General features: G+C 43.8%; 2 protein-coding genes across 2 annotated transcripts; both read right to left on the bottom strand.

The window, feature by feature from the left end:
- Positions 1–16,621: 16,621 nt before the first annotated feature.
- LOC311142210 (7SK snRNA methylphosphate capping enzyme-like) lies at positions 16,622–21,357 on the bottom strand. Its single transcript, XM_084177803.1, has 5 exons — positions 21,085–21,357; positions 18,610–20,573; positions 18,234–18,452; positions 17,859–17,982; positions 16,622–17,748 (listed from the first exon to the last, which is right to left on the bottom strand). The coding sequence occupies exons 2-5, from the start codon at positions 20,530–20,532 to the stop codon at positions 17,708–17,710; spliced, it is 2,307 nt and encodes a 768-aa protein (XP_084033929.1). The 5' UTR covers positions 20,533–20,573; positions 21,085–21,357; the 3' UTR covers positions 16,622–17,707.
- A 3,032-nt stretch (positions 21,358–24,389) lies between these two features.
- On the bottom strand, positions 24,390–26,369 carry LOC311142174 (uncharacterized protein; the record flags this gene model as incomplete). Its single annotated transcript, XM_084177767.1, has 4 exons — positions 24,390–25,192; positions 25,596–25,686; positions 26,144–26,239; positions 26,343–26,369. The coding sequence occupies 4 exons, from the start codon at positions 26,367–26,369 to the stop codon at positions 24,390–24,392; spliced, it is 1,017 nt and encodes a 338-aa protein (XP_084033893.1).
- Between the last annotated feature and the right edge of the window lie 28,257 nt (positions 26,370–54,626).

The following is a 54,626-nucleotide window of genomic DNA, read 5'->3' as shown; positions in this document are numbered from 1 at the left end:
CTCACTGAGGGCTTGATGATTAGTTGACAAGTTGAATCAGGTGTGCTTGTCCAGGGTTACAATACAAATGTGTACTGTTGGGGGAACTGGAGGACCAGGGTTGGGAAACACTGGCGTAGATGAAGGGGAGGAGACAGGTTAAAGAAGGATTTTTAAGCCTTGAGACAATTGAGACATGGATTGTGTATGTGTGCCATTCAGAGGGTGAATGGGCAAGACAAAATATTTAAGTGCCTTTGAACGGGGTATGGTAATAGGTTCCAGGCGCACCGGTTTGAGTGTGTCATGAACTGCAACGCTGTTGGGTTTTTCACACTCAACAGTTTCCTGTGTGTATCAAGAATGGTCCACCACCCAAAGGACATCCAGCCAACTTGACATAACTGTGGGAAGCATTGGAGTCAACATCCCTGTGGAATGCTTTCGACACCTTGTAGAGTCCATGCCCCGACAAATTTAGACTGTTCTGAGGGCAAAAGGGGGTGCAACTCAATATTAGGAAGGTGTTTTGCACCAATTTTAGCATTTTACAACCCATTGTAATACAGCAAAAAAATCTATAAATAAAAACATCTAAGAACAGTTAGTTATATTTTACACACACATGAAGGTACCCATAAGCAATCGTTTTTTAATGAAAAAACACAAATTGGAAAAATGCGTGTATATAGCATTTTGAAACTAAACTCTTAATGTGATCTCTACTGTAATCCTCGGCCCCTCTTCCCCCCTGGTCCATCTCTGACAGAACAGCTCAATATGGCAGTGTGGTGGGCAGCAGGCTGGCACCGGTGCGGGCCCTCCCTGCTCCACTAACAGCGCCCTGGGAGCACTTTGGCAGGATCAGTGCCTCTGCTCCTCTGGCCCTGTGGCTGCACACACACACACACACACACACACACACACACACACACACACACACACACACACACGCCTGGTGGAGGCATAGAGGAGACAGAGCCTGTGTCCTTGAGCGGAGATCAAATATGAGCCATCCATTTTATCAGTTCAACACAGACCCCACGGCAAATCGCACACACTACACCATAGACACCATACACACAAAAGTTGAATTGAACTAACTCATTTTACTATCACTGACAATTCACCTTTCAAAGGCACACTTGATGCTCATACATGTATTATGAGTTTACATTATGAGTTCACATACTACCCTCTGAAAACTCACAAGCTGCACATTTCCACCACACCATACAGATTGCAGATGGAGACACACTCCTCACTACACCAGAAACACACCTACTCTGGAATGTACACACACATGACTCAAACACACACCGGGACACACTGTGAACGCACACTCAGGGAAGTTAAGGTGAGCAGAGTTGTGCGCATCAGCACCAGCTGAATGAATAATGAAGGTCTGTTTGATAGCGGGTGAGTGGTGTGACCGCTAAACGCCATCTTACAGACTCTCAGGAGTCACCAGCTTCTCAACACCTATCCTGCCAACACACACACACAAATAGCACAGCTTCAGATTGTCACTAATAATATTCCTCTTCTTTAAAATACCAAGGAGAGCTGGCAACACAGCGTCAAGTGGTACAGCAATACAAACATGGAGGCTAAAGCTGGCTGCAGCTGGTGGAGAGATGGTCACACTGGAGCTAAAGCAAAGCAGCCAGCCACATACATACATACATGAACACCACATAGAGCATATCTGCTGACTTTGAGTACATCTAGTCAAATGTATAATTCAGAAACGCTAATGAGGAAAGCCTAGAGAGTGGAGATGAGACAGGGGAAGCAGGGAGGAGGAGTGGAGAGAGGGGAGGTGAGCTAGGAGAGGGGAGAAGGGAGATAAGAAGAGGGGGGAGTGGGAAAAGAGAAAAGAGACGAATCCAGGAGATTATAGGGGTGGAAGAGGCAGGCAGAAAATGGAGAAGAGAGGAAAGGCAGAATAGGAAAAGAGGGGGTGTGAGAGGAGATGTGGAGGTTAGGGAAATGTGACGAAGGAGGAGAGAGACAAAGGGAGTGTGACAAGAGAGGAGAGGAGGAAGAGAGAGCGACAGGAAAGGAGAATGGGAAAAGAACTCTGTGTCCTCTCAAAGAGGGATGAGATTTTAAGACCATCTGGTTCATATAAACTCATATCACAGTGATTATGAGGGTGAACCTTTCCATCACTGGCCAGCATGCTTCACATCTTAGAACCCTGCACAATAGCCCCCAGTTACAGTCATCATGTTATTTCTCTTAGTTAATAGGATGTCCGACCTTGACATGAGGGTCCTGCATGTACCCAAATACATTGTATGTACATGGTAATTACATTACCAGGTACAGCTATGGTCATGGAATACTATGTTATGTCTGTACCTGTTTGTGGGTTGTGGCTTGCACAATTTCTAACCTCGTCCACAGGCTCAATTGCCTGCTGGTGGATGAAATTACACAATTTCAGATATTTGCAAAACTGCAAAACTGTGATAATAAAAAGTTATAGTTTTACAGTGAGGGGAGGTTTTTATCACAATCAATTTGCGTTTGTTTGCAAACCTAATGCATCTAAAAAAAAAAATGTTTAGGGTGCAATCCCACAAACCTGAATACCTAATCACAGCTGCTTTGTAGAATCTGCTTTGTAGAATCTGTGCCTTCATAGTAATTATAATCTACCTGCCTACCATAATTATTACCTATTACTGTAAATATACACTACTGGTCAAAGGTTTTAGAACACCTACACATTCCACAAATTAACTTTTAACAAGGCACACCTGTTAATTGAAATGCATTCCAGGTGACTACCTCATGAAGCTGGTTGAGAGAATGCCAAGAGTGTGCAAAGCTGTCATCAAGGCAAAGGGTGGCTATTTGAAGAATCTCAAATATATAATATAATAATAATAATATGCCATTTAGCAGACGCTTTTATCCAAAGCGACTTACAGTCATGCGTGCATACATTTTTGTGTATGGGTGGTCCCGGGGATCGAACCCACTACCTTGGCGTTACAAGCGCCGTGCTCTACCAGTTGAGCTACAGAGGACCACATTTTGATTTGTTTGACACTTTTTTGGGTACTACATGATACCATATGTGTTATTTCATAGTTTTGATGTCTTCACTATTATTCTACAATGTAGAAAATAGTAAAAATAAAGAAAAACCCTTGAATGAATAGGTGTTCTAAAACTTTTGACCGGTAGTGTATGTTTTGTCATCGATGTAAAGTGGGACTGAAAAAGGCTTACAGAATTGACTTTGACCTCCCCCTTTCTCTTCCTCTTTCTCACTTCCCCTGTCTTTCACCTACTTTACCTACTGTACACAGTGAAGACAGAGAGCCATCCACAGGGTTAGGGGTCAGTCACAAGTGACCTACTGTAACTCAGACCTAGCAGATGACCGACACGTCCTTTATTTCTAGCTGACCTTTGTTCTTTAGGGTAAGGGCTAGGGTTAGGGTTAATAATGGTCTTATTCAAAACCCTTGATACAGTGGAGCTGTGGCCAATTATCTGTTATTATCCATTTAACTAAGAGGGTCCTTATATCGTGCTCATATACAACCTGCTGTTACAGTACATGCTAGCTCACATCACAGGTATATTCTAGGTCCAAAGTCTCCCACACAGTAAAGCCCCTGAGTGCTACAGGAAACCAATTATCACTCACATGACCTCCTGAGCGTGGGCGTCACAGGTCAAATCACACAGCTGACCTGCTACATGACGGTTACACGAGCTGTCACACTCCTCACCTGCACTACCGCCAGGCACCATTAATACTTTATCACACACCATTAAAGAGACTTGCTTCTCCATGCACTAATTTTGCTTCCCTTTTCAAATTGACCACCATCTTCCTCAGAATGTTTGGCAAAAGTGGGCCTTCCTTCCTTTGCCAGCTCCGAGCTTTTTCTCACTCTGCGAGAGATGTGTGATCCTGGAACAAGGTTGTCAGATATCCATGGATACCGACCGTGCTCTTTCATAGTCGATTCTTCAATCAGTGTTGATGGCATATCTAAAGAAACTCCTGAGGTCTGTTTGCCAGCATAATTATATTCAAACAGGGATTCAAACAGCCTTCATTTTATTCTGTAAATACAATTGGTAATAGTATGGTGGAGTAAATAGAACGAGTGACTGTGAGCAAAGAGGACAGAGGAAACATAATGAGTGAAACAGTAAAAAGAGGAGGGAGTAGGATGAAAGAGAAGAGTATGACTATGCCTATGGACGAGGCATGGACCTCCTCTCTCTCCACTGCTCCATTGCACCAAACACAGAGCTAGAATACAGCTTGATGGGCAGAAGACACGGCCATTTTGGATTCGAGTTGAATCGACGCTTTTCCTTGAAGGTAGGTGCAAAACATGATAAGCTATCAAGCGAAGCTATCCAAGGACAAAGCTATTAGGTAACAATGTACCTACTGTATGTTGATATCCTACACAGGGATAGATAGAGGGAGACTGATGAGTTAGATTTTACCATAGGTGTACCTGTATTATTAATTAAATGAAGGCCTGATGGCTGTTGGAGTGTTTATCACCCAGGCGGTCTCTCTCTCTCTCTCTCTCTCTCTCTCTCTCTCTGCTCTTTAATTGAGCTAGTTAAGCTTGTCGTTGCTCTGCAGTTTAAATACATCTCAGCCTGCATTTATACACATTAAAGTTCATCAGGGAGCCCAGAGAAGCCTGGGCCCAGAGAGCCCAGAGAAGTCATGTGGATGTGGTGTTGGAGTCAGGCGCAGGACACAGAAGCTTAGTCCAACAGACTTTACTTGTAGAAACACGACAATACAAAGTAACGGGCCTCAACAACAACGGAGGCGAGCGATTACGCATACAGTGTGCAAATACACAAAATACAAAAGAATACGCAAATAGTGCGTCCGTACTCTAAATACATGAGAGCAAAAATCACAGCACCTACGGACAGGCGGACAATTACACACAACTAACTACAAACAAAACGAGAAACTTATAGGGGACATAATGAACACTAAATGGAAACAGGTGTACAAGGAAGACAAAACCAAACAAACATCGATAACATACAACGGTGGCAGCTAGTACTCCGGGGACGACGAACGCCGAAGCCTGCCCGAACAAGGAGGAGGAGCAGCCTCGGCCGAATCCGTGACAAGCACACTATTCATTGGAAATCTCTGCTCAATGGTACAGAATCAAATGTGTGATACACTGAGATGCATGCTTTGCCAATCGTTAAAAACACAATGTATTCCCATTCAAAATCCTATTTTCCCTAACCCCCATGCTCATCTTCCCTATCATGGCTATCTCCGTCAACTGGCCATAAGGAGCTCTGTTGTCAAGGGAACTAGCTTACATCAAATACACTTGAACTGATTGATAAGCAAATTAATCTGATTCCCCATGGCTAAGTAAGCAATGATTTATGTAATTTGAAAAACTGAGCCAACCAAGATTTCTTCCCCCCTCTATAAATAAAACTCTGGGCTAGTGGTGAGAGTTCCCACACACTGAGCAAATACTGGACCACATTTCCCATCAAAAACTACAAGAGCCTGCCCAAGTTCATTCAGTGTGTGTATGAGATTCATCTTTTTCATCTGTCCCACAGTCCTCCTATTAGCATGGTTCACACACACTCCCACAGCCAGCATGCAGGAGCAGCTGCCATGTTGTTCGCGTGTTTGTGAGTGTGTGTGAGAGTGATTGAATGTGTGTGTGTGTGTGTGTGTGTGTGGTGTGTGTGGTGTGTGTGACTGTGTGTGTGTGACTGTGTGCAGGGGAGTAGGAGCAACATTGGGGGGGACACTTTTTTGTTGTGGAAAAAGATTTTAAATGCTCATTTCTAGTGACTTTTGAGAAAAGGATACAGACAAATCTTAACTTATAAATGGGTGAATTCACAAGGCTAAGGGGGCCCTTGTAGGGGGGCACTTACTCTGGTACCATCAGTCTTAGGGCCATGGCCATCCATACTGTACTGAATACCAGTGTTAGTGTGGATACATTCAATGAAACAACCATTTTGTACTCTTTCTCTGCTACTGTATGATTCATTTCCTAGTATTTGTCTCACTTCCTGTCAGGTTGTTACTACTGCTGCTCTACATACTGTATGGTTTGAAACTTTACGTAATATTTCCAACGTATAATACAGTTATTATACTGTCATAATAGCCAGCAACATACACAACTCTGTTTTTTGGGGGGTTTTCAAGACAGGGATGAAAGTTCAAACTGAAATTAATCAATCTATACAATATTATCAAAAATAAAATATTATCATGGCTGTCTCTCTCCTACATGAAGTTAACACATGCAATATACCCTCTAGACCAAGGATGAGCAACTTTGACAAGGGTTGGGGCCACAAAAAGTCTGAACTCATCATGAGAGGCGCAGTTGCTCGCGGGTCTGCATACCCACATCCACAGTGGGGGGACACTAAGAGTGAATTTCGTGCAATTACACACATTTTGCTATAGGGTGTAGAGAAAATGTTGGCAGTTTTTAATATGATATCTGAGTGAGACTGACTAACAAAATCAATGGGGCCATGATATGAAGTTTAGATAGCTGGCCGCTAAACTAACTTAGCAAAGAAATTGAACTGACATGGCTAATTGACTGACTATAAGTGACTGACATAACAAGAGAAAAACTGCCGATGCACAAACAAATTTCCGAAATGGCACCTTAGTAGTATTCTACTACTCTAACTCTCAACAGTAAGTTGAGACCCCGACTCAGTTCCAATTTTGGAAATTGATCCGAGGGCCTTCAAAAGGGGGCGAGCCTCCAGTTGCCCATCCCTGCTCTAGACTTAAAGAACCAATGCAGTTGTTTTTATCTCAATATCAAATCATTTCTGGGTAACAATTAAGTACCTTACTGTGATTAGCAATTTCTCAAACATGAATTTTGCTCGGACTATCTGGGAGTGGTCTGAGTTGTGAGGAGAAAAAATTCAACTATCAGTTATTGGCAGAAAGATTTGGAACTCTCTTTCTTATTGGTCTATTAACTAATTTACCACCTGGTGATGTTACCAGGCAGGCCAAAATTCCATCCCACCAAAACAAGCTGAAATTTCAGGAGGTATTTTCAAACAGCTCTTACACTAAAAGGGCATTATCATCATTATCACAAATCCACAGTATTATTCCAACCTCATAGTGTGGAAATATAAAACACAGGGTCTTTAAGCTGCTATCATTTAATCAGAGATCATATATGATAATTCAGATTGATTCACACTATGACAGATCATCCGTCTATGATCTCTATGGTCTTGGAGAGGTACTTCTCACTATCTTACCTGTGGCCTCTCTCCCTCTCCGCCTGTCTGTTTATTCATGCCTGTCACTCTCCTGCCATGATCATGATAGCACCAAACAAAGTCTTAACACATGGAACACACCTTCATGACCCATAATCACTGTGATGAAGTTAAAGGCATCTAAGCTTAAAGCGCTCTAATTTGCCAGCTAGTTTGCCAGGGGTGGTGTGCAGGCAGTTGCCAAGTCCTTTGCACTATCTTCTTGACGGGTTGCACATCCATTGTTAACTTGCTATGATGAAGACTAAGACAGTGATTGTGCAAGCAATTCTGTAGCTAGCAAGTAGTCTTGAGTTCAAAACATTCACTATCAGTTTTTCACATAGCCAGAACTACCAAGTGTTAGCTAGTTCGATAAAACCTCACAGCTGAAAAATGACTAAACTGTAAATGTAAAGCTAACTAGCTAACTAGCACCCTGCATCCCACTGCTGGCTTGCCTCTGAAGCTACGCAGGGTCGGTCCCTGGATGGGAGACCAGATGCTGCTGGAAGTGGTGTTGGAGGGCCAGTAAGTGGCACTCTTTCCTCTGGTCTAAAATAAATATCCCAGGGCAGTGATTGGGGACATTGCCCTGTGTAGGGTGCTGTCTTTCGGATGGGAAGTTAAACAGGTGTCCTGACTCTCTGTGGTCACTAAAGATCCCATGGCACTTATCGTAAGAGTAGGGGTGTTATCCCTGGTGTCCTGGCTAAATTCCCAATCTGACCATCATGGCCACCTAACCATCCAGCTTCCAATTGCCTCATTCATCCCCCCTCCTCTCCCCTGTAACTATTCCCCAGGTCGTTGCTGTAAATGACAATGTTTTCTCAGTCAACTTACCTGGTAAAATAAGGCTTAAATATGAATAGAATAGCCATGAAAAAGCTTATAGTAGCTCATGTTTCATTCTAATATATCAACGTTTATTTAATTAAACTTACTTTGTTGTTGCCAACAACAATTACCTGGTGCAATGAGTAATGATGGTGGTGCTGCACAGTGCTTTTTCTATCACTCATACAGAGGAGGTTGGTGGCACCTTAATTGGGGAGGACGAGCTCATGGTAATGACTGGAGTGGAATAAGTGGAATGGTATCAAAAACATCAAACACATGGTTTGCTGGTGTTTGATGCCATTCCATTAGCACCGTTCCGGCCATTATTATGAGCTGTTCTCCCATCAGCAGCCTCCTGTGTCATGCACTGCCACACTGCTTGTAACAACTGAGAGTGAGAATGAAGCAGTCAGTGGGGGCGGGGCAAGTGACTCACGTTCCAGCAGCAGAGGCCTTTTCAAAATAGAAGTCCCTCAACGAATGTGGTGACTCATTTTCGATATAAAAGTTTTGCTGAATTATTATAATGTTTTTTTTTATATGGCGGGGGGGGCATTTTACTACGCTCCTACGCCCTGACTCTGTGAGTGTGTGAGAAAACCCACCAGAATTCCTGAGGAGAGTGAGGGAGAGAGCTTGGGACTGGAAGCAGGCTGATTAGTTGAGGAACAGACACCAGCCCAGGAGAGACGGCTTGGACGGCATTACATAAACGTTCTCTCTCTGGGAGCCAATTTCACAACAGGGGCTAGCTGTGTGGAGCAGTCGGCCCCAGCCTGTCACTGGTCTTGTGTGTGTGATATAACACGCGCTGTGAGTGTGTGTGTGTGTGTGTGTGTGTGTGTGTGTGTGTGTGTGTGTGATGCTGTGGGAGCTCCAAGCCTGTGTGTGTGTAGACTCAGAATGTGTGAGCTAGCTCCATGGCAGTGTTTAGGGTGAGAGTGGGTCTAAATGAGGTTGAGGCATGCTGGGAGCCCAGCCTGGATCCATCTCCTGCCATGGTCCTTCCAACTAGCACCACAACCACAGGTCTATTCACTAACTCACTCCTACAGCAATCAGCCACGCAGGTTAACCAGATCACGGCTAGCTTGCACACTCACACAGAGAGGGAGATAGAAAAAGAGTGGGAGAAACAGAGAATTATAGAGAAAGACAGGGACAACGCTTACTAACATGCACCTTTCAGGCAGTGCACTCTCAAGTCAAATACATAAGGGGCCAAAAAGACCACAAAGAGACAATGGAAGTGTGCTAACCGGAGACAAACAATTATCAAATATCTTTGCAAAGACATGCTGCCCTGTTACATTGACCGTTTACCCCAGAAACAGAGACAGGACAGAGAGAGAGACAGACAAAGCAGATAGCACGAGGTCCTGATTAACCCCCCTATTTCTCTCTCTCTCTCTCTCTCTCTCTCTCTCTCTCTCTCTCTCTCTCTCTCTCTCTCTCTCTCTCTCTCTCTCTCTCTCTCTCTCTCTCTCCCCCTCTCATACACGTTCACCTCTCTCTCACTCTCTCTCACTCACTCTCACTCTCCCTCACTCTCGGTGAAAGAAACGGCGGATCAGCTTACCTTTGTAGTCACAATGCAGAGGCAGTCCATGGTAGTGAGAACAAACAGGTGGGGTGTATCTCAACCCCCCCACCCCCCCCACAACAGAGGGCTGAGACCCCACACCCCTCGCCCCAGCCTGCCCCACTCCTGCTCTCTCTCTCTCGTCCTGCCTTTCCCCCCTTTTCTTCTCTTCCGTGTATCTCTTTTTTGACTAACTGAACCAACGAGGGAAAGAGAGGATGGAGGGAGGGGGAAACGTAAAGAGGGAGGGGGAGGGACACAGGGAAAGAGAGAGAAAAGCAAGAGAGAGAGAGCGAGAGAGGGTGGGCTCAGAATCTATATGAGAGAGAGGGAGAGGGGGAACGCGTCTATATTTTAAAGCAAGAGGCAAAGAGGAGAGGAGGAAGAGAGGAAGGAAAGAGGAGAAGAAGGGATGAATATGAAAGGAGATGGACAGAGGGGGGAAGGAGGTAGAAAGGAGAGGTGATATGGGAAAAAGGGGAGATTCGCTCTGCGAGAGAAAGAGAGAGAGAGAAATAGAGATTAGACAGTGAAACAGCAGAGGATGGAGAGGGAGAGCCGAGGGAGGGGACAGTGAAGGAGAGAGAGTGAGTGTGTGTGGTGTGTGAAGACAGAAGGAATTAGACCGAAATAAAATGTGTAGAGGGGGAGAGAGTGCGAATTACATATGCATCATAGAAAATGGAAACACATACGACAATCAGACTGACACAAACAACCCAACCTCAAAAACGAGATCACATACTCTAGAGGAAGCCATGGGAGAAGGAGAAAAGGTTTTCTGCTTGTTGTAGTGCTCTGCAGCTGTTGCCTTAGCAATGGTGCAGTTGTTGCCGTGGCAATAGGAAGGGTTGTTGTTATCATGTGGCCATTGCCGTGGTTCTGAGGTCTATGTGAATGGTTGTATCTATGTGAGTGTGAGTAGTGTGTGTGTGTGTGTGTTTATGTGTGTGTGTGTGTGTTTATGTGTGTGTGTGTGTGTTTGTTTGTGTGTGTGTGTGTATGTGTGTGTGTGTGTGTGTGTGTGTGTGTGTGTGTGTGTGTGTGTGTGTGTGTGTGTGTGTGTGTGTGTGTGTGTGTGTGTGTGTGTGTGTGCGTGCGTGCGTGCGTGCGCGTGTGTGTGTGTGCATTTGACACAATATCAGTGAGAGAGACAGTAAGAGGAGGAAGAGGAAGGTATAGCGGGATAAGGATTTTAAATAAGAAATGAAGAATCATACATGGAGGGTGTTTTTGGTATAAAGTCATGCCATTCTCATATTTCACTCTCTGTGACTATGTGTTTCTACAGTTAACTGGTGGTATGCAAAATGTGGTGTATTTTCTGACTGATTGATTTCAATGCAGTGAATTTGACCTGGAACCGTTGTTAATGCATTGCAGTAAAATGAATAGTATCATGTGTGCATCTTAGGGGTACACTTTGCCTTTAAGAGCATGGACTGCACCACTACAGTCTGGTTTACGGGGAAATGTGTGCATCCTTGTCTTTGCATCATCAGCTCGGTAATTGTACAAAGGCAGCATAACCCCCCTCCCCCCAGCCAGCTCCCCACAAAGCAGGACCAATGGTGCAGTAATAAAGCAATTCTAAATGATGTACACACACTTATTCCCTGGGGTGGAGAGAGGCATAGATCCAATCTACAACAAATACAACACACACCCACACAGGCATACACATACTTATACACACACATACATGAATACGTTAAAAAGCACCAAGCAGCATACTAGAACGGTGTCCATAGGAAGGCTCAAATCCCTGTGTCATACAAAATCCCCCATCTGGGCACCCATCCACCCACACAACAGAACCTGAATCAAGCTACCGGTACTGTTCTGGACTCATGGCTCCCCTGAGGGAGAGGCAGAGGGTTCCAGAGGTTTCCAGAGCCCACAGAAGAGACTCAGTAGAACAGCATGGGCAACAACTGAGCTGGAACCTCAACCTGTGTTAAACAACAGTATTCAGCCAGGAGGTGACCTGAAAATGACTGACCTGTTTACCACATTACATAACCCAACCTATTGTGGCACTGAGGGTTTACACACAGACACACACACACACATACACACACACACACACATACACACACACACACACACACACACACACACACACACACACACACACACACACACACACACACACACACCACTACTGGCTTAACAAAACTTCATGAGCGTTCATGTTCTAAACTACAATACTATGCCTCCTCAACAAACCACATATAACATAGTTATTGTTACAAGATTGCACAAAGAGTGACAGAGAGAAAGTAATGCGTGTAGAATTAGTGTGTGTGAATAACAACATATGTTATATCCTCCTCACACACAAAACAGATATAAACACAATCTTGCATGCCATTTCTCTCTCTCTCGCACACATTTGTGGACGTAGGTTGTCCAACTACCAAATTACTAGTCTCTACCTACTCATCTCCTGCTCTTTTTAACAACATGCAGCTGGAGATACACACTAACAACTAACAGAGACAGAACAATTACTCTAAATAGAATAACAGACTGAAACACAGCGAAACACACTGATAGACATGCATTACAGTAGCAAAACCACTTCACGATGCTATGTACAGTACCTAACACTGGAGAACAACACTCACCAAGAAGAATGCAGTCTCCATCCTCCTGTCCCGCTTTCCTCAAGACAAGAGTGCTCTGCTGGCCCTACAGCTGCCTCAGTCTGACTGAAAGTAGGCCAAGGACAGGCTCTGGTCAGCTGAATGGGACCCAGGAGGAACTTGTAGACCATGAGGATGCTGCCGGAGGATCACATTTATTTTAGATAGCTGGTCGATCTCACAGCTGTGACTTGAACTAGGTTACAAAATTACATCACAACCAGGGATGTCAGGTCCTTTTCTTCTACACATACAACACTTAATATAGGCAAAACTTTGCATAAGTGCAAATACTCAAACTTAAACTGTTGAATTCTAAATAAGGTCATTTGTAATGACAGTATTAGATTAGGCTACTTGTTTTTTGGGGTTTTGATGATCTGACCATGTCTCACTACTTAACCCCGTTTCTTGTCTTCTTGTTTGGGTTGTAGCCTGAGAACAAAATTGCAGAACATTTCAGAGATCACATTTCATGGAATGTTCTGCCACCCAGTGGTACTAAATTGAACTACAACAAAGTGACATAACATACAGAGGAAGAGAAAAACACTAGCAATTTTGTCTAATTTCCCCAGATAGCCTGCTGCATGGGGTATGGCGCGCTCTAAAGTCTCTTTCTACCCCGTCTCCTGCACCTCCGCACATTGGTCCTTCTGTGCCTCCTGCGGATCAGGCGGGAAGTGTGTCTAATAATATTAGTAGTCTCCGGGGCACTTAGATTGTCTTTACAATGTCAGACATTGTTTGACTTGATACAGTTAACTCAGACTGAACAACTGAATTGGGAAAGCTCAAACTACTGACTTTTTTGGCAAGAACTCCACTCACTGCTTGCATTGCTGATGTTTGAAACTCCTGGCTGAGGAGTTTTTGGATGCTCTTAGATGTTAGCTTGTACAAATGTTATTTTGTACAAATCATTCCCTAAGCTCTAGACCTTAGCTGAATCTGGTAATGAATGGTGTGGCTGTTGAACATGTTGAGGAGACTAAATTACTTGGTGTTACCTTAGATTGTAAACTGTCATGGTCAAAACATATAGATTCAATGGTTGTGAAGATGGGGAGAGGTCTGTTCATGATAAAGAGATGCTCTGCTTTTTTGACACCACACTTCAAAAAGCAAGTCCTGCAGGCTCTAGTTTTGTCTTATCTTGATTATTGTCCAGCCATGTGGTCAAGTGCTGCAAAGAAAGACCTAGTTAAGCTGCAGTTGGCCCAGAACAGAGGGGCACGTCTTGCTCTTCATTGTAATCAGAGGGCTAATATAAATACTATGCATGCCAGTCTCTCTTGGCTAAGAGTTGAGGAGAGACTGACTGCATCACTTCTTTTTATAAAAACATTGTGTTGAAAATCCCAAATTGTTTGCATAGTCAACTTACACACAGCTCTGACACACACGTACCCCACCAGACATGCCACTATGGGTCTTTTCACAGTCCCCAAATCCAGAACAAATTCAAGAAAGTGTACTGTATTATATAGAGCCATTATTGCATGGAACTCCCTTCCATCTCATATTTCTCAAATGAACAGCAAAACTGGTTTAAAAAAACAGATAAAGCAACATCTTACGGCACAACGCCTCTCCCCTATTTGACCTAGATATTTTGTGTGTATATATTGATATGTAGACTATGTGTGCCGTAAAAAAAAAAAGCTGTTCTTGTCTATTAATGTTCTTTATTATGTCATGTTTCATGTTCTGTGTGGACCCCAGGAGGAGTAGCTGCTGCTTTCGCAACAGCTAATGGGGATCCTAATAAAATACCAATACCAACTGTATGACAATACATCTGTAGAGTACAAATATTAGTTACACTGAACAAAAATATAAACGCAACATGCAACAATTTCAAAGGTTTTACTGAGTTACAGTTCATATAAGGAAATCAGTCAATTGAAATAAATTAATTAGGCCCTAATCTATGGATTTCACATGACTGAGAATACAGATATGTATCTGTTGGTCACAGATACCTTTAAAAAAAGGTAGGGGCGTGGATCAGAAAAACTGTCAGTATCTGGTGTGACCACCATTTGCCTCATGCAGTGCGACACATCTCCTTTAAATAGAGTTGATCAGGCAGTTGATTGTTGATTGTGAAATGCTGTCCCACTCCTTTTCAATGGCTGTGCAAAGTTGCTGGATATTGGCGGGAACTGGAACACGCTGTCGTACACGTCTACCCAGAACATCCCAAACGTTCTCAACGGCTGACATGTCTGGTGAGTATGCAGGCCATGTAAGAACTGGGACATTTTCAGATTACAGGAATTCTGTACAGATCCTTGCGACTTGGAGCCGTGCATTATCATGCTGAAACATGAGGTGATGGCGGCGGATGAATGGCACGACAATGGGCCTCAGGATCTCGTCACGGTATCTCTGTGCATTCAAATTGCCATCGATAAAATGCAATTGTTTTCGTTGTCCGTAGATTATGCCTGCCCATACCATAACCCCACTCCCACCATGGGGCACTCTGTTCACAACGTTGACATCAGCAAACCGCTCACCCACAGGACACCATACACGCTTTCTTGCATCTGCCCGGTACAGTTGAAACCGGTATTCATCCGTGAAGAGCACACTTCTCCAGCGTGCCAGTGGCCATCAATGGAGAGCATTTTCCCACTGAAGTCGGTTACGATGCTGAACTGCAGTCAGGTCAAGACCCTGGTGAGGATGATGAGGACGCCAATAAGCTTCCCTGAGACGTTTTCTGACTGTTTGTGCAGAAGTTCTTCGGTTGTGCAAACCCACAGTTTCATCAGCTGTCCAGGTGGCTGGTCTCAGACAATCACACAAGTGAAGAAGCCAGATGTATAGGTCCTGGGCTGGCGTGGTTACACGTGGCAAGTGAACGCTTTGTAATTGTTTGAACTGCAGATTGCCCCTTTGAACATACATACACTCAGAAAAAAAGGGTGCTATCTAGAACCTAAAAGGGTTCTTCGGCTGTGCCCATAGGAGAACCCTTTAAAAACTCTTTAAGTTCCAAGTAGAACACTTTTGAGTTCCAGGTAGAACCCTTTCCAGAGAGGGTTCTACATGGAACCCAAAATGGTTCTCCCTGGAACCAAAAAGGGTTCTCCTATGCATGATTCAGGCAACCTTATTGAAACAAGAAACTCCCTGGCAGTTATAAGCCCAAACTTCCAGAAAACAGATTATCAGATATGGCATGTAAATCAGGGACTTTGTATAATTGACAATTTATTGATTCTTCATTCCCTCATATCAGTGCAAATTCAACAGATAGAGAAGTGAGTTGTATCAACAGATTTGTAGCAAATCTCTAGCGAAGATTCCTTCGACCATATCAGGGCTTGACTAGTAAAATACTTGTACAAATGTATAATTGATCAAACCTTTATGTACAGTGTATTCAATCAGATTGTCTTAATAGGGCCTGTTACGAATTCTCTGCGGGTGACTGTTATCAGCATCTCACAACCCTTCCAAGCTGCACACTCCACTCCCCATCCCCCACGACCAGAGCCTGAGAGTCTAGGGCAGGGGTGTTCAACTCTTACCCTACGAGGTCCGGAGCCTGCTGGTTTTCTGTTCTACCTGATCATTAATTCCACCCACCTGGTGTCCTAGTACTAAATCAGTCCCTGATTCGAGGGGAACAATGAAAGACATTTGTGGATCTGGCTTTGAGGTCCAAAGTTGCGTTTGAGGGGTCTAGGGGTACCATAAACCAGCCTCTCAAACACTCTCTGACCTGGGCCCTGATTGGTTGCGAAAGGGCACGCTGTTAGGGGGAAGGACACCTGACAGCTCTTCAACTGTGCAGGCCAGTGTCTCTTCAGTCATCCGAGTGGACTTGTGGGATGGAGTGCGTACAGAAGTGAGTTGTTGTAACTTGTGTTTACTATTTACTGTTGGTAGTAGTTAATGATAATTGTTTGTATATTTAGCCCTGATCTATTCAGTCCTTTATATTTATACAGTCCTTACCAGTGCTCCTGCTGTGCTATTGTATTCATGCTAATTGTGTACAGCCTATTCATTACTGTTCATCTCCTGTACTACAGAACCACATCCTTCCCACATCTATTCCCTGTCTGCTGCGCGTGTGTATGGGAAAAAGGTTCCCTTGTGTGTAACTCTGAGGTTGCCTCATTCCCCTCTTACTGGGGGAGGTGCTAGTCGGTCACAGATCAGCCCAAACGGAGAATCACTCTCTTTCAGGGCCTGTGGATGAAGTCCTCTGTGGAATGACTAATGAGCACAGACTGCATTTCAATTGATTTGTTTATTAACAAACATCAGAACTAGACCAGCATATGACCATCTGCTGGTGATAGTAAACAAAATATTAAGCGTAAGAATTGAGCAAAGCGTAAACAACATTACATTATGATGAATTGATTTGGGTTAAAGTGAGCTGGATTAACAATTAAAGTCAAATCTGAGTACAAACCACTGAGGTCCTGTATAGGCTACATATGATTAGTTGGCAGCAACTAATCATATTGAACACATGACAAGAATCCATTGAAAGAAAAAAGTAAGAAAAACAGTAATCAACAGAAAAGGAGTACAATCAAATAAAATCATTCTTATATGGCCAAAAGTAAAAACATTGATCATCCTCTCACCATAGTCAACTCCACCTGACTGACAGTTGTTCTTGAATCAGCTACCAATACAAAGAGGCAGGAACAGTCCCTGGACGCAAAGTAGGACATCAGGAAGGAATGCAATCCAGACCAGGAGCAGACTGAAGACAGGCCACACTCATCCACAAACAAACTGCTTTTCCTGGTCAGTCAGATTGTCCTCAATGAGTTCCTCTGTGGCCTATGTTAAAATGAAGACACTGATCCTATAAAAAGTGTGAGAAATGTTCCTACATGAGTTCCATTTGGACCCCAACCTTTATGTAAAGGCTTCAAATTGGGTTTCGCCTGTCCATTCTCCTTAAAATGCTGGATATATTGATGAACCAACTGAAAAATACAGTCCTTGACTGAACAAGAGTACAAACAGTAGTAAAAAATATGGAACACAATGCCTGTGCATGGGGAGCAAAAAACCCAAAGTCATGATTGAGTTTCCCAAAGCTTCTCTTCTCATCATCTGGAGTGGAGTTTGGTGGGTAGACAAGCCATCAGATTGTCGTTTTATAGAATCAATTGTCATGTTTTGGACTCCTTACCTTCAAAACAACACAGCGTCAATGTACAGGCATGTAGAAAGCTCTGACTGAGTCTGCTTGGGGTTGAGAGATATGCTTACAGGCTGGAGATTAAGATATGAAGGTGTCTCATGGTGGTTTGGGTTTCTGTCACTTAACACACCCAATGTACTTCCAGGCAGATTATGTTCCTTTATGAAACAAGTAGATTGGCCTCTGAAAACCTGCGGAAAACATTAAAATCTATTAGTTTCAGAAACAAAATATACTAGACTGGAAAAGGACAAAAGAAAGAATCAGATGGATATCGGTAACCTATCGACTAGTGACTTACCTCTTGACGAACTGTTAGGCGTCCCGATCAACTCGTAGCTGGAGAATCCCACCTCAGATGTCAGATATGTGGAGAACTGTTCTGGTTTGAGGCGGATGCTGTGGTAATTCCTAAAGATGCTATCCTGTAACAGTATGAAAGAGGGAGACATTATGTCATCTTGAGTCCTGAATTGCCCCAGAGCTGAGCACAGCTGCACATCCTCATTATGTATTTTGCAAAGAAACAGGCTACTTGCTAAAGGTTTGAGTTCTTGTTTGGGCATGTTTTGGCTATCATGACTATGGCTAATACTGTATGTGCATTAGCTAATGTAAAAGATCACACAATTGGTGGTCCTTACAAAACTGCCCAATCCTCTCCCCCCTCTCTTACCGTGAGTTTCTTCCTCTTGCCGTAGGTGATCCAGGGCTGTGGCTCCAGGATGAACATGCCTCCAGGACGCAGGTGTCTGAACACTCTGTGGAAGAGGCGCTTCAGGCCGCCATCTCCCCAGTTCAGGTGGACCCACTTGGTAACGCTGAAGCACAGGATTACGTCATACTCTGGCCGCTGGGTCAGCAACAGAACATCACTCTCCAGGACATAGTTCCCCTGAGGAGGAGAGAGAGGCGAGGGGATGAGTTCTGAACAATGTGTGATATTTCTCTCTGAGAGTCAAGCAGAAGTAGAGGCAACACAGTATTATTAATTACGTCTTTAATACAATGAATAATGATTATTCAAATAGAAAGAAGAAAAGGAAGCTTACCTTGATAAAAGAGACATTGGAGGGGAAGTTGCCAGGAGGTATGGTGGGTGTTTCGGGGAGTGGGGGTGCTGCTATGGGCCCCCTGGAGATATGTAAGGAGACAGGGAAAGAGCTGGTCACCAGTTCAACAGCAGGGGCTCCAGAGTCCTTCTCCTCAGTCCCACTCTCCTGAGCTCTTCTCTCTGCGTGACGTGTCAACACCACACCATCCGCTGCCTCCGCTGGGACGCCGTCTCTTCTCACCTGCTTTTCAACTTTTCCATTCTCAGCCCTGCTGTGCTCTCTTTCATTCAGTTTGTCCCGTTTGTGTGTTTGTTTGCCTGAGTGTGACTCGTCTTCCTTCCTCTCCTCCTGTCTGTTTGCCTTCTCCTCCTTCTCTTCTTCCGGCCCATTGGTCTCCTCCTCCTCCCCTGTGGTTCGCCGGGCCTCCTGGGCCTGCAGCTCTGACAGGTAGTGTCTGATGTTCTGGCGGGCCGCGTGCACCAGACCCCCGTCAATGTCCAACCCCAATATGCGTGCGGGCCGCAACTTCTTAGCAATACACAGAGTCAGGTGGCCCGTGTTGCAGCCCAGGTCCAGCACTGCCTTACCCTGGAACCACTCCGGACGCAGACAATGGAACCGCGGGTCCTCAGAACAGCCTGGGTTGCGGTAACCATAGTATTTGTTGTAGTTCCCATACTGGAACTTCTTTTTGTTGCCCTGGTGCTGTTGTCGTTTGTGCTGGTTGTGGGGATGCTGTTGCCGACCCCCTGGTAGCTGGGAGGACCCCCTGGGACCTACCACTGGGGTTTGGAAGGAGGACTGTGCGTTTCTCCCGGGCCCAGCTCCACGGCCCTTCTCCTCTGTCCCTGACTTGGCCATAGGAGTAGATTGGGCCATATGAGGCTCGGTTTTACCAGAGTTGCGTCTGCGTTTGCGTGGCCGGCTAGTGAGCTGGTTTGGGCCTCCGGACGTGGCTGCTGAGGAGTCTTCTGGGGCTCGAGGCTGGGCCTGGGGGGCTGATACAGTGAGCGTGGCCTCATCCCTGCAGTTGGAGGGGTTGATCTCTTTACCATCACCACCCTGGGAGTCCAAGATGGCTGGGACACTGGGTGCTTCTAAAACAGAGGCAGACGCAGCGCTAGCAGATGCCAGGTTAGACAGAGAAGAAGCAGTGGTGTTGGTCACTTCACCACTTCTTTCTGAATCTGACAGGTCCAACCCGGAGACTGAGGACCCCCCACCTCCTCCTCCGTGGTGTCTGTTGCGGTGCCTCCTCCTGCCGCCACTCTTAAAAGTCGACACAAGGAGGCCCTTGCCTCCCATCCCGCTGTTAAGGTTGAGAGGGTCAGTGATGTCCCTGGGAATGAGGATCTCTACAGGGTCACGGTTCTTGGCAGGCAGGGGGGAGGACCTGGGTGTCTCAGCGTTCAGGGCCCTGTTCACATCCTCGTCCAACAGACTGTTGAGGTTCAGTGGGTCAAAGATGTTTCCTCCCAGCAGGAAGTTGGTGGGCAGAACTGAGTCACTCTCAGAGTTGGCCCGTCGTCGTCTCTTACCTGCTGGATGCTTGAACCCTGCATTCATTGTGCTGCGACGCTTTGAGAGTTTCTGCTGCTGCTGGTGTTGTTTGGGCTGCTGCAAGCCATTTTTTGGGTTAAGGTGCTGCTCAGTCACCATGGCCTCCTGTCCAACACTCTCTGTCTGGTCGTTGGGGTCAGCCAACCTGCTGTGCTTGGTTTGGGCCCCACTGTCTGGCATGGGGCAGGTAGCAGCATCATCAGTGCTGTCTGGGTTGGCCAGGGTGACCTCTGGCACTTTGGTGGTATTGTTGCAGCTTCCAGTGCATTCTGAGAGTTTCTGGGGTGGCAGAGGTGGCGCTGGGTCCACTTTCGTACTTCTGGTTGGAACAGTCTCTTTATCAACAGACATCTTTATCATCTTCCAATCAATATTTTTGGTGCTGACATGGGACCACCATTCTGAAAACACACCAACAAAAATGATTAAAACAATGATCTCTGAAATTGATAAATCATAAGATTTATCAATTTATTAAACTGGACAATTTTGCAATTGTTCTCAGTTTCTGCTTTCCTGGCTATTTAAAGCATTTATTCCAAATTTGACAACTTATAAAACTAGCCATCTACTGAAAGTAACTTGATTTGTGCCTGCATGGTATTCTATACTAAGTCCCCAAAATGCATGCATGTCACTGGATATAGGCTAGTAGAAGTTATTGGAGGTAAACGTTGAGTGAACGTCTACAATGAAGAAATTGAACCCACCTCCTCAATGCCTGATGCTGCGCTTGAACCCGCTTCAATACTGTTAACTAGCAATGAATGCCGATATTTCCCACGAATCCACCTCTTTGCGTTCATGAATAAATGTGACTAAGTAAAATGCAATAATATATAAACTAGCCGTCTAGCTACAGGATGAGGCAACTGTATGTTTATCAACAACAACACAACAGTCTCAACTCACCGTTCCCCCGCCTTCTCGTGAAGCTGAACTGTCACTGCCACACTCCCTCCCGAGTTACTGACGTCCCCCGCAGCATCAGCTTCGTTGATAGCTTGGTTGTTCGCTAATATTATTTACACTGGTGAAATAAATACATTATGTTTGGGAGACATGCCTCTCCAAAATTCCTAAAACAACCAGTGCGGTTGTTCTGTATGAAATGTAGTATGATTGTGAGCTCGCTGTACACAACAAACTCCGGTTACTAACTTATAGCTCAACAACTCAACTCACGCAGGTTGGAAGGTTCAAAGGGTTGTTTTATCCTTCGGTAAGAGGCTACACTCTTAGACAGACAGGCCTCAGAACCAATGAGGTTACGTCTTTTAGGCAGTCGTCCTAAAATTGACCAATTACAGACGTGCATGGGTTGGGCAATTCACGTCGACCTAGTTTTGCACACAAATAGGTATCCCATAATTTGCCTGTCTGAAATGTAATTTGTTATTCCCCGCCATTTGGGGAAATTACCTATTTAAAAATGGATTGTAAATCTGTATACGGCCAATAAGCACAATTTAGTTCACACATTTTACATCAACGTATTGTTGTAGAGGCAAGACAAAACAACAGATTACAACGCTCCCACCCCCTCTCATGATTTCCACTAGTTACCACAGCCACAAAGTCGAAATTGGCTAAAATTCATGAAACAAAAATGTGCTTTTTGGTCTAAATTTAAGGTTAGGGTTAGGCATAATGTTAGCAGTGTGGTTAAGGTTAGGGTTTAGGTTAGGTTTACAATCAGATTTTAAGAAGATAAATTGTAGAAATGGGCGGGGTTTATTACTTTTGTGCCTCGATGGGAGGAGTTTGTACTGGGTGATTAGGGATTGCATTCGATTTGGAACCGGGATGCCTCCCGGGCGTGAGCTAGGTGCCCGGTTGTCACTAGTTACCACAGCCTAGTCTATACCATAAAAATTAATGTAAACAAAAATATACTTTTTGGTCATAATTTAAAGCAGCAATCAGAATTGGAGTAAAACAAGCTTATATTTTGGGTTCTGATGGGGTACAACAGTTGAACTAAGCTCATGAGGCATTTATAAGTTATATTCTTCAAGAATCAAGTCCAAAATGGATGTAGCAACTGCAGATTGCTCCTTTAAGGTTAGGGTTAGGTATAAGTTTAGCAGTGTGGTTAAGCACATCACATCCCAAGCACATCCCAAGCACATCCCTCAGATCCTGCAACAGAGCTTCACCTTCACCATGCTGTCCAATGCCTGAGAGTGAGAGACACACACACGCTTTAGTGCCAACTCAGTGACACCACATAATTTTTTGCTTATCAGGACAGTGTGTGAAGTATTATAATAATGGCCTTTAGATTGCTGTGTACAGGACTACAGGGCCACACAGTGAACGGACTGTCAGTACTATCCGCTAGAATATCCTACTGCTAGAGCAGTAGACATCTGTATGTTATTTTTTTTTATGTATGATTTTACGAATATCTGATATGTAGGGCGGCAGGTAGCCTAGCGGTTAAGAGTGTCGGGCCAGTAATTGAAAGGTTGCTGGTTTGAATCCCTGAGCTGACTAGGTGAACAATCTGTTGATGTGCCCTTGAGGAAGGCACTTAACCCTAGTTGCTCTGGGTAAGAGTGTCTGCTGCATGAATAAAATATTAGGGTTAAATCAGATTTAATAAGATACATTTTTGAAAAAGTCAGGGTTTAGCCATAATTGTGGCTGTGATAAGGAGTGAAGACCCGGGTGACCTTCTCTGGCTGACAGCGAAGTCAGCTCAAACCAAAAGTGACGTAGCTCAAAACAAGTGACATAGGTTAAGCACATGCAGTAATGAATAGGATTCTGTGTTTTCACATGCAAAACTGATTTATTTTTTGATAAAAACGCTTTATCTGCATTCCCAACGAAAACTAGTTTGAAAATTCAGACACATTTTATGGAAAAGAGAGGTTTTACGTTTCTGAACGGTGCACCATTCTGCCTTGTTGACAACATGACCAAGCGGAGCAGATTACTGTTAGATTTGAGAAGGGCGTTCCTCCCTCACCACTTTTGCCCGTTCACCTCATGAGCTATAGGCCCACCGAGGTTCTTCTTAATCAAACTCCCTCTTTCGCCGGCAAGAATAGTAAAATCGTGATTTTTTGTGTTTTATCCAACAATGTCCAGGATTTTCTCCTGTACCCCTGGTAAAAAGGTTTATTAGCTATAAATGCTATGCAACAATGTCCAGGATTTTCTCCCGTGGTAAAATGGTTTATTGTAGACTATAAATGCCAGGAAGTTATGTTTCGTTATCTCTAACCATATTGCCCAGAGAAACTGTTTTGATAAAATTTGAATCTCGGGTTAATTTATTTAGACTACACTACATTTAAGTCGCAGCTGGCCTAGACACATGTTGTCGTAGCCTCTGAGTGAGCATTTTATTACTTTGCTCTTGACTCATTATATTGGCTCCATGACCCTTGGTTTTGGGATTTATTTAAAGAAGTTAATATCTTTAGCTGGACTGACAACCAAAATCAATAGGCCAGGGTTGTTCATTGGAGTCATAGATTATGAATGCCAACTACAATAGAGCCATAATCTTAAACCATGACAAATATCTCAACCACACTGGTAGCCTAACTAGCTGATAGCCTAACTAGCAGTTATAACTAACACTTAAACCATAATAGTGTTATGATCATGATTTTGATAAACAGGCCCTAACAGTGATTACATTTCTAATAAATTCATTCAGTTTAGATTATTTGAAATGTTCCACTGAGTAGGTCACATTAGCACTGACAGGCAGTGAGTCAAGTTGGAAATGAAGTGAGTTAGCAAAATAAGAACTTTATTCTCCTGAGTTTAATTACAATACTTTGTACATGATCAAATATAAATATATATACAATGTTTTACAATTTAAGAAAGAATCTGATACAGGGAAAAACTGTATAGGATTGTAAAAGAAGAAAATCCATTGTCCATGACCAGAAAACAAAGAGGAGGTCCAGGCAGTCTACACAGTAAGCTCTTCAGAAAACGTCATAAAACAGAGAACTCTTCAGTCTGTTAACAGGCCTTTTAAAGTGACAGTGACAGGTTGTCAGAAAACGTTTGATTGTCCTTGACATCTTTCTAATGTAGCCGGCCCTCACCACGCGCTGCTTGATAGGAAAGATGAATGTTGTCCTGAACGCGTCCAGTGATGATCTGGATGGCCAGATGCTCTCAGAACACAGATTGTGGAGACCTGTACATGTCCTGGGTGGATTTCACTTACCCTCCACTGGATATCAGGGCCAGGGCCTCCATATTGCCTGGGGCTGGATCTGAAACAGTGACCGCCTCAGAGTCCTTGTTGGGACGTCGGGCACAGGGCCAGAGGGACGTAGAGGGGTGGGGGGACTGGACACCAGGGGAGGATGGGCTGGTACCAGAGGCACCACAAGCAGAGATGTAGAGTGAGAAGACAAGGATGACAAGGAATCTGATGGATGTTCAGAGGGAGAAGGAGGGAAGGGGAAGTGGCAGGGCATGGAGAGGTATGGAGAGGTAGTGGTGAAAGGTGGCGAGGAGTTTGAGTAACAGGGGGAGGGTGGGGGTGAGAGGGAGTAAGGAGGAGACGGGTATGGGTGCGAGAGGTGTTGGGTAGGGTAGGGTTGGTGGAGTACAAAGGTGCTGGGATAGATGGAAAGAGAGGTGTTGATGTTAGGGAAGGTGGCCTCCCTGCCTGCTTGTTGATGACCCATCACTGTGCTGTCCTTCCTGTTCTGAACTCTGCCCAGGAAGCATGTTCCTTCTGCTCCAGGGCCCCAGGGCTGGAGGTTCAGGGGAAAGGTCTGGCTCTGCACCCTCCCCAGAGGGCAGGCGCTGTGGGCATCCAGGTGGTCCCTCAGTTCCTGGACAAAGCTCTCTCTCTGGGAGGGATCCACGCTGTCAATGTCGTTGCCCAGGCGGGAGATGCACTCTCTGAAACCTGCACTGTAGATGGGGTTGGGTGGGGGCTGTGTGTGCTCATGTATGGGGCCTGTCCTTTTGGAACTCACAGCACTAGTCACTGGAGTAGAGGACTCTTTCACAGGATTTTCTGTGAGGGCTAGTGTTGGTCAATAGTGATTCCGACAGTATAGGGAGAACATTAGGAAGAGAAGAGAGGACAGAAAGAGATGAATCCATGTGATGTGAAGATGAGAGTATGAGAAAAGATCATGATAGATGAATATGGAGCGAGGACAGTATGAAGAAGCAGGATGTACATGTGTGGGAGAATAGCCAAAACAATTAGCAAGAGCCAATGGTGTGTAGGTGTTTGTAGATAAGTTATAGGAAGGGAAGATCAGGAGGTTTTGGGGAGAGACAAATAAAGAATTATTAGCACTCACAGTAATATTACATGTTCTATATCAGCAGTTTGGGGCATATTTCACTTTCTATTTCTGAAATAAATTAAATGAAACACACACACGGGCAAACTATAAACATTTAGGATTGATAGATACCTTTGCTATTGTTCCCATTTGCTTTTCTTTGTATATAATCGACAGTCAACTCTAAAATGTCCGCTTTTTCCAATTTAGGATTTTTCAGCCGCTGTGAGAGAGAAGAATAATCCTACTGAATATTTTGCATTACGAACAACCATTAAGCACAATATTTCGATTTTTATTTTTGAAGGATTTTTTGGTATGGAAGTGATGATTTTATGGTTAAACACAATACTTTTAATACAAATATGAATTGCAAAAATTCAATTTTTGACGTGTAGATCAAGTTCCTAACAGACACCAAGTTCCGTTTTCAATTCCATTAAATTAAGGTCATGGATGGATACGTGCGTAAAAACTCGAAGTTTTGCGCAACAGCATTTCTTCATAGTATTCACATGGGTCTGGTTTGCGTGTGGTTGTATGGGCTGTTTGAAATGTAATTAATAACTTGACAATGTATATTATTGAAATACAACTGATCTATATTTTCGATAATACAATGACACACAATTAACTGATTTCAGACAGCAATTAGAAAAGCTGTGGTCAACTCAACTCACCATGTCAGAAGTGTTGTTTAGCAGTATAGTCCTTAGCTCATCCAACCGTTGATTAATCCTATCACGCCTCTTCTTTTCAATTACCGGTTTAAGAACCTAGAAAATAATCATCATCATCAGTTATTGCAACAAAACCAAATCCAAAATAAATATAGATAATCTTTTTTCAACATTAGTTTTACGCACGATCTGGCCTTACCCTCTTTAAGGCTTTACGATTATTCATGTTTGATCCTTCCAACTTTCCTCGATTATTCATGTTTGATCCTTCCAACATTCCTCGATGAAGTAGGCCTATATGAATAAAGACTACTTTTCCAAAAAGAAAACGATAAATTAATCCAATCCGGCCAAAGAAGCTGAAAAGGAAGTCTCCACACTCACCAACGAAGCTAGATGAGGCCGCATAGCTACTTATAAGGTCAAGCAGACCGACTGTCATTGGTTGAAAGGTGACAATGACGTTCTCGACCGTTCTCATGACGTTGCATGCCTTCTTGATACTCACCAAATGGATTATACGTTCAAAGATACAGTAGCTTCATTTCAGTAAATCAATGTGCATCTTTGTAACGGTCTAAAATATATTATTTACAATATAGCATAAACATTTAGAATGACCGTAAAGTCCATAATATAGCCACATATCTTAATCCTAACATGTAGCTATATGGCTGTCGAAGAGTAGGCTATGTGATTTTGTGCATTATTTTTCATTTTATTTTACAAAAATTGTAAATGTCCCATAAGAGGCAGCCATATGTTTACAGTATTGTGTAATGGGTTGTAAATGCCAGGGTTAGCCTTCTCTGACCTTTATTTGGCATTGAAAACAATGCGTTTATGCCATTATTGGCGCAATTGACCAGTAAAGCAGTTATCGCTTTATATAAATATAGGACCAATTTGGTACGAAATGTGTCTTTGGGGATTGGTGGGTGTGTCTCCAGACTCAATGCATCCAAGGAGGCCTTTTGACTATCCATAGCAGTACTTCATATGTATGCGCCAAATTGTCCTTTTAGACAAGTGTGCCTTGGGAACGTTGGTTTTCTCGTGGGAACAGAAAACTACTGTTGCTGAAAAAGTGTCAGAATGAACACAATCACACCAACTCGAACAAACTCGTCTTTATGATGTATACATGCCATGTAAGTGCCAATTTACGCATGCATGACAACAGTCGCACCTTGTGTGAGCGTGCAGTAGCCTACCATCTGCCCCACATGGCCAAGTGAGATTGCGCTATTAATCAACACGAAATACACAAATGAGCAGTGGGAAATTGAGTCAAAATCCAAATTTGACATGCACGCGAATCGAGGATAGTGGTTTTATCTATTATGGTAAGGTCTTTGGAGGTGCATGACCTCGGGTAAACAGCAGCAGTGAATGGACAAATGACAAATGCATAAGTGGGAAGTCTGGACAGAGGTGCATTTTTTTGCCACGGACATATATTATACACTGGGCGAAGGCTATAAACAAAAGTGAAACACAATAACTTTGACAGAACAGTACATGTAAAAAATACATTAAAGGAATCAAAATTATTAAAAGGAAATGGTCATCAAATCTGACCAGACAGGATAGGTCAAGTTCTAAGATGCAATGTCAAATACCTTATTGGTGATATTCTGTTACATCATGTTCATTGTTTGTGTCGATGCTTTGTGTCGATGCTTGCTTGTGTCGATGCCGGGAACATTTCGCACAAAATGACCATCCATGCCTGAGGTGACTCACTAGGAAAATGTCACCAATCTCGCTCTCATGGGATAATGCAGGAGTTGTGGTTTATCATCTGTTATAATGTATACATTCAGGAGTTTAATAGCCTATAACGGTGTGTTTGTTCTCAAACATCGACCCCAATCTGTATATGTTATGTATGTATGAGTATATATACAGTGTGTATGTATGTATGTATGTATTTATATTATTTTACTGCTCTAGGGATGTAATTATTGTTTGGATAACCTTATTTACTATTATGCATTGATTTTTACCTTACATTTTTTTTCACTCTTTATGCGACGCGCAATGCAGAGAACACCGGAAGAAGAATGATCATTTAATTACCAGAGTGAATTATTGTTATGTTTGTTTATGTGTCAATTAATCCCATAAGGGATGGGTTGCCAATTGGCGATTTGACACGAAAATAAAATGTCATTCATTCATTCATTCATTGAGCCTTGAATCAAATGCCTTGACACAATCACACAATCCTTTCAATGAACATCCATTCAGCATATAGCTGGAATAACATATTGAGTTTTGCGCAGAATGTCAGTATTGGGTCTGACGGTCACATTTAATGTCAAACTCAAAAGTTTAAGTTGTGTTTCACACACACGTGCCTGGGTTGTTGTGGTTATGACAGCGCGTGCCTGAGAGCCATGATGTCCGTTTGATCTGCAGCCTATTTGGCTAAAGAAGGATAGGGCAGTGTGAACTGCATGAGAGAAACCTAAATGCTGATAAAATATCGTAAGTACTTTTCCTGGATGTTTATGCATTTGTTTCTCACTTTGTTTAGTGTAACAACTTATCTGAATAATGCGCACACAAATTAGATTTCTACAATACTGTTACATCATTAAATGGCTAACAAACATGCTATTTTAACCATATGTTAGCATTCGCGCAATTTAGTTTATGTAATGTGTCAGTACTTTAGGCTTTAAACTGATTACAACATGTGGTTCAATGCAATGAGACAGGCCCATACTTTCTAAGGACAATTGACCAAATTCACTTTGCTGTTCCCTGACGTGACAGACTGGGCAAATGTACCTTAGCCCTTTCCCTTTGGAAAAACTATAGGATTTACACATTTGTTAATGAGCCTACCTGTTAGAATTTGTAGGCTACATAATTTAAAAGACAAGTGTCGCCACTTACTGAGGTGCGACGGTTCCCACAGTACACGTTGTCCTCTTGTAAACATAACGTTACAATATTATTAAATCTACATACAAAATGTAGCCTATCACAGAGTTAGCCTATCACAGAGTTAGCCTACATATAGTAAATATTCATCCTGTCTGAATTTATCAAAATCGAAAACCGTAAGCTATCGAGTCTGTGTGTAAAATGTTGTGCCAATTGGAATGCACAATACCATTTGTGGCTGTGCTGCGTGTGTGGTGGAGACTGATGGTCGTCGACTCTCGCCAAACACCTCTGTTGCCAACTTTCACCAACACCTCTTCGTTAATAGGCCTACGCATGCCATTTGTCTTTCACGTGCCAGGGTTGGTGTGGTTATGACAGCGCGTGCCTCAGTGCCATGAGGTCCCTTTCATCCACAAGCTACAAAGAGTGTTTTTACACTTACCAGACTTCTCTCAAATATATCCGCGGCTACACATATTACTGTAGGCTAGTCTGAATAGCTACATTAGCGACAGCGCGAGAGGGCAGTGTGAACTGTTAAGTATTTATGCATAGTCACTTTAACTCTACCCACATGTACATATTACCTCAACTACCTCAACTAGCCGGTGCCCCCGCACATTGACTCTGCAACGGTACCCCCCTGTATATATAGCCTCCCTACTGTCACTTTATTTTACTGTATATATAGCCTCCCTACTGTCACTTTATTTTACTTCTGCTCTTTTTTTCTCAACACTTTTTTGTTGTTGTTTTATTCTTACTTTTTTGTTTAAAATAAATGCACTGTTGGTTAAGGGCTGTAAGTAAGCATTTCACTGTAATGTCTGCACCTGTTGTATTCGGCGCATGTGACCAATAAAATTTGATTTGATTTGATTTGATTTGAACACTTGAGATAAATCAATGGTGATCCCTATGCACAAAATTCGATTTCTGTGAACAATTGCAATATTCGTTTTTTCCGCAATATTATAGGCTAACTCTTGAATTTAGATGAATTAATATGTCTTTGTTTTTTAGTTCCAGATTATTAAGCATGTTTGTGCATTGTAGGGATTGGTCACTATGGAATTGGTCCCAAAAACACTTCCTGGTGGTTCAACGCATTCAATTGTTATGTTAGGCCTTTAGTACGTTGACCAAATTCACTTTGCTCTTCCCTGATTTGACAGTCTGGGAAAATGTCGCTCAGCCCTTTCCCTTGGGAAAGGTTTAGGATTGACACATGCATGTATTGTTTATTACCTGTTAGAATTTGTACATCATTTAGGGAAGACGTATCGCCACTTAAGGTGCGATGGTTCCCAGAGCACACGTTTCCCTCTAAATGTAAATGAACACTAGGTTAAATATAATTAAATCCGAATACAATTATTCATCACATAATTAGCTACGTATGTGAAGGCAATATCCTCAGCTTGTCTGTATAAATTAGTCAGAAAAGCTTGTTGGGTCTGTGCATAAAGTGTTGTGACAATTGGATTGCGCGTGCCTGTCTGTTTGAGAGGTGGAGGTGTCACTTTATTCATATGTAAATCCGTGTCACACTGGAGACTGGTGGACTCTTGCCAGCACCTCTGTTGTAATTACAATACCCGTGCCATTTGTTAGAGCTTTCATACACGTGCCCACGGGTGTTATATTATGGCTGTGATGGCTTGTGCCCAAGCACATGATCCTACAGCGTAAGAAACCTGTTAAAAAATAATAATAATCAATCTATGTGGCTACATGATTCAACCTATAGCTTTCATTATCCCTTTTATATCCATCCTATGATTGTGACCCTTACCAAACAAATACATTAACTGAATTCATTTAATTTGATAATTTTTATTTTGTTGATCAGGGATCTGAATCTTCTGAATCATGTGTCAAATATTTCATCTGTTGCCTACTAGACGCGTGTGGCATGTGGTGCGGATTGGCTACCCGATAGGGATGAGAGGTGTTGGTGCTGTCATCTTCAGGACAGGAATACCGGCTTACTTAACGGAGGAATAAACACACATGTTCATCGTTGGTGTTTCAACCAGAACGCGGGAATGCCCTTTCTTTTATTTTCGCACATGCGCAGTTGTACATCTCTCATAGGGCATGACTGTACCAGTGTAAGAACACAATTTAATAACATATTAGTCTATATGTTAACACCCCCACTTGCTCTTATACTGTACAAGTCGTATTCAACCTAACTATCAACATATTTAGCTTACAGTTATACATCTCACAAATGTCAGTTTACATTCCAAACATATAACCCAATAATTTTTCATTTTTGAACTTCGTTACAAGTTTAGTCAAAACATCTGCAACCATGATTGCCGTTGGACAATATTCAATACTTATTTTGCCATCACTGAGTGCAGATCGAATGAAATGATATCTGATGTCGACATGTTTACATCTCTGACGACATACTGGGTTCTTTGACAGAGCAATTGCACCTTAGTTATCTTCAAAGATTGTTACTGGTGCATATTGGCACTCACTATCCATCTCGCCCAATAACTGTACAAGGTACAAACTTTCTTGTGTAGTAGCAGCCAGTGCCATGTACTCTGCTTCACATGTAGATAAAGCTTCTGTTGGCTGCTTCTTAGACCTCCATGAAATAACAGGTCCACATTTAGTTAAACTAAAACAATCCCCTTTTATGCTTCGTCTGTCACTTTGATCTGCTGCCCAATCAGCATCACTATATGCTACGAGGTTGAGTTTTTCCACCCCCTTTTTGTAACACAACTCCTGATTCATTGTCCCCTTCAAGTACCTCAACACATGTTTAGCTGTTATCCAGTGTTGCTCTTTTGGTTCTGATAGGTATTGTGACAGCTTGCTGACAATCCAACTGATATCCGGTCTTGTACATGTCATCACATATATCAAGCTGCCTATCACTTCACAATACCTTTTTGAATCAATAGGTTCACCATCACCATCAAAGTTTCGTTTTTGTTCACATGGTGTTGACCTTGTTTTACAGTCTGACATACCAAACCTTTCCAGTATCTTGGTTATGTACCTTGTTTGGTTCATCTTTATTTTCCCTTCACTTTGTGTAAAATCAATGCCTAGGAAATGTCTAAGCCTCCCAAGATCTTTCATCTTACATTTTTCACTTAACATTTATTTTACACTTGTGAGTGAGCCACTATCACTAGCAGCGATAATTAGATAATCGACCCAAATTATCAAAATGATCCTTTCTGTTGCAGTTTGTTTGTTATAAACACAGTGATCAGCTGGGTTCTGTGTAAAACCATTTTCACTAAGGTGATCATGCTACATTTTGTTCCAGTTCCTTCCTGACTGTTTCAGGCCGTACAGTGACTTGTTCAGTTTGCAGACTAGTTGCTCACCTGTATCTGACCTGACTTCAAAACCCTCTGGTTGCTCCATGTACACTTCACAGTCAATAGGAGCATGTAGATTTGCTGTTTTGACATCCATCGGAAAAAAGTATTTAGTCAGCCACCAATTGTGCAAGTTCTCCCACTTAAAAAGATGAGAGAGGCCTGTAATTTTCATCATAGGTACACGTCAACTATGACAGACAAATTAAGAATTTTTTTCTCCAGAAAATCACATTGTAGGATTGTTAATGAATTTATTTGCAAATTATGGTGGAAAATAAGTATTTGGTCACCTACAAACAAGCAAGATTTCTGGCTCTCACAGACCTGTAACTTCTTCTTTAAGAGGCTCCTCTGTCCTCCACTCGTTACCTGTATTACTGGCACCTGTTTGAACTTGTTATCAGTATAAAAGACACCTGTCCACAACCTCAAACAGTCACACTCCAAACTCCACTATGGCCAAGACCAAAGAGCTGTCAAAGGACACCAGAAACAAAATTGTAGACCTGCACCAGGCTGGTAAGACTGAACATGCAATAGGTAAGCAGCTTGGTTTGAAGAAATCAACTGTGGGAGCAATTATTAGGAAATGGAAGACATACAAGACCACTGATAATCTCCCTCGATCTGGGGCTCCACGTATTGAGAAACTTTTGTTATTGACCAAATACTTATTTTCCACCATAATTTGCAAATAAATTCATAAAAAATCCTACAATGTGATTTTCTGGATTTTTTTTTCTCATTTTGTCTGTCATAGTTGACGTGTACCTATGATGACAATTACAGGCCTCTCTCATCTTTTTAAGTGGGAGAACTTGCACAATTGGTGGCTGACTAAATACTTTTTCCCCCACTGTAACTCTAAGTCATACTGAGCTGCTAGCTGCATCAAACAACGTACTGATGTCATATTTGCAGTTGGAGAAAAAGTCTCCTTATAGTCTATTCCTGCCACTTGACTATACCCCTTTGCAACATATCTTGCCTTGTATGTCTCAGTCTCATCTGAATTGTTTTTGACCGCATAGACCCACCTGCCCCCCACTGCATTTTTACCCTCTGGCAGTGTGGTCAATGTGAATGTATCATTTTCCCTAAGGGAATCCATCTCCTCCTTCATAGCAGTAGCCCAAATCTCTGATTTTGGTGAAATCATTGCTTCTTTGAAGGTTTGTGGTGCATTGCACATTACTCTGTAGCAGTAGTCAACACTAGGTGGTATCTGGTCATCACACTTCACTTTACACTCATAGTCTTTTAAGTACTGAGGTTTCTTCCTCGCTCTGTCTGGATAGCGTGGACTCTGACTATCTGAAGCCTCGATTTGCACATCTTGTGTCTCTTCGGAATTTTGATCTGCCATCTTGGCTTTTGGCATGGGGGATTCAAATCTCTCCCCATGAAGATCATCACTCATTTCCAAATCTGTCTGAGTTTTTCCAGTGTCTGGGTAGTAGACTAGGTATGCTGGACTATTTTTATCATACCCGACAAAAATACCCTTTTCACATCTTGAGTCCAACTTTTTCTTGTTCTGTCTGTATGCATAGCAAACAGATCCAAATTCTTTCATCTTTGAAAGATCAGGCTTTCTCCCAGTAAACATGTAGTGTGGAGTCTGTCCTACACGCTTATTGTAACACCTATTGTGAATTACTGCAGCAGTCATTACAGCATATGTCCACAATTTCTTTGGTAGGTTGCTCTCAAGTAGCATGCATCTTGCCATTTCAAACAGTGTTCTCCAATTGGGGTGAGTAAGGGGCTGAAGTTTCATGTCTTATGGCATTCTTACTGAGCAGTGACTGGAACTCTTTGGCTGTGTACTCTGTGCCATTATCTGACCTGACACACTTTATTTTTCCATAAGGGGCCACATCAGCAATAAACTTCTCAGTAGCTTTTACAGTATCACTCTTTGTTTTTAGGAAATACACAAAAACTGCCCCTGAATAATCATCCGTAAATGCTAGAGTATATCTGAACCCATCTTTCGCCTCTGGCTCAATAGGGACAGCCAAATCAGTGTGCACAAGCTCAAGAGCTGCTTTTGCCTTTTCATCAGGCTCTCTGTTTCTGCTCTGAACAAATTTAGTCTTACTTGCTATGACTGTGAAATGCTGTTGTTTATCTACCTTAGTTGAATACACTGTCACTCTGGACAAGGCTGTCCGCTAAATGACCAAAATGTAAATGTACTGTATATGTGAAAATGAACAACTGCAAAGCACACTGGGTATTGTCATTGGCCTTGTTTCGGGGCAGAGCTCATTAGAGTAATACTCAGCATGCTTTACAATTGTTCATTTTTACATATGCATTTACATTTAATGAATTTAGCAGATGCTCTTATCACACCATAGTGCAATCAGACTTTTGATACCAATGTAGGATGAAAGGGGGCCACAATTGTGAACCGCTGTAAAGAAAAGTATTTTGTATCTTGAAAATACAAATGACAGCTTTCGAAAGTACTGTATCTTGTTGCAAAATACATTGGAGTGTTGTTCAGCCCAGTGAAATACAAATTACTCAGAAGTAATTAAAATACATATTTAAAATATACATGTCACAGAAATACTGCCCATCTCTGCATGTGGGGGGATATGTAGGGGAAATGGTGCCGCACAGCTTCCAGAAAACAGTTGCTTTCAAACAAGGGATTTTGTGGCTAATTGAGGTAAGACAGTAATTCTGCTCATAGAGTATGCATGTATGAACTACACATTGATAGATCCATCCCAAAGCAAGTTTAAAAAATACTTACTAGTCGCCAAAGTACCGGAGCATGTCTTTAAGGTTGGTCAAAAATTATCTGTGCTATGCCAAACAGTAGCCTACCTATCATGTAAGTGTAATGGGTAGCCTAGTGGAAAATCACATTAGCCAGTTACAAATCTGTGGCTAAGTTAAAGTAAGTCATCATACTCACCATTCGACATCGACAAGATAATGAAAACTTTTTGGTTTGGCGGATGCCAGGAGAACGCTATCTGCATGAATGCATAGTGCCAACTGTAATGTTTGGTGGAGGAGGAACAACGGTCTGGGGCAGTTTTTTATGGTTCAGGCTAGGCCCCTTAGTTCCAGTGAAGGGAAATCTTAACGCTATAGCATACAATGACATTCTAGATGATTCTGTGCTTCCAACTTTGTGGCAACAGTTTGGGGAAAGCCCTTTCCTGTTTCAGCATGACAATGCCCCTGTGCACAAAGCGAGGTCCATACATAAATGGTTTGTCGAGATCGGTGTGGAAGAACTTGACTGGCCTGCACAGAGCCCTGACCTTAACCTCATCGAACACCTTTGGGATGAATTGGAACGCCGACTGCGTGCCCGACCTCACTAATGCTCTTGTGGCTGAATGGAAGCAAGTCCCACAGAAATGTTCCAACATCTAGTGTAAAGCCTTCCCAGAAGAGTGGAGGCTGTTATACCAGCAAAAGGGGGACCAACTCCATATAAATGCCCATGGTTTTGGAATGAGATGTTAGACGAACAGGTGTTCACATACTTTTTGTCATGTATTGTATGTTGTCTGTCTATGGATGTTTTAACTTGTTTTGTACAGTAGGGGCTATCTCACATGGAGTTAGGCTATCGGTCACTGGTCACATGGTACACAGGTGACCACCAAGTGTTAGCACAGGTAAAAACAAACAAAATAACTGTAGCCTAGGCAACTTTCTAATGGTAGGTACTGGGCATGGCAAGCCCGTTTCTTGGTTTCTGGTATATCATCAGAATAAATAAATCACAGCACGTTTTTGGACACATTCAGCAGTTTTTACCTGATTAAGTACAATACCATTGGAAATGAATGTTGAAAGTTCAATTTATATTCCTAAAAATTAAGTTGAAAATGATGCTGTCGATGCTTCCTGTTGACAAGACAGTTTGATAAATAGCCCAATGTAAAAACACAGTTTTAAAGTGTCCAAACGTGTTGGCTGATTGTGGCCAGAAGGCGTGCACTTTTATGATTCTAAACAGTCAGATAGCTAGAAGCAATAACAAGAAGCTGCCATGTGGGGAATCGTAGGTGGCTCGTTTATTGGTTTGAGGTGTTTTGACTGATATCATGTCTATATTAATATGGCAAAAATTCGCAAGCTATCTAACCAACAACTGTAATTATGTATTTGAGAGACAACAAGTGCTCATTGTGCAAATGTATTTATGTTTTCAAAAAAATGTGTAGACAAAATATAGTTTACATGTTGTCAACAGTCTAAGCCGAGGCCCCTCTGTATTGCCCCATAGTTGGGCACACCTCGATTTTGTTGCTAAACAACCAACTCCAGCATTTGCATAAACAGTTGGTGATATATTGAAATATATGCGCTGTTGAAACTATCACAACTCAAAAACCTTATGGAAACTGGAGATATTTTTACATCACTGGTTAGAGGATAACCTGTAGAACTCAGTCAGCTACATTTTGGAATGTTACATTTTGATAGGGGGGTCACCAAAACAGAAAGAGAAACGCAACACTGTTTTGTCAATCATTCAAATCGATTATCATTATTGAAATTAATTGCGCGAGAGGGGGGAGATGAGGTTGCACATCCTGTTAAAACTAACACAGCTCAAAAACCACATGGAATCTGGGAATAATGTGAATATCACTGGTTAGAGGACAATTTGTAGAAGAGCGCTAGCTACATTTTGAAGTGTTACATTTTGATTGAAGTGGGTCGCCAACTCTGTAAGTGTATTGCAACACTTCTTTTGTTAATCCCTTCCATTGATGTCACACTGTGAAATCAATAGAACAGGGGGCAAACGTTTGGGGTGTAGTGCCAAAGATTGTCTATTGTATTGACAAGATATTAGAGTGACCACTTTAACAATGGAAATACTTGTCCTCAAAGATGGAAGGCAGGCGGGAGGAAGCGAGATCAGGTGGGACCATTCTAGCCTATGAGTGGGCAGATACGAGTGTGAACAGTAGCAAGCTATTTGCTTTAGTTTTCGAGATGATCGATCTCTGTCGAAGGAGGAGCTGGATTTTACATATTGTGTATATCTATTTCTTCTGAACACATTTCCGTTTGTTGGCAATGTCAATTTTCCATTTAAAAAATATATTTATACTTACTTTTATGTTCGCTAGCTGGACAGGCAAACTGAACTAAACTGAACTAAACTGAACTAAACTAAACTAAACTAAACTAAACTAAACTGAACTAAACTAAACTAAACTAAACTGAACTAAACTGAACTAAACTGTAAACAAATCAAAACTTGTGTACTATCCATGGTACTATCTCTGTTGATCAGGTCTGCCAATCAAATTATCCGTATCTAAGATAGTAGACTGCTGGTGACAAACTGCTATCAGGTAAAGTATTTTGTATTTATTTGTAATCTAACTATTTAGTTGTTGAATTCAAGCTGAACACAGCAATATTGGTAATGTAGCGAGGTAGTTACAACAAGATCTGTTGCTAGCTAGCAGGAGCAGATAGCCCTAGCATGTCATTCTAGGACAAGGAGCGTTTTAGCTATCAGTTTATTCCAAGTAATAATTTAAGACTACAAAAATCTATAGGACAAGTATTGTAAATCAAACAGGTTATCTTATTGCAGAGCACATTGTGCAACTGTTTTTAGAGAAGATTGTATTGCAAGGTATGCTATATGTGTAGGCTATGCCATACGTATTGGCTAATATGCATACAGTGCATTCGGAAAGTATTCAGACCCCTTGACCTTTTCCACATTTTGTTACGTTACAGCCTTATTCTAAAATGGATTAAATTAAAAAGTTTCCTCATCAATCTACACACAATACCCCATAATGACGAAGCCAAAACTGGTTTTTAGACATTTGTAAAAATGTATTAAAAAACAAACAGAAATACCATATTTACATAAGTATTCAGACCCTTTGCTATGAGACTCATAATTAAGCTCAGGTGCATCCTGTTACCATTGATTGGAGTCCACCTGTGGTAAAGTCAATTGATTGGACATATGATTTGGAAAGGCTCACACCTGTCTATATAAGCTCCCACAGTTGTCAGTGTATGTCAGAGCAAAAAAGGTCGAAGGAATTGTCCGTAGAGCTCCGAGACAGGATTGTGTCGAGGCACAGATCTGGGGAAGGGTACCAAAACATTTCTGCAACATTGAAGGCCCCCAAGAACACAATGGCCTCCATCATTCTTAAATGGAAGAAGTTTGGAACCACCAAGACTCTTCCTAGAGCTGGCCGCCCGGCCAAACTGAGCAATCTGGGGAGAAGGGCCTTGGTCAGGGAGGTGACCAAGAACCCGATGATCACTCTGACAGAGCTCCAGAGTTCCTCTTTGGAGATGGGAGAACCTTCCAGAAGGACAACCATCTCTGCAGCACTCCACCAATCAGGCGTTTATGGTAGAGTGGCCAGACAGAAGCCACTCCTCAGTAAAAGGCACATGACAGCCTGCTTGGAGTTTGCCAAAAGGGACCTAAAGGACTTGAAAAACCTGTTTTTGTTTTGTCATCATGGGGTATTGTGTGTAGATTGATGAGGGGAAAAAAACAATTTCAACAATTTTAGAATAAGGCTGTAGCATAATAAAATGTGGAAAAAGTAAAAGGGTCTGAATACTTTCCGAATACACTGTATGCAGCTGTCGTTTTTAAACCTCCATTCTAGCATACATGACACAAACACAGACACACACACACACATCTTTCTATCTACGGTGCATTCGGAAAGTATTCAGACTTTTTCCACATTTTGTTACGTGACAGCCATATTCTAAAATTGATTAAATATATATTTTTCCTCATCAATCTACACACAATACCCCATGATGACAAAGAAAAAACATGGTTTTGAGATTTTTTTGCAAATGGAAGAACAATACTGAAATATCATATTTACGTAAGTATTCAGACTCTTTACTCAGTACTTTGTTGAAGCACCTTTGGCAGCAATTACAGCCTCGAGTCTTCTTGGGTATGACGCTACAAGCTTGGCACACCTGTATTTGGGGAGTATCTCCCTTTCTTCTCTGCAGATCCTCTCTAGCTCTGTCAGGTTGGATGGGGAGCGTCGCACCACAGCTATTTTCAGGTCTCTCCAGAGATGTTAGATCGGGTTCAAGTCCGGGCTCTGGCTGGGCCACTCAAGGACATTCAGAGACTTGTCCCGAAGCCACCCCTGCTTTGTCTTGGCTGTGTGCTTAGGGTCGTTGTCCAGTTGGAAGGTGAACATTCGCCCCAGTCTAAGGTCCTGAGCGCTCAGGAGCAGGTTTTCATCAAGGATCTCTCTGTACTTTGCTCCGTTCATCTTTCCCTCGATCCTGACTAGTCTCCCAGTCCCTACTGCTGAAAAACATCCCCACAGCATGATGCTACCACCACCATGCTTCACCGTAGGGACTGTGCCAGGTTTCCTCCAGACGTGACGCTTGGCATTCAGGCCAAAGAGTTCAATCTTGGTTTCATTAGATCAGAGAATCTTGAGTCTTTAGTTGCCTTTTGGCAAACTCCAAGCGGGCTATTATGTGGCTTTTACTGAGGAGTGGCTTCAGTCTGGCCACTCTACCATAAAGGCCTGATTGGTGGAGTGCTGCAGAGATGGTTGTCCTTCTGGAAGGTTCTCCCATCTCCACAGAGGAACTCTGGAGCTCTGTCAGGTTCTTGGTCACCTCCCTGAGCAAGGGCCTTCTCCCCCTATTGCTCAGTTTGGCCGGGTGGCCAGCTCTAGGAAGAGTCTTGGTGGATCCAAACTTCATTAATTTAAGAATGATGGAGGCTACTGTGCTCCTGGGGACCTTCAATGCTGCAGAAATTGGTTGGTACCCTTCCCCAGATCTGTGCCTCGACACAGTCCTGTCTCGGAGCTCTATGGACAATTCCTTCGACCTCATGGCTTGGTTTTTGCTCTGACATGCACTGTTAACTGTGGGACTTTATATAAACAGGTGTGTGCCTTTCCAAATCATGTCCAATCACTTGAATTTACCACAGGTGGACTCCAATCAAGTTGTAGAATCATCTGAAGGATGATCACTGGAAACAGGATGCACTTGAGCTCAATTTCGAGTCTCATTGCAAAGGGTCTGAATACTTATGTAAATAAGGTATTTCTGTTTTTTACTTTTAATACATTTGCAAACATTTTTTTAAACCTGTTTTCGATTTGTCATTATGGGGTATTGTGTGTAGAATGATGAGGATTTTTTATTTATTTAATACATTTTAGAATAAGGCTGTAACGTAACTAAATGTGGAAAAAGTCCAGGGGTCTGAATACTTTCTGAATGTACTGTATACACATGCTTTTATTTGGGTTTCTATGCAAAGTATATGATTGAATGTTTATTTAAGCCTGCAGCTAGTTACTTGAAAAGAGAGTTATATCCATGCCAAAACATGATTAAAAAATACAATTGACATTTACACAGTAGCTGGCTAGGGTAGTCAAACTGGAACATTGGCCTTGCTTTCAATAAATTGGCTAAATGGTCAGTGGAGTTAACTCTTCATATGATCAAGACAATTCGTATTGTTGTATATTTGTATATTAGCATGCTGCACTCAAAAACAGTTATTTATCTTATTTCAGTATTTTGGAGCTAGGTAGCTATATATGCTCCTCTTCATCAGACAGCAGCTCACGTTTTCACAAGAGGCTGTGTTTACATCATAGATAGAAGCAAGCCATTGGCTGCCTTCATCACGAGGGGTATGTACGGAAGTTCTGATTGTCCATGTTTATCAGTAGGGGCAAATTTGCCTGAGCAGACAGAGTGTTTAAATATACTTTTTATGAGAAAATGTGCACGAGTTGAAGGTGGCAACAAATGTTATAGTCATCATAAGAATATTTTACTTTCATATATAAAAAATCAGCTCCTCCCTGGATGGGGATCGATCGACTTCACACTTTTCGGCTTCGGCCCACCACCTAATTTTCTTCTTCATTGGCTGATTGCTCTTAACTCATAGGAATCCCCACCAAGTTGACTATTTTAAAATGGTGGATGCCCTCAATGGCAATGTCTAGTGGCCATGAGGTGAGGGTAAGATGGCTGACAGGAGGAAAAAATTAGAAAAGTGGAACATATTATAAGTAAATATGGAATGGGGAATGCACAAGCCTTCTGTAAGATCTGATGAAGGAGAAGATGGTGGACAGGGAAAAAAAGGAGAAAAGTGGAACATGTTTTGAGTGAATATGGAGTGGTGGATCACACATAACTTTTGGAAGAACTACAGAAGGAAATTAAATGTGACGAGTGTGAGGATGAATTAACTGCGGTAGCAGGTGCGGTGAAGACCACCGAGTTTGAGCTTCGTCCTGATGATGACAAAGATGATTCTGGCCCAGTGGGAGTGAGATTTTTAGAGAGAATTTATCCTTGCCTTCTGGCAGATCCATATGTGGTGTCAGGTTGGGTGGAGAAGAGGTTGGGGAATGTTGGGTCGGTGAAAGTGACTCGAAGTGGAATCGTGTTGAAGATTCCCGGTGTCTGTGACGCCCTCAGTTTGGTGCAACACAGACCCGGTGTTTGGGGGAATTTCCCCTGTTTTAGTTAAAGCTGCAATATGCAACTTTTTTTCCGACCACCAAATTCACATAGAAATGTGAGTTATAGATATGTCATTCTCATTGAAAGCAAGTCTAAGAAGTGGTAGATCTGTTCTATGTATGCTATTTCTATGCTTCCCGTTTCGTTTTTCCCTATTTTACTTTCGGTTTTGTACACCAGCTTCAAACAGCTGAAAATGCAATATTTTTGGTTATGGAAAATATATTTCACTGCGGGTTAGATGGTATAATGATTCTCTACACTATACTTCCTTTTTTGTCAATTTTTGCAACCAGGAAATGGCGGCGCGATTTCGGCATAGTGCACCTTTAATGTATGTTGAAATGAGGAAATGCCTTTATGGGAGGGGGAATGATCTGTAAGAGTAAATACTGCCACCTAGTGGAAAGAGATCGCTAATGGGTTAAGACAGGAAATGTATAGTAGAAAACGGTTATAAGTTCAAGTAGTTATCCATCTGGCTAGATGTTAGCTTGTGCACTCGACATAGGAATATAATTGTTGTGATTGAAGTTGTATTGAAGAACATTGTGAATACAAGTCATATCAAGAGACCAAGGCTGATTATTAATGTAACACACTAACAGTGTTATACTAGCTTCACCGTAGGGCCCATTGTCTGGTCCTCTGTGTTGTTGGCTATGCCTAGCTAGGCCTAAGGTTGGTTATATACAACATATATACAAGGTTATATACAACATAATCAGAGTACCCATACAGAGGAAAATGCATGTTTTAGAGATAAATATAACATTTTTACAAAAATACAACTGAATTCACAACTCTAAACTGACTTGATTTAGCCTTCTAAAATGTGTAGCCTATACTTTAAATAGACATCAGCTAGAAGTCTGTGAGAGGTTGTATGCAACCTAGATATAAGAAAAGTGTATGTTGTTTTTAAATACCATTGCATTCACAACTCTAAATTGTCTTCAGAATGCTTCTCCAAGCTGTGCCCATTGTGTGGAGATGGATTGGGAGTCTGTGAGAGCTGGTATTGTATATCTACAGCCTATTCTGAGTAGCCTATAGAGGAAAATGCATGTTTTTAATCAAATCAAATGTTATTGGTCACATACACGTGTTTAGCAGATGTTATTGCAGGTGTAGCAAAATGCTTGTGCTTCTAGCTCAGATAGTGCAGTAATATCTAACAAGTAATATCTAACAATTTCATAACATATTTTTACATTTTTTACATTTTTTGTCATTTAGCAGACACTCTTATCCAGAGCGACTTACAGTTAGTGAGTGCATACATTTTTCATATACCCAATACACACAAATCTAAGTAAGGATTGAATTAAGAATATATAAATGTATGGATGAGCGATGTCAGAGCGGCATAGACTAAGATATAGTAGAATAGTATAGAATACAGTATATACATATGAGATGAGTAATGCAAGATATGTAAACATTATTAAAGTGATTAAGATACCGTAGAATAGTATAGAATAATATATATGAGATGAGTAATGCAAGATATGTAAACATTATTAAAGTGGCTAGTGTTTCATTTCCTAAAGTGGCCAGTGATTTCTAGTCTATGTCTATAGGCAGCAGCCTCTAATGTGCTAGTGATGGCTGTTTAACAGTCTGATGGCCTTGAGATAGAAGCTGTTTCTCAGTCTCTCTGTCCCAGCTTTGATGCACCTGTACTGACCTCGCCTTCTGGATGACAGCGGGGTGACATGGCAGTGGCTCGGGTGGTTGATGTCCTTGATGATCTTTTTGGCCTTCCTGTGACATCGGGTGCTGTAGGTGTCCTGGAGGGTGGGTAGTTTGCCCCCGGTAATGCGTTGTGAATAATACATTATCACAAAAATGTAATTGCATTCACAATGCTAAATTGTCTTGATGAGGGTTCCTTAAGGTGTCAACATTGTATAGAGATTGTTTTGGAGTCTGTAAGAGCATCTATGGTATATTTAGAGCCTATTCTGAGCAGCCAGACAGAGGGAAATCCCACAGTGTAGTTGTGGCTGTGCACAGACCTTTCAGAGGGCATGTGCTCAAAATGAAAAATAACTGCCTCTGTAGGGAAATGTTTTACATTTTCTAGCATAGGCCTATTTATCTCTGCAACAACACACTCAGTGCCTCCTAAATACATGATTGACATCTGGAAAAGAGGGTGGGCTATCGCTGATGTTGATTGATGTAAATCTGCTTTTTTTTTTTACTGATTGGATTTATCTTCACTGCTCTTAAATTCTTTAAAAAGAACTTAATAATATAATATTAATAATCTTCTAAGTCCTAATATATGGCTGGCTAGTGGTTTGTGTGTATATTTTACTATATGGTGGTTAGCAAGAGTCTAGACTACCTGTGTTGCTGCTGCCCTGACACACATGTGCGACTCCCGACTGAAGCAGGGATGGAGTTGGGTCAGAGGGTCGTTGATGCAGCCGCTCCTGTCTCTGTCTTTCTGCCTATCTCTGCTGCGCATATCAGCCAACCAGACCGAGTATTGATGATGATGTAAATCAAGTGTTATCAAGTGTTATTCAAATGTTATTCTGCTGTGGCAGTACTGTTTATATTTAAACTAGGTAGCTAGCTACACACACTCGACTGGTGACCGCATCTCAAGTCATGCATGTTCGGATACCCGGCGTGTGCAATCTCTGTACAGGCAGACTGGGAAACAGGCGCGAGCTCCGTACAGGGCAGACCAACAGGCGCAACCAACGGACATGGTGGAAGGTGGAGAACTTGAATATGTCACGACGACTTTTAGGCAGTGGGTTCAGAACAACAACGCCAAAAACGGTATAGAATTTTGTTTTATACCACCACCTAAAAGGGTACTTGCGAGTGGGAGGGCAAAGGGCCATGTGCTCGTCACTGGTAGATCCCTATCTGTGAACGTGCCTGAGTGTAATTCACGGGGTAGCCCAAATTGGTTTCGAACCTACAAACCTGTGAGTCCAATAGCGCCCCCACACCTCATCTCAAGTACTCCATTCGCCCTGGCATGCCTTTGATGGTATCCTAGTAGTGTCATCCCACCTGTGACACCAGTGTAGCGAATTTGGGGGTAGCCCAAATGGGATTTTAACCCACAAACCTCCTTCTGTAGTGCCATCCCACTTCTACCTTAGATTTTCTTTGCATTGAGATAATAGAATGCAGATCTGACCTATTTGTCCTTTCACTCTTGCCCTAGTGCAGGTCTTTGGCTTAAAAAGCATAGTTTTCCCACCGACATACATAGTTTTGTAAATACGCATCTTTATAATGCAAACAATCTCTACAATTCCTTTATTTACAAAATTCAGAAGATAGTCCAATTTTAGATTTGAGTGGTTTCATTTGTTTTTATGTTGATTTATGTAAACAATCAGTGTTTTAATAGCCAAATACATACTTTTAGATTTTCACAAAAATATGAATACATGTATCAAATAAATTCACAAATAGTTGTGCCTTAAATCGATGTGATATGATCTTTTCACGTGCCGGTGTTGTTTGTTATGAACATTATTAGACGCGAATGTCAAACGAATATCGAACTTCAAGCCAATTTGACCACGGTAATGTTGTTGAGAAGTCAGCATCCATGGGGAGAACACACTGGTTGTTTGCCTAAATGAACACAGGGGGGAGACAACTTCACAAGGATAAGAAAGCATTCTCTCTTCCTTACAGGCAGTTTCTTGCCTGCTTTCATGCTGTCTCCCTTGTGCTCTCCCTCTTTCTTGAGTTTTTTTTTTCAATCATGTGCACAGGTTGAGTGAGCCTGTATGTATGACCTGTAAAAGAGGGATGCTGTTCAGAGATATGTAGGCCTGTTGCTTAGAAAAGGTTCTGAGGCAGATAGGCTGGTTTTTCATTGTGGTTTCAGCTCAGTCCAGAGCCTCAGGTCAAACTGCTTTATTGGTGGTACACACATTTGTAATCCCCAGTCAAACATATCAACAGCCCAGGCCATGACCCCTGTTGGGCTGAGAGCTCTGGGCAGCTCTTTGAGAAAAGTGAGGTCACCTTTAGTGCAGATTCCATGTCAGGTCATAGAGCCTACATGTTGATAGGGTGGTTGGGCTGTTCTCTGCAGTATGACATTGTATATATGAGATGAGCCATTGGTATAAAATATGTTTTTGTAATTTGTAAACCGCTATAGCTGTAAACCGGACAAGGATGCTGGCTAAGCAAAGACATCACTCTGTATACAGTAACCTTTGCTTTATGAGGTTGTATGAACACATGATGAGCAAGTTATTCTTGTGAAATAAGAGATTTGATGCAGCACTTTTAAAAGTTGTTTTAGTGAAAATGACTGAAGTTAATAATTGTGTTAAACGTCAGTTGCAACTGGTATTGGGTTGTGTTCCATTCAGGAAGGAGGCTGGATTCTCTGGCTCTCTTTTCCGGAGCTTTGAGTGTTGTTATGAATGGCGTGTATCTCACACGTGTCGACAGCTTGACACCATGTCTCCCTTTGTGCTCCAATTTACTGGATAGAAGAGGGTCTCCCCCTGCTCTAATATAAGAGAGGGTAGAGGGTACCTGTCCCCCCTCTCTCTGGTTCTCTTTTGTAATGCTAATGTGCTGCTGGACCCGGGGCACCATCTGCCCTCCCTGAGGTCCCAACCGCTCCAGACGGGCCCTCTTTGTTGCTGTGAGTCCAGGCAGAACGCTGAGGTTCATGTGCTTCCCTTCCTGTGGCCCATCAGACTAGAGCTGAGCTGCTCCTCCATTAGGAGCGCGAGCCTGGAGCCTGCCTTGACTGAGGCAGGGGCGCGCTGAAATGGAAGAGAGGACAGCCAACTCGCGTGCCTCTGTTCCTCGGCCAACAGTTTTCCTTTCATTCATGTCTGTCTGTAGTGCAAAGCCGTGCGGGGGGCAATCACCGTCTGTCCTCTTCCATTTTATGTGAAGTAGCATAGTAGCTATTAGGAAACACTGGAGTGTGAGTGTCATCTAGCTGCAGAGGATTAAATGCTCAGCATTGTTGAAATAATAGTTTTGTAATGTTTCATAGATAATTCATCTTAGTACTATCATTTGGATGGGCCAGCTGTAATGATAGATTCTATCACTATATCGAAGCTATGTTCAGCGTCCTGAAAACCTTATGGCTTGGTGCTGCTTTGACTGGTGAAAATGAGATGGATGTTCTGCTCTCTAAGGAGACACTGCTAGGGGCCCCATTCAAATATTTGGGGGCCAATTTAAGCAACAAATAGCCAAATCTATTTATTTAATTGATTACCAAAAATGTTCATTCCCCATCTCCTCTCTTTCCTCTCCTCTCATTAGAGAGAGAGAGAGAGAGAGAGAGATCCCAGCTGGCAACACTCTTCACACTGTGGATTAGCCTCTGATTTGGGACATTGGTCACACTGTCTCAGTTTGAACTTCCTTTTCTGCTATTTTATGAGTCCTCCTGCTTTTGCTGATTGAAAAAATAGAGATTTGAATGTGTTAACACAACATTTGCACAACATTCGACTCAATCGTTTGTTTTTTATGTATAGAATTCTGTTGGATTGTGCTTGAGAAACTATCATAATCAAATATGAATATTATGTTAGAATAAATTGTAATGAATTATTATGACAGATCTCGACCAATCTAGATGGTGTGTGTTGTCATAGGGAGCTCCTGTATCTACCGACTGGTTTAAGCAGGCCTCCAGACCAGACTGCCCCAGTCAACTTTTAGGTAAGTGAACTTGTTATTGTGCCCATGCACAGCTCAATGGCAAGCAGATTATGCATTGCCGTTGGGTCTGAAAGCATTGCCCTCTTCGTTTGCAAAGCTCCCGTTGAAAAAGCTGCTGTTGGCTGCATTGAGATTAGTTATTGAACTGGCTTAGCCAAGGGAAACAAGGCAGCTTCAGTGGCACATCACACAATAGGCCAGCTGTCAGGGGGAGGGGCTTGCTCAGGCCAGAGCCATCATGGATAGGGTCTTTGTGTCAGGCCCTGCGTGCTGATAGGTGCGCCCTATGAATTTATGTGCCTCTATGCTAGCAGGCACACCACACGCTGATTAATATTGACACAAAGCTTGATTGAGGGCAGGCAAGTGAGCAGGGTGGGGGAGGGGTGCAGCTGGGTACATTCAACACATAAATGAAGGCTTGAAAAAAGAGGCAGGGAGAAGCAACCTATAGTGTAGTGTTTAATTATTAGGTTTAGTCTTCAACTCAGCAGGGTTTGTGATACACATCTGGAGAGTAATGTACACTACATGGCCAGAAGTATGTGGACACCTGCTCGTCGAACATCTCATTCCAAAATCATGGGCATTAATATTCCTTAAATCTAGTCCCGTGTAGCTCAGTTGGTAGAGCATGGCGTTTGCAACGCCAGGGTTGTGGGTTCGATTCCCACGGGGGGTCAGTATGAAAAAAAATAATTATGCACTCACTAACTGTAAGTCGCTCTGGATAAGAGCGTCTGCTAAATGACTAAAATGTAAATATGGAGTTGGTCCCCCCTTTGCTGCTATAACAGGCTTCATTCTTCTGGGAAGGCTTTACACTAGACGTTGGAACATTGCTGCAGGCACTTGCTTCCATTCTGCCAAAAGAGCATTAGTGAGGTTGAGCACTGATGTTGGGCGATTAGGCCTGGCTCGCCGTCAGCATTCCAATTCATCCCAAAGGTGTTCGATGGGGTTGAGGTCAGGGCTCTGTGCATGCCAGTCAAGTTCTTCCACACCGATCTTGACAAACCAGTTCTGTATGGACCTCGCTTTTTGTACGGGGGCATTGTCATGCTGAAACAGGAAAGGGCCTTCTCCAAACTGTTGCCACAAAGTTGGAAGCACAGAATCGTCTAGAATGTCATTGTATGCTGTAGCATTAACCTCTTAAATGTAAAGTCCCCATATTTTAAAGATTTCCTTCACTCGAACTAAGGGGCCTAGCCCAAACCATGAAAAACAGCCCCAGACCATTATTCCTCCTCCACCAAACTTTACAGTTGGCACTATGCATTGGGGCAGGTAGTGTTCTCGTGGCATCCGCCAAACACAGATTAATCCGTCGGACTACCAGATGGTGAAGTGTGAATAATCACTCCAGAGAATGCGTTTCCACTGCTCCAGAGTCCAATGGCAGTAAGCTTTACACCACTCCAGCCGATGCTTGGCATTGCGCATGGTGATCTTAGGCTTGTGTGCGGCTGCTCGGCGACGAACAGTTCTTGTGCTGACATTGCTTCCAGAGGCAGTTTGGAACTCGGTAGTAAGTGTTGCGGTCGAGGACAGACGATTTTACACGCTACGTGCTTCAGCACTCGGCTGTCCCGTTGAGCTTGTGTGGCCTACCACTTCAAGGCTGACCCGTTGTTGCTCTTAGACTTTTCCACTTCACAATAAAAGCACTTACATTTGACCAGGGCAGCTCTAGCAGGGCAGTAATTTGACAAACTGACTTATTGGAAAGGTGGCATCCTATGACGGTGCCACGTTGAAAGTCACTGAGCACTTCAGTAAGGCCATTCTATTGCCAATTGTTGACTATGGAGATTGCATGGCTGTGTGCTCGATTTTATACACCTGTCAACAAGGGGTGTGTAGTTGAAATAGCCGAATCCACTAATTTGAAGGAGTGTCCACATACTTTTGTGTATTTATAGTGTATTAATTAACAAATCTATAGATATGGTACTGTTTGCTGATCAAATGCAAAAGCAGAAGCCTTTATATTGGCAACCTATCTCCAAAATACATTACTGTCACGGTTTCGGCCGAGGCTGCTCCTTCTCCTTGTTCGGGCAGGCTTCGGCGGTCGTCGTCCCCGGAGTACTAGCTGCCACCGTTCGTTGTTTCTGTGTTTGTTTGGTTTGGTCTGTTTTGGTACACCTGTTTCTCATTTTGTCTTGATTATGTGTCCTTTAAGTTCTCGTTGTTTCTGTCTTGTGGTTGTGTGTAGTTGTTCTTTGTCAGCAGGTGCTTCCAGTCAGTTTGTGCTCTATTCTGTATTAGATAGAGAGTCCGCACTTGTTGTGCGTGTTTTGCATGTATACGCTGTGTGCGTTATTTTTCTCGTGCCTCCGGCTCTGTTTGTAGCCGTTCATTCTGTGGACTTTACTAAAGTATTTTTGGACTAGCATCTGTGTCCTGCATCTGATTCCTACACCACACCTACGCCCGACCTGACAGAACTACACACCACGCATGGAATCAGCAGGAGCAGCAGCAGCGACCGAGTCTTGGGAGGAGCGCGTCCACGGACAGGACGAGCGGATAGCCCAAATCACCAACGCTCTGCAGGGAGTAATGAATACCCTGCATCGCCTGGAGACCAGTTGGGCACCCACGCCTCCTCCCACATTACCACCAGCACCGGTCAGTCCCTTTGTCCACGCTCCGGAACCCAGTGGGATTCGGCTCTCGCTCCCGAGGGCGTATGATGGTACCGCTGCCGGGTGTCAATGTTTCCTCCTACAAGTTTAACTCTACCTCGCCACCGTACACCCGGTGCCCTCGGGACACGAGAGCGTTTCCGCCCTCATCTCCTGTCTCACCGGCAAGGCGTTGGAGTGGGCCAACGCTGAATGGAGGAGAATAGACCCCGCGACGATCCCCTATGCGGAGTTCTCCCGTCGCTTCAGGGCTGTATTCGACCATCCGCCTGAGGGGAAGGCGGCGGGAGAACGTCTATTCTACCTCCGACAGGGGAGGAGGAGCGCCCAGGAGTTTGCACTGGAGTTCCGGACTCTAGCGGCAGACGCAGGGTGGAATGAGCGGGCCCTCATAGACCACTTCCGCTGCAGCCTACGGGAGGACGTCCGTCGTGAGTTGGCCTGCAGGGACACCACCCTTACGTTTGACCAATTGGTGGACATGGCCATTCGCCTAGACACCCTGCTGGCTACCCGCGGACGTCCTGAGTGGGGGTCGTCCATTCCACCCTCCAGCACCTCCGAGCCTAGTCCTATGGAGCTCGGGGGTGCTGGCGCTAGAGAGGAGAGGAGAAGGAGCCCGAAAGGGACCACCCCCTGTACCAACTGTGGCCGTGGAGGACACACTGCGGCTAGGTGCTGGGGGGGGGTCTCCTAGGGGACGAGACGGCAGGCCACGCACTGGGGAGTCCTTCCAGGTGAGTAGGCGCCCCACTTACACAGAGCTCTCTGTTGTGCACCTAACCATACCTGTTTGTTTCCCACAGGTTGCACCTCGTTCCCAGCATAAGGCACTAGTAGATTCAGGCGCAGCCGGGAATTTTATAGATCGGAGATTTTGTGTAGAGTTAGGGATTCCCCTCCTTCCTGTCAACAATCCTTTCCCTGTACATGCTCTAGATAGCCGTCGGTTGGGATTGGGGTTGATTAGGGAGGTCACAGCTCCACTTAGGATGGGGACGCAGGAGGGTCATGAGGAGACTATTCAGCTATATCTTATTGACTCTCCTGCGTATCCGGTGGTGCTGGGGCTTCCCTGGTTGATTACCCATAATCCATCTATTTCGTGGCAACAGAGGGCTCTTAAGGAGTGGTCTGCCCAGTGTGTAGGGCGATGTCTGGGCGTTTCCGTAGGGGCGACCTCGGTGGAGAGTCCAAACCAAGTGCCCGCATTGCACATTCCCCCCGAGTATGAGGATTTAGCACTTGTGTTTAGTAAGGCGAAGGCGACGCAATTGCCACCACATAGACAGGGGGATTGTGTGATAGACCTCCAGGTAGGAGCTGCGCTTCCGCGGAGCCATGTGTATCCTTTTGTCTCAAGAGGAGAAGAGAGCTATGGAGACTTACATAGCCGAGTCTCTGAGACAGGGATACATACGGCCCTCCACTTCCCCTGCGTCCTCGAGTTTCTTTTTTGTGAAGAAAAAGGATGGAGGTTTGCGCCTGTGTATTGATTACCACAGTCTCAATCAGATTACTGTGAAATACAGTTATCCACTCCCTCTGATTGCGACTATGACGGAGTCTTTACACGGGGCGCGGTTCTTCACAAAATTGGACCTCAGGAGTGCATACAACTTGGTGCGTATTAGGGAGGGAGACGAATGGAAGACAGCATTTAGTACCACCTCGGGTCATTACGAGTATCTCGTCATGCCGTACGGGTTAATGAATGCTCCTTCAGTCTTCCAATCCTTCGTAGATGAGATCTTCCGGGATATGCAGGAGCAAGGAGTGGTCGTGTACATTGACGACATTCTGGTGTATTCTTCTACCCGAGCCGAGCATGTAGCCCTGGTGCGCCGAGTGTTGAGGAGATTGTTGGAGCATGACCTATATGTCAAGGCAGAGAAATGTCTGTTTTTCCAGGAGTCTGTCTCCTTTTTGGGTTATCAGTTGTCTGCGTCAGGGGTGAAGATGGAGGTTGACCGTGTGTCGGCCGTGCGTAATTGGCAAACTCCAACCACTGTTAAAGAGGTGCAGCGGTTCTTGGGCTTTGCGATTACTACAGGAGGTTTATCCGGGGTTTTGGACAGGTGGCAGCTCCCATAACGTCTCTTCTAAAGGGAGGTCCGGTGCGCTTGCAGTGGTCTGCTGAGGCTGACAGGGCTTTTGGGAGACTGAAGGACCTGTTTACCTCGGCGCCGGTGCTGGCGCATCCGGATCCCGCGCTTCCATTCCAGGTCGAGGTAGACTCGTCTGAAGCCGGTATAGGGGCCGTGCTCTCGCAACGGTCTGGCACGCCACCGAAACTCCGTCCCTGTGCTTTTTACTCTAAAAAGCTCAGTCCGGCGAAGCGAAATTATGACGTGGGGGACAGGGAGCTGCTAGCCGTGGTCCAGGCCCTAAAGGTGTGGAGGCATTGGCTTGAGGGGGCTCAACACCCTTTCCTCATTTTGACTGACCACCGAAACCTGGAGTACATCCGGGCAGCTTGGAGACTGAACCCTCTCCAGGCTAGGTGGAACATGTTTCTGGCCCGGTTCGTTTTTAAGATCACGTACATCCCTGGGTCCCAGAACGGTAAGGCAGATGCCCTGTCCCGGCGATATGACACGGAGGAGAGGTCCGTTGAGCCCACACCCATACTACCGCCGTCTTGCCTGGTGGCACCGGTGGTGTGGGAGGTCGATTCCGAAATCGAGCGGGCATCGCGTACCGATCCTAGCCCTCCACAGTGTCCTGTGGGTCGGACGTACGTTCCGCTCGAGGTTCGGGATCGACTTATATATTGGGCTCACACGTCACCCTCCTCTGGACATCCAGGTATTGGCCGGACGGTGCACTGCCTTAGCACTAAATACTGGTGGCCAACGTTAGCCAGGGATGTGAGGGTTTACATTTACTCCTGTTCGGTGTGTGCACAGTGTAAGGCACCCAGACACCTGCCCCGGGGTAAGCTACAACTCCTGCCCGTTCCACAACGACCCTGGTCTCACCTCTCGGTGGATTTTGTTACTGACCTTCCCCCCTCCCAGGGAAATACCACCATCCTGGTCGTTGTGGATCGGTTCTCGAAGGCCTGTCGTCTCCTTCCCATGCCGGGTCTCCCCACTGCCCTACAGACCGCTGAGGCACTATTCACTCACGTCTTCCGGCATTACGGGGTACCCGAGGATATAGTGTCTGATCGAGGCCCCCAGTTTACCTCTCGAGTCTGGAGAGCGTTCATGGAGCGCTTGGGGGTCTCGGTGAGCCTTACCTCAGGGTACCACCCGGAGAGTAATGGGCAGGTTGAACGGGTAAACCAGGATGTGGGTAGGTTTCGGATAAGGAGGTCGTATTGCCAGGGGCGTATGTGGGTAAGGAGGTCGTATTGCCAGGGCCGGCCGGAGGAGTGGGCGAGGTATGTTCTCTGGGCCGAGATGGCCCAGAACTCCCTTTGCCACTCCTCCACCAAACTAACTCCTTTCCAATGTGTATTAGGGTACCAACCGGCTCTGGCACCTTGGCATCAGAGCCAGATCGAGGCCCCTGCGGTGGATGAGTGGGTGCGGCACTCGGAGGAGACGTGGAACGCTGCTCATGTACATCTGCAGCGGGCCATCCGTCGACACAAGGCGAGCGCCGATCTCCACCGCAGTGAGGGACCGGTGTACGCACCGGGAGATCGAGTCTGGCTCTCGACCAGAAACCTGCCCCTCCGCCTGCCCTGCCGGAAGCTGGGTCGGCGGTTTGTGGGGCCTTTTAAAGTCCTGAGGAGGTTGAACGAGGTGTGTTACAGATTACAACTACCTATTGATTATAAGAATATTAACCCCTCGTTCCATGTGTCTCTCCTCAGGCCGGTGGTAGCTGGTCCACTCCAGGACTGTGAGATAGCAGAGACTCCTCCGCCCCCGCTGGACATCGAGGGGGCTCCGGCGTACACAGTTCGGTCCATCCTGGATTCGAGACGTCGGATGGGGGGTCTCCAATATCTCGTGGAGTGGGAGGGGTACGGTCCGGAGGAGCGATGCTGGGTGCCGAGGAGAGATATCTTAGACCCGTCCCTTCTGACTGAGTTCCATCGTGGTCATCCCACACGCCCTGCTCCGCGTCCTCCTGGTCGTCCCCGGGGTCGGCGCACGGCTGGAGCCCCGCGTCAAGGGGGGGGTACTGTCACGGTTTCGGCCGAGGCTGCTCCTTCTCCTTGTTCGGGCAGGCTTCGGCGGTCGTCGTCCCCGGAGTACTAGCTGCCACCGTTCGTTGTTTCTGTGTTTGTTTGGTCTGTTTTGGTACACCTGTTTCTCATTTTGTCTTGATTATGTGTCCTTTAAGTTCTCGTTGTTTCTGTCTTGTGGT

Source organism: Coregonus lavaretus (assembly GCF_964263955.1).
Source record: "Coregonus lavaretus genome assembly, chromosome: 15".
NCBI lineage: Eukaryota > Metazoa > Chordata > Actinopteri > Salmoniformes > Salmonidae > Coregonus > Coregonus lavaretus.
The sequence above is the reverse complement of the archived record's forward strand: the minus strand, read 5'-3'. Positions and strand labels throughout refer to the sequence as shown.

Bases quoted from the DNA above. Each gene is read 5' to 3' on its own strand.
- LOC311142210 (XM_084177803.1), bottom strand. From the start codon at position 20,532: ATGATAAAGATGTCTGTTGATAAAGAGACTGTTCCAACCAGAAGTACG. The intron at 18,453-18,609 runs GTAAGCTTCCTT...TCTCCTCCTCAG, and splicing joins CCAATGTCTCTTTTATCAAG to GGGAACTATGTCCTGGAGAG. The intron at 17,749-17,858 runs GTAAGTCACTAG...TGTTTTCCGCAG, and splicing joins GCCTAACAGTTCGTCAAGAG to GTTTTCAGAGGCCAATCTAC.